Source organism: Oppia nitens, unplaced genomic scaffold, assembly GCF_028296485.1.
Source record: "Oppia nitens isolate AA-2021 unplaced genomic scaffold, nextdenovo-longstitch-racon4-pilon3 scaffold15_pilon_pilon_pilon, whole genome shotgun sequence".
Lineage (NCBI taxonomy): Eukaryota > Metazoa > Arthropoda > Arachnida > Sarcoptiformes > Oppiidae > Oppia > Oppia nitens.
In genome coordinates this window covers 13532-85620 of record NW_026533194.1, presented here as the reverse complement: position 1 = coordinate 85620, position 72089 = coordinate 13532, and the positions used below count along the sequence as shown (strand labels likewise).

At 21.8% G+C, this 72089-nt stretch overlaps 1 protein-coding gene across 1 annotated transcript; it reads right to left on the bottom strand.

Moving 5' to 3' along the window:
• Positions 1-34458: 34458 nt before the first annotated feature.
• Positions 34459-69705, bottom strand: LOC128963893 (contactin-2-like). The gene is made up of 12 exons (XM_054310437.1): positions 69654-69705; positions 68720-68770; positions 67625-67975; positions 64311-64418; positions 56806-57012; positions 54249-54396; positions 52056-52204; positions 50275-50460; positions 48489-48617; positions 37522-38111; positions 35454-36395; positions 34459-34515 (listed from the first exon to the last, which is right to left on the bottom strand). The coding sequence occupies exons 1-12, from the start codon at positions 69670-69672 to the stop codon at positions 34459-34461; spliced, it is 2937 nt and encodes a 978-aa protein (XP_054166412.1). The 5' UTR covers positions 69673-69705.
• Positions 69706-72089: the final 2384 nt, after the last annotated feature.

Sequence of the window (72089 nt, the reverse complement as noted above, 5' to 3'; positions counted from 1 at the left end):
CGGTTTTCACTTATTTGAGTTATATTAGACTTATATACTATTAAATCTATCGTATGTGTAGATCAATATACTGTATATTTATTATATAATATATATAGTATATCTGTATATAAAATTTATATATACTATACTATTGTACAATATTTGATGGAAAGCACTTGAGTTGATGAGTGGATAGGGATGTAAGGAATGGTTGGCATCTTAAAAATAACTTAAAATTTAAAAATACAATAAAAATATTTATATATTCATAATATGTATGTGTTTATGTAATATAATAAAAAAATAATATATTCTTTATTAGTATTAGGTATTTTATAATTAAATTTTAATATTTATTATTATTAAATTTARTATTGTTATTATATAACAGAATAAATATTTATATTAATACTAATATAAATATAAATTTACAGAATTTAATATTAGTTTGTTATAATTTAAAAATGTTTTATTTGTTTACTAATTTATAATTTATTTTAAAATCACATTTAAATATGTTTTATAATTATTTATTAAATACTTAAAATACTATTTATTTATAATATTTTCTAAATATTTTTGTAATTCATATTATATACAACAACAGAATTATAAACATAATAGAAGTGTAAAATTGTTATAAATTGTATGTCATTCATAGTAAACCAATCATTTTATAATAGTATTGACGTTTATGGCATAAAAATAGTGATAAATTGTCACTCAATACTACTAATTCATATTTTGTGTGTAAATTTTATATTCAATATATAGTATATGATATATTATAAATATAACTAAATAAACTTATTTTTTGCCGGAAATATCAAGTTTTTTGTTGTTATTGTTGTTGTTGTTGTTGTTGTGCAACATAAATATAATAATACACTATATATACTGTAGATATACTATTGAATTTACATTGAATTTAGTAAATATTCAATAATTCATGAATGAGTGAATGAGAAAAAAGATTGTTATCACATAATATACACATACAGTATATAAAATATATAAAAATATATTGTGTACAAAAAAAGTGTAGGTACTCATAATAATAATCACTTTTAATAAAAAAATTGTATTATATAATAATAAGGATTGAATAAAATTTTTAACAAAATTAAATATTTTTAATTATAAATAATTACTTTTTTTCTATTGTTATTAACTTGCTATACAATATTATAATAATATAGTTATTTATAATTAGTTGCCGCTACAGCAATTTATTATTTGATAAAATAATTAAATTTTGCTATAATAATGCTTTGAAATTTTATTTTTATTTTACTAATAAACTGTATGCAAGTATCGGTATCATTGAATTTATGAAAAGTACAGTATTTTTTCAGTATGTTATACAACATTATATAGAATATATTCTGTGTTCAATAGATTTATATATCATATATAATGGAAAAATAAGATATTTTTATAGCTATGATATCCCTAGAAAAGATCATAAATTGTATGCCAGAAAAAATGGTATTACAGTATATCAGTTGGAAATCAATACAAATATTTTTTGAGGATAAAAAAGAAAGAGAGAGAGAGAGAGAGAGAGAGAGAGAGAGAGAGAGAGAGAGAGAGAGAGAGARAGAGAGAGAGAGAGAGTTAAATAGATAGAAAAGTGAAAAATAACAGATAATTGATGACAATTTCAAAAAATTTTCTACAAAATCTGAAAGATTAAAATATAATGGTTTACGTGATTTTTTACAGAATATTCTATTGAAAAAATAGCAAATCATTTTTATTTTTACTGGAATAAATAGTATACATAATAATGATATATATTTTTGTTTCCCTATTTTGGCCACAAATACTAGGTTTTTGCAGCAAATAAATGAAATCCCATTTTTGGAAACAATTTTTTTTTGTTATTTGATAATCAGATATCTGGGAATAAAATAACTATAATCATAATAAATTTTGTTAAATTGTATTATGATTATTATTAGCAGTATTTATAATAAATTTAAACATTAAATTTTATTATAAGTTAAATCTATTTTTTAGATTTATATTTTTATTGTTATTCTTTGGCAATGCAATACATATACAGTATATATATAATTTACAATCTATAATATAATGTATAAAATCATGAGTGATATAGATTTTGATTTGATTAATAATACATAAAAAATTGTAGTGTATTTTCTATATTGAATATTTGCAATATAATTTCTAATTACAATAATATATGTATTTGCATTGCAATATATTATATAAACAATAAATTATATATATATATAAATAATATTATTCTGTAGTATACAGTATATAATCAAAATACTGTATTATAAATGACATCACATCTATTGTCTTCTATCATCTCAAGAGAGGCCACTTTTGGTCCACAAATGTCAACAATAAAAATCTAATTTTTAAGATCAAAACTCAATAATATTTATAAATAAATATATATATATATTTATCCATAACTTGAGATATATATAATATAACAATAATATTATAGTATAAATTTATAAGTGATGACAAAGCACTGTCTATTTAGCGGATATTGTCTGCCAAATACTATTGAAAATAAATGGCACATAATTTTGGTGAACTGCACACAAAATAATGATCCGACTGTCCAAACATTGAGTGCAAGTTTGATGGATGTCTCATCCGGATTAATATTAATATGATTATTATTATTATTATTATTCATAAAATATGTCAATTTATATAGAAATTATATTTCAAGTTTTTGCAATAATTTTTTTTAAGTGCATAACAAATATTTTCATTTAATTAGATTTATTTATTAAATAAATTGTGATTTATCATTAATTTTAATGTTTATATGACCAAGTTATATGCAAATAATTACAAGTTATATTAATATATAACATGTATTATACAGACATAACAATTTAATATTTATAAAAAATATGTGGCATATAATATATATATACTATATATTATAGATACAGTATGTAATCCAATTTGTAGTTTATTTTTATATATAATTTATTTATAGATAATTGTTTAGTATATTTGAATTATTTTATTGATTTAAAAATTTTAGCATTGTAAAACTTAAAAAAGAAAACTGTCCAGACTATAATATATTATTTATAATCTGGATATATATATATAGATTTATAGTATATTAAATTATATATAAATTTTTACGATTTCACATGAAATAAGGTCATCGACAGATATTAAATCTAAGTGCTATACATTTGATTCAAAACGTATAGACAGTATATGTGTAAATCAGATWTAAATGGATAGATAGATAGATAGATATATTTACTACTAGCTATATATACTGTACAGTATACAGTATAATACATTATTGTATTTTATCTATCTATATATAATATATATTCAATATATATATATATATATAATATATACCAGACATGTGTGATACAAGACGCAAATAGTGCATACACTAACTATAGTACAGTACTATTACAATATTATTATTATTATTATTAATTATTATTATTATTATTATTATTATTAATATTATTGTCAGCTCACATGCCATCACTTTATGACATTTAGAGATTTGCTGTCAATAATGCAATTTATAACCAGACATATATAGTACATGTGACCATACCATACCATACTATGCCAATCCATATCATACAACTATAACTATACTTTATATATATAACTATCTTAGAGAGTGTCCGCCTATCAGTCCTAAACTCTTAAACCACAATAAATCTTCACTTCACTGCCTATTTGGTGGACTCATTGAATGACAAATACATAGCTCAGACATAGACAGACACACATACAGCTTAAAAAAATAAGTAAAAATAAGAAATCGGTTTAAAAATTTTCTAATATATAATAATAATAATACTATGAGATGAATATCTATTTTTTAAAGTAAATATAGAAATGAAAAAAAATTATTGAATGAAACAGAAAGAGATGGACAAACATATAAATAGACTTCAATGTTGTGAAAAATAAAAAAAACTGATCTCAAAGATATTATTGCATGAAAGTCATGTTAACTGTACTGATATTTTCAATAAAGGAGGAAATGGATGGATAGGGATAAATAGTGTGACTKTGAGATACATAGAGGACATACACTACACATAAAATATACACTAATACTCTCTAATACTTATAGAATCCACGCCAATAAAAGTGTTGAATTGTTTTTTATTTATATATAAATTTCATATATTTTTAAGACTTAGTTTTTTAGTTTTTACGTGAATTTAACTCAAATAATAACAAATGAAGAAAAAGTTTTTTTTATAGTTCAGAATTAACGCCAATCTTATTGAGACTAAAGAGAGGAAGAGAGAGAGAGAGAGAGAGAGAGAGAGAGAGAGAGAGAGTTGAATAAATGTAAGTTAAGTCAACACTGGTATATGTATAGGACTACTACTTTATGATGTTTAAGAATATATCAAAATGATTGCCGACCAGTGAATCTCCAAAAAATAAATAAATAAATGACCCGTCGTTTAGTGGGAGAGGGATGTAAAAAGGATTGGGTTATAGTGATGAAGGAAAGGGATGAGAGGGAGAGATAAAAGGAAAGTAAGTCAACTATAAATTTATTGCTTCTCTAAACAATAATAAATAAAATCTCTCTCTCTCTCTCTCTCTCTAAACAATAAACTAGTCCTCCCTTTTTCTCCAATAAATATATAAATTTAATGTTAAAAATAAGTTTAAATTCAAATAATAAATTACATCCAATGAGTTATATAATAGAGAATATACTTTTTTAAAAAGTTTATAGTATTGTATACAGACTGTACTACAGTAGTCAATACAGTAGTAACTGGTAATGTACTGTACTTTACAAATGTTAACAACAATAACACAATACAATATATATAGGAATTAAATAATACATAAGTCTTTGGACACCAAAAGAAACAAATTGTTATTTCATTTTATGATATGATTTATTATATATTTATTATGAAATAATAGAGAGAAAGTAAACTTAATGTTTGACTTATTTATACATTTATTATATCATATATATTATATTGTATTTTATTTTTGGTGGACATGGGTTTCATAACTGATCATATAGTAATAGTAGTAGTTCGATGACCCTATTAATTGTAATTTAGCATTATTATTATTATTATTATTATTATTATTATTAGTATTAGTATTGATTTATAAAAACATTTATAAAAATATTTTGTCTTAATGTCTTAAATGTGATGACAATAGTAATGAATAATCACTAAATTTGTCAATTGTTTAGTCTCCGAAAATAAATTACCGTAAATAAAATACATTATATGATATTTTTATGTACTGTATATACAGTACTGTATAGTACATTGAGTTAATGTGTTTGAATTAAAATTATTGCCTTAAATATACTGATTTTTTCGTTTGTTATATTTGTCTCATTTCTAGTCAATTGTTGTCTATATTTATTTATTTATTTATTTATCATTGAATATTATAAACTGTTTAGAAAATTTTATAACTCAATGAATTTAATAGAAATGAAACATTTAATTATATAAAACACTTAATTGTTTGAAAAATTGTCTAAAATTTTTATAAAGCTATTTTAGTTAATTCTGTATCAGACAAAATAATTTGATAAATACAGTATAATTTACTACAATTTATAGTTATTTGCAGTTAATTCATATCATTGAACGATAATAATAATAATACTGTTATATTAATTATATAAATTGTTTGTTTCTATGCATAAACTTAATAATTAAATGTTTTGTATAAATTGTCGGCACAATTGCTCAGACATCATATAAAACATATATATATATATATATATATATATATATATTATACCGTAAATTTAGTATAATGTTATATTATAGACGGACGGCTAACTGTCCAAATACATTAAATATAAATACAATAATAATAAAAATGCATACAACCAGACAACGAGAGGATTTGGGAGTATAGACAATGGGAAAGGGATGTTATTGTTGTTGATAATAATGTTGACGATGAGCAACACTACTAATACTAGTGTAGTATTAGTAGTAAAATAAGGGGTTAATAGTAGTAAATATTTTTGCCATCGCATAGCAAACATAGACATTACAATTGAATAATTAAATTTTCATATAATACTATATATATGAAGATAATTTAATGAACTTTACTGTATATTTAAAATAAATTATTTATCAAATATACTGTATTTGGTGTTTAAACAGTTAATATAGCGGAAAATAGACGGGTTTATTGTTGTTGTATGTAATGTATTGACTATTATTTGTCTGACTGACTATTTTATCATTTATTTGTGTCTATTTAATAAACCATCAAAAATTCATAATAATATATATATATATAAATTTATATATTTAATACAATAATAATAATATACTAAAATTGTGTAAAAAAACTAGATTAACATTTTAATAAAAATAAATAGTAATAATATAGTAATATTTATTTACCCATTTAATTAGGTATAAAAAATATTTAATATATTGTATATATAAGATAAATAAAATAAAATAAAAATGTGAGTAAACGAGATAAGTAGTCGTCTTTTATTAGAGAGAAAGTGGGAGACTATAGTTAATGTGGACATAAAGTTTAATTGTGTTATATATGTGGAGAATTATATAATAAATATACATTTGATGCACAAACACATACACACGGCTATTGCACCGATACTATGGTATCCTATTTTTAGTGATGTCCATAATCTTTATAACAATTGCCAATTAACTCTATTATATGGAGTTGTTTTGTCAAATAGTTTGCTATTATTGAGTCTCTCTCTCTCTCTCTCTCTCAATACTTGGAAAATATCGTTTCTCCTTAAAAGCAGTCAAATGTGAAAATAATATAAATTTTTTATTACATTAAACAGTTTTGTCTGTCATTTAGTAAGACAAGCAAACCGTAGACACACACACACACAAACACACACCGGTACTTCAAACACATACACATAAGTAAAACTACAATCATTACTAATGTGAAAGTGAATGCGATATTTTGTTAGTTTTACTGTATATCTACTAATAAATACGGTACTGAAAACACATAATGCATTAATTATTAGGTCTAACCAATCGGTGGTATCAGTCTCTCTCTCTCTCTCTCTCTCTCTCTCTCTCTCTCTCTCTCTCTCTCTCTCTCTCTCTCTCTCATCTCGTCATTGAATCTGTTTTCAGGAGTGGGTGAGTGTATGAGTGAGTAAAACAAAGTATACAAAAAATAAATGTGAGATAATGTTGTTATTTCTATTTAATATATATTTATCACATCCCCTGAGGATATCTCTCTCTATATGCGATCTTTACTATACTGTAGTTATAATTTTCAAAATCAACAAAATCATTGATTATTCACAGAAATATATAAACATTGAATCTTACTTTTTGTTTGTGTTTTAAAACAAATTTTTTTAATATATAAATTATTTGGTCTAATTATCAGAAATAAAATTACGYTTATTTTAATTACTGTATATATAAATTATGTACAGTTTATAGTAAATATTTTATTTCAATGAAAAGTGCAACCATTTATGCAAATAMTAACAATATTTGTGTGGACTAAACTTGAAAAAATATATTTATAAAGTTACTATTACTTTTTATTTGTATTCAATTTTATCAAATAGTTAACCGATTCAATAGTATTAAACAATATATATATATATTATTTTATATAAGAAAATTAAATATTGGATTGAATAAATAAAGACCCATAAAATTATATTGATTTTTATACAATTTTACTTATCTTACTATTTTTGTTTTGTAAAAATTGTATTATCCAGTATATTGTATCATACAGTGTTTGTATGCATAAACACTAAAGTCTATATTTATTTTTTATTTTGTTGTTTTGGTCGCACATATTATATTAACTATACTATTGAAGATAAATATAATTCAATTGAATTGAATTGAATGTAAATTTATTGTTGCAGTTCAATGATGTGTAAAAATATTGTCGGACCGGACACACAAATAACCGATGTTTTCCTTTAGTATTAATGTTATCCAAAATTATATTTTTTATATACCCTTTACTGTTGTCTGTATGTATTTATTTTATTATATTTATGTATATKTGTGTGTGTGTGTGTGTGTGTTAAAGTATTTTTGTTTAGAAAAACTAAATTTTATTATATTAAAAAATAAAAATATATTATTTTTGTGGTTATTTGGTATAATCAAATTTAACAATATAATAATTTTTAAATGTTATTTAATATAACAATAAAAAAACTTTATTAGTTTTTTAAATAAAGTTTCTTATGGATTTTCTCTATTGTTAAAAACAACTTGATGACATAAAGTWATAAAAAATTATTAATAGTTAATTTTTAAAAAATATTTTATATATTAGGTAATTTAAAAAATATTTTATATATTAGGTAATTTAAAATTATATATTTAATATTACAATTTCCAAATATGGCATTTACATATATTTTTAAGTAACGTTAGTTAAATCTATATTAAGCAACAAAACTATTTAATATATTRAAAACAATTGAATTGGATAATTGATTAAAATTAAATAATTTTTAAACAAAATTACAATATGTAAAAACTAAAATGTTTGATTGAAAAATCTATTTACATTACATTAAATTGATACAGTATCATTGCTATTAATCTTATAGCTATTATAGCTATTATATAAGAGATAAATATATTTTAAAGTATATACAGTATTATATGTGGGTTATAACACATTTAATATGATATCACATTATATTATTATGCATTCATTTGAAAGTCTAAATATAAAAGAGTGATTTTTTTATATTAGATTTTACTGTTAAAAAGGCATACATACATAAAAAACATATATAAGAAAATTCAATAATACCGGTGCAAATCAAATGCCTTTCCACACCTTTTAACACATTTATTGTGAAAGTCATGGCATAGAAAAATCATTGAAATAAAATAAGCGATTGAATGATACATAAATTTGCCGCCACTTAAGCCAAAAAAAAAAGATTTCTTTTTGTTTGTTAAGATTATAGATATTTTATGAACTATATTATCATTAAAAAAATTTTACTAATAATAAGTTTTTAAAAAATCTAAATATTTATTTATAAAATTAATAGAAATAATATTTATTAAATTAAAAAAAATAATAATAGTTATATTATCTTATAAATAAGATTTAAAAAAATAGCTGTAAACCTAAACTTTAAAATAAATAAAAGGCAAAACTATTTTTTTTTATTTTTATAAAATTGTTTGCCATAAGGATTCTCATATAGTTTTTGTTTAAAATTTACATATTTTGCTCGTTGGCTATCAATTTAAATGTTTAWCCATTTTTTTGTGTACACTTTTGTTTGCTTTACTGGCTATTATGTGTACTGACCTGAAATCAGTAATACCTTTTTCACATTAACCAGTATTATTTTTTGAGCAATGTCTAGGTTATTATGGCACCGGTAGATATAAACTTTATAAATATATAAGTTATATATATACTATATATTGAATATAAGTAATATAAAAAGTAGTTTTTCGCTCCCATTCCTCAATAAATGGTATTCAGTTAAAACATACAGACAATGTGTTAAGTTTTATTTTAAATTAAACTTTTTCTTTTGGAGTGTAAAAATAGTTTTATTGATCTGAAAATTAGATTGAATTCAAGTATAATATAATATAAAATATATATAACATGAATATAAAATCTTTATCTTGATATTTGTTTTTTAGACTTTCACTTTTTAAAAGAAAAAATAAAAATTTATTTTTTTTATATTTATATGCTTTTAAATGTATAAGTTGGTATATTTTAKTAATTATATTTTTTTCAAAAATATTACAGTATATAACATAATAAATTWCTTTCGGTGTATTTAATCAAAAAATTTTACGAATTCATAGAAAATATTTAAAAATTTAATTTAGTAAAAATCTTTATATACTGCATAAGAAATCATTTTTTTTGTTGGTGTTGTTATTGAATTTTTCATAATTTAATAAATTTTAAAATAAGACACATGTGTGCGCCTATATAACCTTATATATATAGTATTTAACAATTTATATACGTTAATGTATAAGAAATATAATAAATAATATTATAGATATAGCTCATACCTATGCAAACATACCTATACATAAAAAATTGGTAAAACATGATCTGAAATGAATACTTAATGATGTGTTTTTTTGTAGGTTATAAAGTATGTATAGTATAACGTTATATATCAACAAAATATTTATAAAAAAAAATCTSAAGCTTTTTGATGATTATTTTGGTTTTCTAAAAAAAATATTTATAACTTATGAAAATAAAAAAAAATCTATATATTTATAATATATACTGTCTATACATTTCTATGTGAATATGTGTGTGTGAAGTCTTTATTAAATCTGTATAATATATGGATTTATAACCGTAACTATAATATATTGTGTAAAAATGAAAATTGAAAAAACAACATTAGTTAATGGATATTTTTTCACTATACACAAAATATATGTATACAGTATATATATATATATTAAGTAAAAAAAATTTATAACTTTAACATTTAGAAAAACACATGCACACAATCATAAAAATGTATTTTTTTATTTATTTTTATATATATTTATATTGAAGTTAATATTCTTTTTATTTCAACTTTTTTTTATTGTTGTAAAATAAAAACCCATTTTTATYAATATATATATTTTTTGTTAATTACAAATAACTTTTATATTAATTCAAAATAACTTATTTTGTTAATTATATTATGATGAAAATGATAATAAAAATTTAACTTAATTTTACTAAAAAAACATTTTAACTAAAACAATGTGTAGATAATGTTGCAAAAACTTTATAATCTCATAGATTTTTTTATATATAAATCCTACCTATATTTTTTGATAAATATGTTTTAGATAGTTTTTATAAATAGATCAAAATATTTTATTGTTTTTAAGCACTATAAAAAAGTTTTAAGTATTAGGCTAAAAAGGACTCAAATCTATAATAAATATATAGAAAATTATGTTTTTTCATAATGTATTTTACACTAACTTTTGAGTTTTTTTAAGTGCCATTGGAGTCAAGGGATAAAGTAATCAAAAAATTGAAGAAATAAAAACATTGAAAAAAATAAGTTACAAAAAAAATTCTGATCTAAAATATATATAAGGTATATATACTAACACTGTATATATATATATATATAAATATAATAATAAAAAACTTTGTTTAATACCCTAAAGAGTTGAAGCACTAAATGTTAAGTAAAGTCAAACTTAAGTATCATTTATGATCCTTAAAGATGAGAGTTCAGTCAGTAAATGATATTTTGATAATTCATTGATAGCTAAGGTTTGGATTTTGTTTGTATATTATAGAGAGAGAGAGAGAGAGAAGAGAGAGAGAGAGAGAGAGAGAGAGAGAGAGAGAGAGAGAGAGAATAGCCGAATTCATTTAACATTAAAGTTTTAATATTGTTTGAAAACATTAGATTTAAAATAATTTTTTGAGAAAAATAAGTTTTCATTTATACATTATATGCTTATTCTCCATTGAGTAATTTACTAATAAATTGCACTGAAACTTGATGTTTGATTACCGCAATTGGGTTTCAAAATATAGTTATAAAATAATATAAATTGTATGGTATATTACATATACTACGATATACAGTAGTATTGTATAAATAAAATATAGTTTAAACTAATAGTTAATTTAAAATTGCAATTGATTGTAAAAAACAATTGTGAATTGTAATGATACAATTTTATCATATATTCAAACATACGTAAAGTTAAATTAATGTAATTATTATTTTAATGAACATTACATTTAATATGTTAATTTTAAGTTAACTGCTATTAATATTATCAAAATCATAATATAACTAATAAAAAATTATATTTATTTTCTTTTATAATTATGATAATAAAATTTTGAAAATTTATTTATTATTACCAATTTTATTGAATTTAATAACTATTATTTTTTATATTAGCTATCATAGAAGTATTGATGTGTCTAAATTTTTATTTTTTAAATATATTTTAATAATTTTTAGTAAATTTATTAATTAAAAATCTTAAATAAGTAAGAAAAAGTGACTAAAATATTTATTTATTACATAATAATAATATAAAAAAATAATTACAAATTATGACAATTTTATTGTCTAAAAGATTTGTCTTTTATTTAAMATTTTTTATAATAATTTTATTTTCACTATATGTTTATGACATTTTTCTATATTTACAGTTTAACRTTAAAACTTTTAAATATTAAAATCTCAACAATAATGCTAAAAGTTATATAAATTAGTAGTGAAAAGCACTGTACAAAAAAAAGATTCATTTTTTTGTAAGTAATCATCAAATGTTATTAAAAAAAATGTTATTTTAACTTTACGTTTGTCTATCTTATTATTATTATATACCGGTATATTATAAAAATTATTTAATAAAAATAAAACTTAATTATTAGTATTAATATTGTTTGTTAAACTTTTTAAAAAAAATATTAGGCTCATTTTATCTTAATTATTAGCATATTATTACAATATATTGTCAATATTGGTATTGTGCAATGAAAGTGACCCTTGATATAAATTTTTTTTAACTAATTTTATAAAAAAGTTAATTTAGTTAGATTAATTTTATTTTCACTTTATAATACTATAACATCTCTTCATTTGTCATGAAAATTTTAAATACATTTGATAAACAACTTCCAGTGGTTTTTAATCGAAAAGCACATCGACTACCATTTAGACATCATCTGGAATTTTGATTTTTTCGATGTTAACGGAGTGTTGTATTGATCGAAACAAATAACATTTTGACAAAGCAATATTTGATGAATATGATAATTCATAAAACGTTTTAATCAATCTTATAAATCCATTCAAATTTACTGATAAAAAAGTTCTGGCATATTTGCACTTAATTAGCCTATTGTGTAAGAGCAAGATTATATAGTAGTTAAATAAATGAAAGATATTTTTAGTCAAATGAGGTCAAATCTGTTTTAATGGTTAATAAAATCAATGACCAATATATCTCGAATTAATTTAAATTAAAACATCAAATTTGTCACTTATAATTTATATATTAATTTCATTTAAACCTTTGATGTCAGTCACGGACTTTCTTTGTCTTCCACATTAACACCTTTTGTTTTTAATTTCTTTAACTAACGCTGATATGCTCTTTTAGTGACGGCTTCAAGATAAGTATAACTAAAATTTATTGCGGGTTTCAATAGAAAGTGATATTCATATTCCATCTCATATTTTAATTGGATGTCATTTTATTAACTATTTTATTTTAAGTTATATTACAATTCTTTAATTTCAAAATTAAAGACTAGTAATCAATGTACCTGTATGTGAACAAATCAATTTTTAAACATTACATGGGGTCACACAAAAATAAAGTTACTTTTTGTTATTTGATTTAGCTCACTATCAATACACGGCACTATTATATGAATGTTTAAATTAATTACTTAAATGATGATTAATTTAAATCCAAATATAGCTACAAGAAAAACAAGTCATTATTTATTATTATTATTATCTTATTTTAAAGTGAAAATCAATTATAATAAATGATTTTTATAAATGATTTTATCATTTAATTAAATGAAAGTTAATTAAAATAAATAATTATTTTTAAATAAAGTAATTTTTTGAACTAACATTATTAATAATTGTTTAGGTAATAAAAATTAATTAACTTATTTTTTGAGAAAGAAAATTAATTTATATTTATTTACAWACGAATATTTAAATTTTTAATTTAATTAATTTATATCATTTTTGAAATTCACAACATTATAATGTTAACACTGTATTTATATTGTATCAAAAATGTAAGGCAATGGATATTTAATTAAATTAATGTACATTTATTGAAATAAAAATATTTAATAATTTATTTGCCATTTAATCAAGCATCCAATTATTTAAATGCTATTTTCTATGTAAATAATAAATTAGTTATAGTAAAGTGTTCATTATTTCTATTAATAATACAATATTAATATTATATATATATTATATATATAATTCAAACAAAAACAAAACACATAATAAATAATATTAATTATATGTTATGATAAAATGATGTTTGTGTGTGTATTAAATATTAAATAATAATCATAATAAACAATAGAAAGTAACGGAATATATATATATATAAATATTTAAAAATGTTTAATACGATGCTATAAACTGCAAACAAATGAAACAACTAATATTGTATATTTTGCTTTGTATAAAAAGTTTCATTATTTCTAAACATATTGTTTTAAACAGTAGTCTAATATGGTCTCAACATTAAAGTTAATTGTAAATTATATAATAATAAAAAGCATTTCAACTGTACTACAACAGTATATATATATATATATATATATATATATATATATATATATATATATAATGTCACCAAAAAAATTCACAATTTATATCAATTAGATTAAAACAGAGGTTTTACTACTGGCAACAATAACAACAAAAAAACGACTAAACATTATCTATTCTACAGTAGAATTGTGTATCAATGGCCAGGGATTCAAATTATATAATGTCACCAAAAAAATTCACAATTTATATCAATTAGATGAGTTGTATTTAATTTTATACAAACAATACCCGCTTTCTATGTGTTTGTTATTATTAAATGATTTTTTTCGGATACATGTTTTGTACTGTATATAAAGTTTGCATACAACTATAATAATTATTTTGCACAAACATACTGTATTGTGACTACACGATGACTATACTGTTTAATCTTTATATATACAGTATAGCACAGTATATAGTATATACTATATACTGTATATATATTTTTTGTATTTATCTATTAGATTAAAAGGACATTACTGAAAAACGTATGAATGCATAGATGCATAATAATAGCTTTAAAAAAAACCAATCGGCTAACTGTCCAAGTTTTAGATATTAACAAATTAGTTAATAATATTGTTATTAGTCATTTGATATACAGTATAAATAGCTAATCAAAAAAAAAATAAACTAATTTWTAGGAAATAAACTAATGGTTTGAACACAATTTTGAGATATACGTTTAAAATAAAATATATATCAAATATACATAAACATTGGTTTAGCCATTGCACYCCTTACTCAAATCAGTCGTATTATTATTGAAATGTTAGACCAAATAGACCTATTGCTGAACTACCCTTTTCAGTCAATGCCAATTAAGTCACGACAACAACAACAACAACACAACATAAATAAAAAACAGTAGACTATGAATATATAAAAAGCTTATTGTCTATACATTAATGAGATTTTTTGTTTGTTTGTTTGTATATATAATAATTAAATTTATTTCGCATAAAATGGATTACGTCTTTACGTTATTATATTATAGTATTTTTTAGAATATTATACAAATAAATCTCAACATTTTAGTACAGTATATATATATATGCAAACAATTTATTTTTCATCCAATAATTTGTATATACATTATTATTATTATTATTATATATAAATAACATTAAATTTATGATAAAGTTATTATATGGATAGTAAAAAAATGGCCAAATATTAATGGTTCAACACAATAGTCATTTCTCATATAAGCACAGTGATGTGATACACACACACACACACACACACACACACACACACACACACCAGAAATTGCCATTTATAGTAGTTATTAGATATAAGTGTCACCAACAAAAAATTCATATGTCTATTTATCATTTTTTTAATAGTCAACTCTATATGACATTTTTTTAAGTGAAAGTATATGAATATGAGTATATATGTGTGTATGYGTTGAGAGAGAGAGAGAGAGGAGAGAGAGAGAGAGAGAGAGAGAGAGAGAGAGAGGGAGAGAGAGAGAGAAAGAGAAAGAGAAAGAGAGAGAGAGAGAGTACTTTGAACCGAAACCCGTTAAAAAAGTATAAAATATTTTACATATATAATACCCGAATACTATTCATACAGTATATCTAAACACTACATTATTGTTCAGTATATTTATGAATCATTTACTGCTATTTTTCAAAATATAGCAGTAATATTAATATTTTAATATTATTAAAATAATAATAATAATTTTAATGTTGTACATTATGTGTGTTTATGTATGTGTTGATCATTTATTAAAAAATAAACTTTTTATTAATACAAAATGCATTTACACATTTAGCACCGGCATTATGACTATGACTACTATTACACCACCACTTTTGTCTAATATATTGTTGTTTTAAATACTATACACWTAATTGACAGTAACTTTATTAAAACATTATTATTTTCACAACAATGATTATAATATATATATAAATTTTAATAAATTGAAAACATATATTATATTTGAAAAAAGAAAAGAAATAATGATTGTTTGCCATAAAAATTTTGTTATATGTTTACATAGCATTAGAAACAATTTTTCGTTTCAGAGAAAATTGTGTGCATTTCGACAATAAATATAAATTATTATTATATATAAAATAACAATAAAATAATAAAACTTTTTTGTAATATTAAAATGTCTAATATTATAATTATTTTTTTTATATACAATGCCCGTTACTATATTATAAATATATATTTTTTAAAAACATTTATTGTCTCTCTTTCTAGTATTCATAATAATAGACTACTATTCCCTGTGTTAACCGTCTCTCTCTCTCTCTCTCTCTCTCTCTCTCTCTCTCTCTCTCTCTCTCTCTCTCTCAATTTCCCCTATACTCAGTCGTAGAGTGGATATATTGCCTGTAAATTATAGTATGAATAAAATCATCACATCATTAAACATATAATAATATTTTCGGACCAATAATTTTCTACAATGTTTTGTGTTGTTTTGATTTTTGCAATAAAAACATATAGTAATCTATTCAATAGTAACAATAAACAGTTATAATACTAATAATAATATTAGAATAAAAATAATTGTATCCATTATTAGAGTGATTCTGTAAATTCTGGGTATTTTAACTGTAATTACTGAATATTCTTCAATTTATAAATAAAATTTTTAGTATATGTAAAATAATGGATATTATATAAAAACATATAATGAGTGTGTATGTAAAATATAACATTTAGTGATAATGATTGCCCATAAAAATTTGTTGTATATAAATTTATATATTATTGCTAACATTACATTAAACAATTTAATTAATAACTTATCTGAATAAACTGAAAATGTTTTTTAAATTTTAGAGCTGATTAAAAAACTTACAATTTGTACAAATCTGCTAGTTTAGTTTTGAATTAATTTAATTATAAAAACATTAAAATTGAAAACAAAATTTAACAGATAAATTTGAAAATGCAAATAAAAAATATTAAATATAAATATTATTATTTTTACTAAAAAAAGTTACTGATTAATTATAATTATAGTTAATATATTATAAAATATTATTTAATTTATTTAAAATTAAATTGTTTTATAATGATATTCCGGTATTTTACATTAAAATATAATATAAATATTTGTTGTTATTATTCAAATTATAACATTTTAACTAAATGTTTAAGTATGCATTTAAACATTAAATGTCTGATAAAATAAATATAAATATTTAACTAGCATAAACAAAAATAAAATTTTATTTTTTATTTTGTTTATTTTAATAAAAACAAAACAAATTTTTACAAATGTATGCAAATATTTTTTATATTTTTTGAATATATATAACATATAAAAGTTTAAACTTTAAAAGTTAATGTTTATAAATTGAAGCCATAACGACATAGACATAAAATAATAAAATAACAATCAATTTTCATATTTTATTTCAATCTTATTTCACAATTGTTGTCATTGTTGACAATTTTATTCATACGTCAATAATAACTGATTGTAAACAAAATTCAATCATCAAAATAAAATAAAAAATTTTAGCGTCAAATAATATAAATTATTTCTATTATATTATACATAAATAAACTAAATTTTCTATTCAATAAGTCAATTGTATTGTATATACTTTATATTATATAGTATTCAGAATACAATAATACATATTTAAAAAAATAGTGATTATTATCGACAAATTTATACAAAAATTTAGTCGGACTGTTGATCCCATGAATAGTGAGAAACGGGAATCAATTTGATCGGTGAAGTCAAACATAAAAATAATATATATGTATATTATATCTATTTGTACGACTTGTCGGTACTATTATAACACTAGTTTCTAGTAGTTTAAGAAAAATGCATTTTAATTTATTTAAACATAAACTAAATATAAATTTACACCAAAATATATATAATATTTGTTATTCTTAAACATTCTAATATATTAGAGTAATATTTAATAGTATTGAAAAATAATTAATATTTTTTTTGAAGAAATTTTTTAATCTATTCATAATTGATAATTAATTTTACAATTATTATAAAAGATATTCATATTATATCATATATCAAAATTTTATGGCATAAAAAATAAATCAACACTATAATATATTTATATAAAACTTATGTTTAATGATTTTCTTATAACACTTATGCAATATATGAGAGATGTCTATATATATATGATATGTCGTACCGTATGTCAAATGGGTTATGTGTTTTGCAAGGATCGACAATAAGGGTTATATATATAAAAAAACGCTTGATTGCCTAATATATATATATGTGTGTAAATTATTTAATATATTTTTACGCTCCGGTATCTCTCACTCACTCAGTCTCTCAAAAAACTCTCTGAAATTATTAATAGTTGTATCTATCCGTCACTTACCCCCTCTATCCAAATATATGTACCCCTCTTWGCTATCAAACTCTAAATATAAATGATTAATAATATATAAAATATTTTGATATAAAACATATATAAATATATATTTAATATATTGACATATAGTATTCATTTATTTAGTATTACAGTATTTATCACCCGGATATGTATACATATGTTGTAACACTTGTATTGCACAATCAGTCAATTAGATATAGTTTTTATTTATTTTATTTTTTGTTCTGAAGTATTATTGTTATAATAAAAAATAACAACAAAAAATATAAAAGAATATTCTGTATATTTGAATTTATTTTTGTTGTATGTGTTTAACTTAAAAAWCAACTAAATAATAATAATAAATATTTATTGGATTAGTTTTATATGCTTATGACAAACAATAACAACATCGACAACAATACATATATACACACTAGCAGTATAAAAAATTACCAATGCTATCAATTATTTGATTATTTGATTATATATTTTACGGTTCAATTTTTTTAAAAACAATACAATATTAATATTAGCTATCAAAGCACACACACACACACACACACACACACACAGATAATAAAATAAAAACTTGAAAATCATTTTTAAAAATTAATTTTATTAGTTTAACAAGTAATTAGATTAGATTAACAGCGAAAAACTTATATAATATATTTTTTATATATGTGTATATACTGTATATACATTATATGATAGATACTAATACTTATAACAGTTTCTTTGTTAAAGTAAATGCTTTAATACAAAAAAWTAATAATAGATTTACAATAAATTTTATAATGAAAAAGGAGTTAACGAGTGAATAGAGTCAGATATTATTGGCAAAGTTAATGATTATAATAATAATAATAATAATATTTTATAAAATAAAGTTTTCTGTCATCAATGCAAATGAGATTAAAAGCCGTAACATAATTGAAAATTATCTGCCATTCAATTAATTGGATGAAGAGATGATTTTCATATAAAACCGGGGGATAAAAGTTATGCTTGTCTTGCAAATAACAATACAACCAAATTATGTACAATGCAGTAGTGTATATACAGTACTTACCTAACGGTCCTTAATCTATTGAATATAATATTTAATATTCAATATAAGGTATTTGGAGATACAGTACTGTAGTAAACTATATACTGTATATATATATAATGTATATAAATATAAATATCATATATCTTACTGTTTTATAAAACATAACAATAATCTTATTAAATGCTAAATCATTTAAATTTTAATACATAATATATTTTATATATTTATATATCCGTATTTATTGATAGAAAAATATTTATAATTTAATAATAGGAAATTTTATTTTACAATAAAAGCTTATCTTTAATAAAAATTACGATATTTGTGTTAATCAATTATTTATGAAAAAATTATACTATTAATAATATAAATATATAATTACTGAAAAGATTTATTTTTAGTTTTTAATATATTTAATATATAATTATATACARTTATAAGTTTGCACAATAGTTTAAAATTTAATAAAATTWAAAACATTTATTTGTTTATAATTTGTATTTTGTAGTTATATTATATATGTATAGTAAATTTATAAACAACATAAAAAATTAATTTGTAACCTTAATAAAAAATATTATTTTAAAAAATTAAATATATATTTAGTTTGATCTATTGAATATTTTTATTTAATAAAAACATATAATAAGTAATTATAAAAATAATTTTTTAAATAATTATTGACTTATCATTATTAACACACTTTGCTGTAAAGTAAATAAAATAAACTAACTACAATAATATAAAGTATTATATATACTACTGTATATACAGTAAATTTTATATAAGTAAATAAATTTATTTAAAAAAAACTTGACTTTAATTTTTGCTTTATTACACACACACACACACACACACACACACACACACACACACACACACACACACACACACACACACACACACAACTGTATATAAGTTATCTTATGGTTTGATTTTTTATGTTTGTAAAAAACATAAATCTTTTATTATTGTTACACAMATTTTCTCAATTTTTTTAGCACAACTGTCTAACTAATAACTAAGTCATTGTGTGTGTGTTTGTCTTTTGAATTATTAGTTGCCGTATGAAGTGATTTATTAATAGTGAAGTGTTTGCTGTAAAAAATATAAAATAATAATAATAATAATAAAATAATGCATAAGATATTTGATGACAAAAATTTACGGTTCGACTGATATTTTCTATTCATAACACACCTATTATTATCAGTTTCATAGAAATTATAATAATAATAATAAATATAATAATATAATATAAAAATATTATAAGGAATCGCATGCAAACAAACTCTACAAACAATAATAATAATACTAAAGCAGAATATTCTTTAATATATAGATAAAAATAAGGATTTATTAATCAAACAATTCTTTAACATTTTTCTTATAATAACTTTTCAAAAAATAAAATAAAATAAAAATMTTTATAAAGATTATATTTTTTTCTATAATACTATTATTTATTGTAAATTCTCTGTTAATTTTAGCGAAAGAAAAAATAAATAATCATTTAATTTAGTTTACATAAAGCAAGAGAGAGAGAGAGAGAGAGAGAGAGAGAGAGAGAAAGGTTTGTATATTTATAATAAAAACAAACATTTTTTCTTATATAATATATTTTAACTATGTATATAAAAACCAATTTGTACTTATTTTATATGTTTTTTTGAGATAAAATAAAATAAAAYAACAAAATTGCAATCAGACACACGGTTTTTATTGCACTCTACTATTTGATATACAGTGGCAGTAAAGCTAAGGACAATTTTTATTTTGTTTTAAAAATAAATAAATAAAATAACAGTATTTATTGGCAATTTAATCGTTAAATATAGTGGGCACCGGATAGGCAAAAAAATAGTAGCTAATAGTGCCATAATATCGATATCTATTAGCACTTATTTACTAATACTATACAGTATAGTCTATACTACAATATTTTTTATTTTATTTAATGTGTGTGTTGTTTACAGTACACACCTTATAGTCTTCTACTACTAAAAAGACATTATTGTAAACTTTTAAAAGTAATTTATATGATAATAGCATCGATTTATATATATATATATATTTATATATAGATTTTTTTATATAGTATAAATCGTATGTTTACTTAAACAAAAAATAAAACAAAACAAAAATAATAAAATATAACAACGAAAACGTCTAACTTTGAATACTCTACTGACTATATATTTTTGTTGTTGTTTTTGTTGATAAAACTTTTTTGAAAAAAATAAACAACAAATATTTTAGCAAACTTTAACTGTTATTGCTTTTTCTATAAAATTTTATTTAATTAAACAAACATTAAATTGTGTACTCAAATAATAAGATAATCAATAATTTATTATTCATATATTCACAGTGTAACTATCATACAGTATAATACTTTATTATAGTTTGTTAAACTTTAACGTAATTATTAGAAATTTTATTTTATGTGATTAATTAATATTTAGACATTTATTTGATTGTTAATCTATATTTAATATTTAACAATATACAGTATTATACATTATAATATTGTACATTATAACAKTAGATAATTAAATATTTATTAGTTTACAATGTTAATAATGTATTGTAWTACAATTTATCTGTATTTTTATAAGATTATTTAATTTAACTTTTATATTTAACTAATTACCATAATTAAATACTGAAAAACATAYAAATTTATTAAGTACAAACTATTATTTTAATTACTCAATTTTTTATCTAACTATAATTAATTAATAATAATTATCATTCAATTAGCAATTTTAATAAATATTAAACTATATAATGTTATTTTATTTTATGTATTATAAATTTATTATTAAGTGTTGCACTAAACACAAGCATCAATTAATAATAAAATTAATAAAATTTATTAAATATCAACAAAAAATTGATTTTTTTGTAATAGTTTAAAATTTTGTAAAAATTAATCAAAATATCAATATATTTTAATTTGTTATATCAATGTTTATAATTTATAAATCGATGGTTATGTTATAAAACATAAAATATAATATTAATTGTGATTAATTAATTTTTTATTTTCTTTATAATAAAGCATTGTTATCTCTCTCTCTCTCTCTCTCTCTCTCTCTCTCTCTCTCTCTCTCTCTCTCTCTCTCTCTCTCTCTCTCTTTCTTCTCTTCTCTTTTTATTTCTTAATTTATCTATTTTTCTGTCTTCAATCACAAATAAAAAATGAAATAACGACCAGAAATTTGTCGTTAATGTTTTGACTCTTATTTTTACGATTGAATTAAAATTTGTTATATAAAATAAATCACTAGAAAATAGTTTTTATCTCTATCTCACTCACTCACTCACTCACTCACTCACTCACTCACTCACTCACTCACTCACTCACTCACTCACTCACTCACTCACTCACTCACTCACTCACTCACTCACTCACTCACTCACTCACTCACTCACTCACTCACTCACTCACTCACTCACTCACTCACTCACTCACTCACTCACTCACTCACTCACTCACTCACTCACTCACTCACTCACTCACTCACTCTTTCTATTTGAGTCTAAATAGTAAATCTGTTTTATAAAATTTCTGGTTGTGAAAGAAAGTATAGTATATTATATCCAACTAACGGGTGATGAAAAATGTTTGTTTCAATATATAGTAATAACAACAACAATAATAAAAAAAACCTAAATTCATATACTAGTGTTGTTTTGGTAATTGTTTGCTAACATAACACACACAAGAAAAAAACAAACAATAGATTTTGGATATCAAAAAAAAACAAATTTTTTTTATCGAAAATTTATAGCTTTTTTCTGGAAAAAGAATTATAACAATAAGTTTTTCTTTATATTCTTGTTTGTTATACAACATAACCTTTCAATATTGTATATCATATGTAAACTTTATGATTAAAAAAATATTATTTTATTATATAAAAATATAATAATAATAATAATACTGAATGAATATCTATTTTAGTAATAATTCAAAAAACTAGTATTAAAATAATGTAAATATCATTAAAAAACCGATTGTTGTGATAATCATAGAAACATATTTTTACAGGATTTAAGCTATTATTATAAAAATAAGATTTTTWAAAAATGATAGTATTATGTATACAATATTATTATTATTTTACAACATTTATCATAATTTATTTATTATAATAGGATTACTAAAAAAAATTAATAAAATCTTTCTGTGGTTAATACTGTAAATTAATTTTTATTTAAAAAATAATAAATATTTTTCATATAAATTTAAGATTATAGATAATTGTACTCAAATAATTAAATAACTTAAATTATTTGCAATAAATTTGTAAAATCAAATAAAATGTATTTTTTAAATTGGATATTGTTAAAATAAAATATAATATATATAATTTTGTTGTTTGTTGTATATTTTTAGCAAAAAAAATCGGGTTTAAGTCTTAAGTTTGTTATACAACACATGTTTATCAAAGATTAATGTTATTTATCGCTAAATGGTTTGATAAACATTAAAAATCCCAAAATGTATGGTAAAAACGTTGTTCACGTGAAACATGAAACAAATAATCATTTAGTATTATTGAACTAAAATAACCGGACCATCCCTGAGCTCACACACACATCAATACATGGCTATAGATTTTAAGCAATCAATAGGCCATTGGTACTAATGTTTACGATAGACTATGATGGGTCACATTTATATTTTACAGTGAAAAAACATACACACATTTTACTTAACCCAGTTTTTTCTGGTGTATATACAGTACTAAAAGCCTATTTAYACTGTAATGTAATTTTGTGTTTTTACTAGAATTTGTTGTTTGCTATTAATTTAAAATTATATGCCAAGTTTCAATCATTATTAGCTAGATGACATTAACACATACACAACAAATAAATATTAAGTTATATTGACTAAACAAAATATATTGATAATAAACAAATTTTAAATTAATAAATAATATATTTATGAATTTTTAAAAATATAATTTTAATAAATATATTAATTTATATTATAAAATTGTATTCCAATTTCTAAAGATAATTAAAAAAATACTAATTAAATTTAAATAATTATTTACCTGTCAAAACAAAAATATAAATAGTATATAGATATTGTTATATCTGATGTCTAATTTAGATAATTTTATGTCAATTTTCATTTTACAATAACTATTTAAAATAATCTGTGTTTTATTTATTTTTTTTAAATTTTACATTTAAATTAAATATATTAAGTGAAACATAAAATTAATGAACTGTATAATAATATKTGATATAAATCTTTAATAAATATATTATGATTAATAATTCTGAATTTACATAATATTTAGTAGCAGTTATTTTTTTAATATAAAATGTGATTAATATACATAATATTTAATAACACGTTATTAAAAATATTAGATATATTATTATTGTGTGAATTGTCTAAAAATATAATAGAAAAATATTATTAAATATTAGTATTAATTTTGTATTATGTCAAAAAGTTTAACAAAAATTATTAAACTTAATCGTAATATATAAATACCACAATATATAAAGTATTAATATATYATAAAATATTTAAGATTAAGTAAAAAATGTTAACTCCATATAAAAATATTATAATAATAATACTTATTTTATTTTTATTATTAAAATATATCTAATAATTACTTAAAATACATTCAAAAGTAATATTAATAACAATAATTTTGTGGAAAAAGAATTAATATCTTAAAAATAATAAATTGATGTCTAATATAATGTTTTATATAACACATTCACTGACACACACATACAACCTAATGGCTAATATCATCGGTGTATATGTATGTGTGTGTGTGTGTGTGTGTGTGTAAGTAATGTTGATGAAAGGGCTAATGTGTGATCAGTTAAGCGATCAAAACAATTAACACTCACTTTTCAAATACTAACAGTTGTTTTAACGGCACTGACATTCAAGAATTACTGAACTATAAATCAATAAATATATTATATAACACTTTATACAATATATATATAGTATATATAGTACAGTATATATTATCAATATATATATATATTGTTATAATAATATTATAGAGCTTAATGCAATATATAGTATAAGCAATTGAACACATAAGCGACTTTTGTTAAACACAAAAATGAAAATTTATTGCAAAATTATTGGCCCTAACAGTGACTCAACACACTAACAGTGCTTTTCTTATACTATGATATAATTCTATACTAAAAGCAAACACCAATTGACTAATGCTTAGGCTTTACACCAAATTTTCTTACATAAAGATTCCCATTACTCTCTCTCTCTCTCTTTTTCTTTCTTTCTCTCTCTCTCTCTCTCTCTCTCTCTCTCTCACCCACTAACTTAGCTTAAGATATATAACTATGAAATAATTCAATATTAGTATAGTAGTAAAAATAAAGACAAAATTAACGAAAATTGAAGCAAACGAGTCATATATATTATTATATGCCTACCAGTGCCGTGTGTTTGGTATATTGTAACAGATATATCAAAAAAGAGTTTACATTTGCTGATATATGGATGTGTATGTGTGTGTACTTCTAACTGTGCTGCTAAGCACCAGATATTAATGTAGCAATTATTGMTATTATTAGTAGATAATTATTGATGTCTACATAATAGCTGAGAAATACACTACTAATATTAATACTACTGTATATAACTGTATGTTTACTTAAAATTTAGTTTGAATTGTTAAATAATCTTATATTTTTATCTTTAATTATYCATAGCATTAAATAGTATTTTTATTAATACTAAAAATCTATTATTAATAATTAAGTATATTTTTATGTTTAGTAATATTTGAATTWACATTTCAATTTTTAGATTATAAGCTGATTATAAAYACATATTTATTATTTAAAAAACATTAATATAAAAATTTATTACTATAACGTAAAGTTTATTAAAATCTGTTTTAAAAATTATGATAATGTATTATATTAAAATGTTCAGTAAATTTTTATTTAGTGAAAAATATTTTAATTTAAATAACAAATAAGTGGTAACTATTTATTAACATTTTTAATAAGTAATTGTACTGTATGTGAGAGCTTTATACGTAATTTTGCAAATTCATAATTAGTTACATATTGTTACAACAAATATATATATATAAATATATTTATAACAATTTATTATAACAATTTGCATACATAATTATACAGTATATTGTTTACGCATATTTAATATTAATAATATAAAAATTTTCATAAATTAATTGCAGTATTAAATTTTAATAATACTTCATTACTATAAATATTATTTTTATTTAACTTTTAGGTGATTTATCATAAAAAAAAGTTTTAGTTGTTCGGCATTTAGTAAATAAATAAATTTAGTACTAAACAAAAAAACAAATAGTCTTTATTATTTTGTTTTTATAATTCATTGTATTGTTGGCTATTCTCTCTCTCTCTCTCTCTCTCTCTCTCTCTCTCTCTCTCTCTCCAAATGACCAAACAGTAAATATAATGTAAACACTTTTGATTTTTTTATTTCATGATTTCTGAATTTTCAATTCAATTTACTGAAAACACAAACTAAATTATTGATTATGTTTTCTATAAATAAACATAGATTACACAAACAATAAGTTTTGAATTAAATATTTTTTCAATATATAATATATACTGTATATATATATATATATATATATATATATATATATATATATATATATAATCAAGTAAAAAAATAAAAAATATGTAAAACTACAAGATATGAATTTATATTCTAAACTTATAATATATTTTATATTTTTATCAATAATTTTTTAATATTTGAATTGTTATATAAAGCAATAAATTTATTTTAAAAATTTGTATTGTAAAACTATTATAAATTTATATACGCTATATAAATAAAGTTTTTAAAAATATTATTTAAAAATATTATTTAAAAATATTTAGAGATTAAAATTCGATTTTTATTTATACAGGTATACTTTTATATAAAAACTAATTATATATAAAATTTATACAATAAAAGTCATAAAAATATATTGTATAAAAACATAAATGAAACTAACCCTTGTTATAAAGTTCTCTCTCTCTCTCTCTCTCTCTCTCTCTCTCTCTCTCTCTCTCTTATTCTCTCTTTCTGTCTTATTGTTCGTGTTGTGTTCAATGATGCAAATAATGCCGACTTCATGTCGAAAATCGAGAGTTGATGTCTTATAGATATARACTTCTATACATATTCTTTGTATATAATATACAGTATTTATATATAAAAATTATAGATTGCATACTGTTTCCAAACATACATATTCTTAGTATTCAATTGTATAGACATATTACAGTATACGTTCACAATATATACAGTATATATATATATATATATATATATATATATATATATATATATATTATATATGTTTAACGTATATCTTATCTATACATATATACAATCATTTAACTTAAATACATTGCAAAAAGAGTGTAGATTATTGAATGCTATCGTAAATACTAAAGAATAATAAGATAGAGATTTTTGGGAGCAATTGATTGTGAAGTTTGTATTATATATATATCAATGGGTGTTAGGAATGGGGTATGTTTTTTGRKGGAGAACTGGTAGATATGTTTTTGTCTATGTTATACAATAAAGATATTATTATTGTTTGGATGATCCCATAACTTCTATAAAAGCATTGTTTCTATGAATCTTATATACAGTAGTATAATATGTCAAACTCCCGGTGCCATTAGGCGGTACGGTATTTTCTTAACTTTCCCATCCATAAGCAAACACACATACAATATTGATATACATACCATTTTGTCGGCTTAGTGTCATTGAACTGACATTTAGTGACAATTTTGTTGTGTATTTTTTGTACATTTGTGTAACTTATTTCTATATGTAAATTGATTTTTATGTTTTTTTATATTTTTTGCGGCAATTTTTAATTTTTTACTTTTTTAAACATATAAAATTTATTAGATTTTATGCACATTTATTTCTGCTATTTATATACAGACTTTTTTTAATAAGATTTTAATTAAATTTTTTAGTTTGTATTCAAACTTTTCCGACATTTCTTTCTTATAAATGTCAAACAATCTACTAATATATTATTATATTAATAAATACTATRCACTGTGTATATACTGTATGTCTATTTAATTTATAGATAATATATAAAATAGCTTAAGATTTGTTGACAAATTAAAAGACTTTTAGTTTTATCAATAAATTTACCAAAATATTCAATTAAATCTAAGATATAATAGATTATAAAAAAATTGTAATTTAGTATAAAAGTATTTAATTTGTTTGTCTAATATATATATATATAATATTCATGTAATCAGTTATTTCAAATAATATTGACATAGTTTCTGGGTTATTAGTTTAGTAAATATTATCAATATTTTTTTAAAAAAATTATTCATAGACCAATATTGAATGAATATAAATTTATATATTTAATTTTGTTTATTTTTTTCGGCAAACAATTTTAATAACAAATGTCAGCAGTTTATTTTTATGATAAGCAAAACAAAATAAATAAATAAATAAATAAAAGTAAAAACAATACAAGATATTACACGATATAAACATTAGGGTCATATGTATTGGACAGTTATTTCAAATAAAATATAAAAATTATATATTGTATGAACAGTTATTGTCTTATTTCAACTCATATAAATTGCATATACTGTAATAAAAATTGTTTGCACATTATTGTAGTATAGACTATAAGTATAAATTGATACAAAAAAATTTAATACAAATATCCAAACATAAAAAATAATAATACAAATAATAAATTATAAATGTTTAATACATATATACAAAATAAATATAATTATTTTTTTAATACTGTACTAAAATTATTTATATGTATTGATTATAAACATAGTATAAAATATTTATCCGATTTTTGTTTTGCTTTCACTTGTTATTGAACTTCAAATGACAAATATGTTTTATTAAAATTTTATGCAACATAACTAAACATAGTTTATTATTATATATTTTTTTACTTTATTTATTTTGTTATATTTATTTTTATATCATATAAAAGCTTATATACTGTATACTCATTGTAAGAATGCAATACAATATATACAGTATTAAGTTATATTATATTATTGTCAAAACACGTAAAAGTTTAATAGATTTTTTCTTATATATTTATTTCTTTTATTTATGTTTTCAATTTTATTGTATGATATATCACACACACACTCACTATAGAAGATGAGAGTATGACTTTTGTGTGGACCATATTTACTGATTTTTTATTTATTTTTTAATTGATAACTGACATTTAATTGATATATATATACTATATATATATATTATGAGAGCCTAAATGTCTCATGATATCGCTGTCATATATATAAATTCACTCATATTTTCACGAGAAATAATGCAAATATTTATTTTTTATAGTTATAAAAGAAAATATATTTTATTTTTAATATAAAGTATTTCATATATATATATATAATAGTTTAATATATTTTGAGAGTACTAATGAATTAAGTTGGGAATATTTTCTTTACTTGATATATATATATATATAGACATTTTATAGGAAATATTGTGCATCTAATTTTTATTATAATTATCATTAAAGATAACTTTATTATATTTTTTATGTATTCATAATTATTTTACTACTGTATATTTGATTATATATATTTGTAAATAAATTTTCTTAAAAATCACATGCTTAATATATATATATATATATATAAAGTTATATACAGTATTTGTATCAAACAATACTATATATTTATATAACTTGATATATATATATACAACAATATATATATATATATATCTACAGCTTTGCCTATCGTATGATCTACTGGTTGTTKCTGTTGTCATCCAAGTCATGATTGTCTTCAATATTAACCACAAAAAAACATTTGATTAAAAACTATGATCACCAGAGAAAGGTATAGTAAAAGAAAAAGAGATACAATATATAAATATATATATATATATAAAGAAAGAAAGAAAAAAATCTCATTAAATTTACACTTAAATGAGACTAAAATTATTTTATTATTATTAATAACAATATTATTTTTTTCTGTGTACTTAATAAACTTATATATCTATCATTAATTTTTGTCGATATTTATATAATGTATGATATATTTAAGATATCTATGAAATAATGTTTGGTGAATGAAATTTATCGGCAAATATATAGCAATAACGACAAAAACATAAAATAACAAAAAAATTGCATTATTGGAAAAATTGAAAAAATAAATATTGAGAGAGAGAGAGAAATCCGATAAAAACATGACAAAAAATAAAAATAGCAATAGTTATAGTCTTATATAGATATATAATAAATTGAATATACAGTATATATACTGTTATATATATTTGATTTTTATTTGCCGTCACACGAGACAAGTCAGAGTCATATTATGGGCGCTCTGATTGCCACAACATTTATGACTATCACTGGTACTACCACTCCAAACATATATAAGTACATACAATACCGAATATGCCGTTCCCATCGAGTGTTTTTAGCAATCATTCAGTTCAAAATGAAACAGAGAGAGAGAGAGAGAGAGAGAGAGAGAGAGAGAGAGATTAATCCGAGTTTTTCTGGTGGTCTCTAACTTTTCAATACTGAGTTCATTAAACTCGACGACCAAAGAGTTGTCTTATATTTTGTCTCTAATTTTTCGAAACATTTGATTTCACTTTGATTTTAATTTTTTCTTTATTTTTTCCCTCTTTTCCAACAACTTTAATACATTTCACAAAAGGGAAGCACATATAAAGTTATATACAAACACATATACACAGTGTGTATTACACACACATACATACATACTCTGACAAACACACAGATATCAACACATAAACTATAATATGTTGTCATATTGTTTGRACATTTAGTGAGTTGWTCACTCCATACCAGACCTTACTTTCACGTTTAATAGACGTGTGACTATACCTACAAAATGTCTAGTTATGTACAAACATGTATGTCTTTCTATATATATATATATATATATATATGTATGTATTTGAACTCATAGTTTACTAATAAATTATATTGATTTTTTTATAAATATCATTAATATTTTATATTAATATAATAAATATAATTAATTAATTATAACCTGTAAATCACAATATATATATATATATATATATTTTTAAAAATGAATATATTTTGTATAATATATGATATATAATTTGATAGTTAGATTTTTTTTTATAACTAATATATTAATGTACTGTATATACAGTACACTATATATGTAAGATAAGCATAAAACATTAAATATTAGTTTTTATGAGACTGACTAAAATTATAGCTAATATATTCAATGACATTCACTTAACATTAAATCTTATATTATATATTATATTAAACACACTAACGCTAACTAACTCACAATATTGACTAAACAATTTGATTATAAAATTTTTATAAATATAACAAAAATATATTATTAATATATTCGTATATATAAATAAGCCTATATAAATATATATATATATATATATATATATGTACTTCTTATCTCAATGAGCTTTAATATGAATTGATGTGTCATATCATATACAATATACTATATATATTGTGTATATTAAATAAAAAAAGTCGGCGGAAAATATCAAACAAAAAAAGCATAACAAAAGCACAAAAAACTTATAGCACAAGAATATTCTGTGAATATATAAAATCCAATTATCGGTTATCTTAAAGGAAGCTCACAAATGAGTGCCTGATATATATATAAACACTTGTATAACAAATGAGATGATCTCTAAATTAGCTTTATATTTTTTATTATATGTATAATAAATTTTATAAAAAACATTTAAAGAGAACACAATTTTAGGAGGCTTATTATTTTGTTAAATGTATATATATACCAGTATATATATATATTYAGTTTATTATATATCTATATTATTAAAATATAATATTTGGTTTGAAAAGATAATGAAAACTAATCTGACTGATAAAATATCAATACAAATGAAAAATTATTGACCATATAAAAACAAAAATAAATAAAAATTGAAGTAAAGTAAGAAAACATAATAAAAGTACTAAAAAAATAATAGATATAATAAAAGAGTTGAAAATTATAAGCAAAAAAAATCAGACCAATATTCTGTGTATTGAATTGTGCTATTATGTGGCAAATGAGTGTCCATTTTCATCAATTTTTTTCTACAAAAAAATAACTAGATAAAATACACTGTATATTAGGTATACTATATATATACGGTATATACAGTATATTGTATTTATATATATATAGCAGTATATATCGTATAATAGATATATCCAAAATAATGAACACAAAACTATCACACATTGATTTATATTGCAATCAATGAATTTCGTTGCAAAACTGATATAAACAATCAGCCAAACAATACATAACACACATACGTTAGTATATACAGTATAAGGCTTATACAATGGACAGTACTGGGATTAATTTGAGTGCTGGAAATAAGAGTTATTAGGAAAACAGTAGAAATGAAATATTGGTATTTCTATTATAATTAGTAAGCCTTTCATATGTATAATATTGTACTGTATTTTGCAGTAATATATAAAAGAGTTTACACAATAAAGTGTGTGTATGTGTGTGTGTGTGTGTGTGTGTGTGTGTAAAATCATATTTAAATATTCTGTATAAACTATATGTCTTATTATTATATATAATATATACTGTATATAGATTCTGTATGAATATCAAGTGTCAGAATCTTATTATTAATATCATAGAAATAAAAATAAATAAATAAAAGTAAAACTCCAATAGTATTATTAGTATTATTAAACTTCCAATACTTTATGAATAAATTATTAATCAAATAATGAACTCAAATAGTGTCGGCATATCTTAAAGCAGACATTTATCATTATATATATATAAGAATAGGGGCTATAATTCTTACTGTATTTTTCATAAATGCAAAAACAATATACGATAAGACAGTTAATATTATTGTTGTAGTTATGATAAATTTTTGTTCAGAAATTATTAATTATCTCAAAAAATCTTAGATTTAAAATCTTAAAACTTAATAGAAATTAAAAAATGAGTCTCATTCTGCTTAATAATAATTAAAATTTTAATTGTTATATTTGTAAAATTTAATAATTAAATAAAATTAAATATATAAAAAATTATTTATATATATATAATTTTGTATAAGAAATGAATGCTATTTATTCAAACCATTTGCTTCAAAATAATAAAACATTTATATATTAAATTAATTATTTAATATAAGAAAAAAGATTTATATTTTTAATTTATATTTCAATAAAAATAAATTTTTATTATTAAATATTTGGTTGTTTTTTAATTTCATATAATGTATATATAAAACAAAAAAGATTATATACATATATTTTTTTTAAATAATAATAGTAATAATAATAATAATAATAGAATTATTATTATTTATGATACAATTTATAAATTAATTTATAATATATTTTATTTTATATAATTTATTATTTATATTAACAAAACAAGCCACTATTGTTTTATTTGTACATATAATATATATATAAATTATTTTATGTTGTATAAAAAATTTATTTATTAATTTAATTTATTTTTATACACCATTATTATGATTTTTCTATATTTGGTTATTAGTGTTATTATTATTATTATTATTATTATTATTAATATAATAATTATGTTTTTTAGATATCCATTCATTAAACCGGTGTTGTCTGTGGATAGGWTGCACTTAATTGTAAATAGCTATCCGTTGTCTATATATAGGGATAGGAAAAAAAGTAAAAAATAAAAATATATATTATTATCATTATTAATGTCTATTACATAACATTGAGGTTTCATTATATTATATTAAATCATATATAATATTTATATGATATACTAGTATAACACATACAGTATATGATAAATAAAAATGCTTTTTTTACTTTTATTTTATTTTGTATGCAATAATCACTAGAGTAATATCGTGTAAAAAATAAAAAACTTTATATTTATAAGCAATTTATTTCTAACAACTGCGTGAATGTTTATTTCATGATAAAAATTGCCAATATTATAACAACATGGTTAATTTTTTCAAATAATAAATAAACAATTATGATCATAATTTATAATATACAGTATTATAATTTATACTGTATAAATTAGTTTATATTTCCCAACTAACATAACTGCTATAAGCTGTCTATAAGGCTATCATTATTATTGTATAAAAAATAAAAATATAGCAATATTTCAGTATATAAATTGCTTTATTTATATATTTATATTATAGTCACAAAAACTACTGTACAATCACTGATTGCCAATAAAATTTTGTGCACATCATAATAAACTGCAATAATCATTAAACTGTATATCACTATCATTATTATAACAATATTATACACAAAGTTAATTTATTATTTAACTGGTGACTATCATTACTATTTATACTAATATTAGTATTGATTAATATTACAAACATATACTGTATTGGGAATTATGACTCCTATGAGTTCAGGTATGGCTCCTAATATGCATAGTATTGCATACAACAGAAAAAAAAACTAAATTACTATAATTTTGTTTGAATATCAACGCCAATAAAATTTTATATTTACTGATGTATTAATAATAATAATAACATTATTCATATAATATAATAATAATATGATTTTTGATTACCCCACTGTATATACATACGTACCTCTGTATCATTGGTGCCATCATTTGCCGGATATTTGGCGACAAACGTGTCCAACGGTTGCTGACTGTTGTGCACCAGCATAACAGTGCCAACACTGCCAGCACCACCAATACTACCATCAATGGGCCCATTAAGCCGATCATTAATAACTGAAACATGATTGCTAGTGACGACGTGATTGGCTAATAGGGTTTTGCTGTGGTATTGTTGTTGAGGCACTATTTGCGATGCCATAAGTCTGGACATACCTAACAATTGCTGTTCATTAGCAGGTAACTGTCCGCCCGTGTCATTCAGTACAGTATAGGCACCGACACTATTGGCTGTCGCTATAATAATGTCCCGATATATTGGCAATGAATTATGATTGCCGCTTATGTCATCAATCAAATGATGATCAGGTGGTCCGCCATAATATATTACTCCATCGCATGGTATCACATCGGGATGAGCACCACTTCCATCACTTGTGGCAATACTATCGTTGCTGGCTTTGGTCTGACTCATACCGGACTTACCTTTGTGTTTGACTTTTCGTTTCATACTATTTCGGTCCAGTGTTGCCGACCGAGAACCGGCAGCACTACTACTACAACCAGTGGCACCGGTATTACCGCTAATACTATATTGATCACAATCACTGGTAATGGTGTTGGCACCACCACTACCGGTATTATTATTATGGCACTTGGAGTTTTTATTATGGCGTTTGCGTTTGTTATTTTTCTGTCTGATTATACACAATACAATGGTTACGGTAATGAGCACCGATAGGATCACCAGTACTACTGTTAATAGCGATATAAGTATCACAAGTATCCGATGTGACGATGACTGGTCAGTGGTCTGTTGGTGTTGCGATAGATTGGGTGCTATGGGCGCAGCCTTTGCCGATGACGGCGCCTTCAGGGAAGGCAGTTCTGGTTGAACCATCATTGTTACCTAAAATACATTAGATATAGTGAATAAAAAGAAAGAGAAAGAAAAATAAGGAAATACATCAATCAACTTGACTTAACCAGACTTAGCACTGGTATATACAACACCAACAACAACAACACTACCGAAAAAATAATAAGAAAATAGTAAAAAATAAATATAATTTAATTTGACGATAGAGTTACTCACTCTATCCCTTTACAAACATTATTAGATTTACTACATATATATATATATATAATATAAAATACTAACATATATTTGTGTATTTGTCTAATAAAATATCGATTTCCTACCTCTTAATGATATTGTTTTACCATTATATTGATTATGACCCGTTCATAAATACAACAACAAACTATACTAAATTACTGTTTATTATTACTTATAATGAAATTTAGACATCAATTTGCAAACATGGAATAAATTGCTTATACTGTATATAAAATTTATATACATACTTTAATATATACTGTATATTATGATATACATAATATTATATATTATATACACATAAATAATTTTATGTAATTTAATATTTGAGCAGCAGATAAAATTTTGCTTTTTAAAAAATATTTTTCAATTTTTTTTATTAATATATTATCTATCTATATTATATATTTATGTTTAGTATTTTGAATAAATTATCAGCTTCAATCAATCTTGCCAGATTTTTATATTAATAAATAATATAAAACTAGACTAATAATTCATATATATATATATATATTTTTATTATAAATGATATGCATTTTACAATACCTATCTATAAATATCTATCTATAGCTTTGCAAACAAACTCATTAATGTCAACAACATTTGGTCTCATAAAACTAAATATCATTTTTATATAAGCTATATGTTATGCCTGTCTTTTAACAATATACATACATATATGTATTCATGTATGTATATATATATATATATATATATGTGTGTGGCAATCAAATATGTCTTTTAAGATAATGAAAGTTACAACAAACAAAAAAATGATGTGAATGGGAGAGAGAGAGAGAGAGAGAGAGAGAGAGAGAAATGGCAATAGTGTTGTCACTATATATGTCTTAAGTATATTGAGTGGAAAATCGTTGAGAAAGAAAAAACAAAACAAAAAAAAACAATTGAATACCTCTTCGCTGACACCAAAAGGATTGGACACATAAACAATAAGCTGGTAATAGATGGGCAACCATTCACTTGTCGACACATTGAATACCGGTTCGCTATTATTTAATTGAATTACTTTGCGATTTGTCTGCGAGTCCTGTACCTCCAGATGATAGTATGTGTCCTTAACAAACAATTGTTGTGCTGTGCCATCAATTGGTGCCGTCGTCTCCATGGCATTTGCTCCCGAGTGTTGGCACTTGATGTACACCCAGCCGTCAACAGCTTTCGAGTCGCAATCGGTTACCGGTTTTGGCACAGTATGACCACCAGCGGTCACGTTGAACACACAGGGAGTCAATTGATTGGACCCGAGTGTATTGTATGCCCAGCACGTATATGTGCCAAAATCGGTGACAAACTGGGGAATTATAGTCAATTTGCTGCGCAACGCTTTGCTGGATATCATTACACGATGTCTGTCCTCAATGTTAGCCGATTGCCATACGAATGTCACGTTTTCCGGATTGGCGTCGACCTCACAGAATATGTTTGTCGGAAAGGATAGGGAGGTCTCAATGATTCGTTGTTGAGACACACACTTCGGTGCAACTGTTTGTTTGGAAATTCATTAAAATTAATAAATCTAAATATTTATTTAAAATATTAAATTCATATATTTTTTTTGTACAATTACTAAAATATTTATTTAATGTTTTTAAAATTATTAATTATAAACAAAAATCATATAAATAATTATATTGTGAAAATTTATAGATTTATTATTTCAGTTTAAAACTTAACTAATAATTTTTTAAAAATTAAATTTAATAATACATAATAATAATAAGATATATAACAAGTTTAAAACTAATTTATAAATTCTCATTGTTTGTAATGAACAATATAAAAATGTATATTATTTATGTAAGTTTGTTACACAAATAAGCTCATTCACTGTCATATTCATCTAATTTTCATTATTCACTGATCATGTATTGTGTATCACTCCCTACCGAGAGAGCACTGGTAGTGTGTATGAATAGTATTACAGTATAATGAATATTTTAGTTATATTGTTGCATGTTATTGGCTGTAAAGTACAGCCCACATCTAGTATATACTGCATACCATTCCAGCCTATATAAAAGCCTACTGTTCCCAACTCAGGGAGACAGAGACACAGATGAGATGACACTCACATAACACGTCCGACTGAGACTACTGAGACTCTCAGTATTTTGTATTAGTTTTTAGTTGAGTTTCAGACTCTATATATTCACTAATGTATTATTGGACTAGTTTTAGATAACCACTTGAATAAAACTTATATAACTAAAACAAATAGTTAATTCACTTTAAATTGTGTCAACTTAATCAACAACTACAACCGTACGCGTGCTAGCGGTAGGGTAGCGCCCGAGCCCTGAAGGGCTCAGTTTCGGACACAAACGTGTCCGAAAACCAACTGGTCATCGGCGGTCGTCCCGCGAGTAGCTCTACGTTCATGATTGGTTGGTCAGCCCAGACGGACTCAAGAGCCGCTCACCCGAGTCGATTCACGCGCGCGTATTATATTGTATATGGTGGAGGTCGCAAAGGTAACGATTTCAAAAGTACTTATCTGATAAGTTTATATAAGGTATGTCCCAAAATTATAATCAATATTTTATCGTTTTAATTTTATTAAATTGATATTTTAGTGCTATATTTTCTTGTATTATTTGTTGCGATAACTATACTTAATTTAATCTATGAATGCTATTATTTAAAGTTATTATTACTATTGCTAAAACTAAAGCTATTACTAAAGGTATCAAATTTTAATGCATAATTTGAGTCTTAAAAATTGAAACTAAAAAATTATATTAATTTTCTATAATTGAATTATATAAAAATATTTTAAAACTTTGCTTTATTTTAATTAAATAATTCAAATTATTTTCATGAATCTTATTTAAAAAAATTATACTATACTATAATACTGAACAGTACTTGAGTAGGGATTACAAATTTCAGTCCCTAACAGTTAATCTTACATATGGTTGCGTTGAGTTAGATAATGCATGTGAAACGCAATAAAAACATTTCTTGACTCACAAAGAGCAATAATAACTATATATTACTTTTCAAATCTATTGCTCAACAAAATCATCTCAAAAGCAATAAAAAAATGCTTAAGCGTAAAAACAGATCCCGAAATACTTCAAAAGCGCATAACTTAACTAATACAGACATAAGTGTTTTAAACGACACTGAAACTGAAAATAACGCAGATAATACTAATGCAATAAATTTAACATTTGTTGATGACCTAACGCTTACTAATACTAATGCAATATCACTAGAACAAGCAATAAATAACAGCCAAAATATTTCAAATGACACTTCAACTAATATAACTGCTTATCCCATTTTGCAAGCAAATTCCCAAACTAATGCTCTAAATAATTGCCCTAATGTCCCAAATAACTCATTGCATGGAAGTAACACTCAAAATAACCCAAAAATTGTTTCAAATATTACTTGTGATAGTGTAACTAACAGCTCTAATACACTTACTAACAATAACCAGATGTTTGAAAGTAAAGGCAAACATGAATTTAAGTCTATAATCACAGTCGGCTCAGTAACCCCTCAAAATTTTGATGGGAGTGGTGATATAGATGATTGGATTGATCATTACAGTTATATTGCGAGATGTAATAACTGGAGCAATGAAATGAAAAAGTTGAGACTCCCTGTACACTTAGAAGGCATTGCTGAGATGTGGTATAGAAATTTTGTTAAACTTAAAACAGATGCCACATATGAAAATAAATTGTCATTAAATGACATTTATGAGGGTCTCAAAAGCGCTTTTAGACCTAAAAATTACAAATCATTTCAGCAATTAAAATTAATTACGAGATACCAGCAGCTCAATGAGTCAGTCAGTAACTATTATTATGATATAATTAGATTATGTGAGAAATTTAATCCCCTTATGGATGAACAAGAAAAGCTGACACATATTATGAGAGGGCTAATATCTGGAATGTTAGAAAAAGTAGTTATATTTGAGCCGAAAGATTGTATTGATTTATTAAGTAAACTTAAGTCAATAGAAGAGTCCGAATTCTTATCTCAGATAAGACAATCTCATAATTACCTATTTATAAATAGCGTTGAGCATAATGAACAGTCTCTAAATAAGATTCAAACTGAGCAAAAACAAAATGAGTCAAAAATTAATAGCACAGAGTCCCAAAATATTTCTAAATTATGTTCAATGTTTGAACAGTTTATGAATAAATACCGTAATTATGATAGTTACAGATATCAATATAGACAAACTGTTGAAGGTAGACCTGTTTGTGATTTTTGTCACAAACCTGGTCATCTTGCCCGTTCGTGCTATCACAAACGAAGCACTACGCTAAAATCAGCTACAAGAGCTATTCTTCAGTCACCTGGATCTGCATCAGCAGATCAGGTAAATTAGTAAGAGTTAGTCTCTACATAAGCCGTTGTCTATGTTCCCTTTTTATTTATTGACAAATATAATAATTTTATTGACGGCTTAACTACTTTTCCAGCAATAATCACTGCTTAATTTATAGTTAACGAAAATAGTGTGTTTGAAAATAATGTGTCTGAAAATAGTATGTATGAAAATAGTGTCTGAAAATAGTGTGTCAGAATATAGTGTCTGAAAATGAGAATGAAATAATTATTGTCTGAATATACAGGAAACTAAAATAAATAAAATGTTAATAACAAGTACATTTTATGACCTATTAATTATGTATTTAAGTAAAATTATATAAACTTTAAATTGTAAGATTTAAAAAAAGTAAAGTTCGATATTTGTTAAAATTTTGATTTGATAATTGATTAATTAAGTATGAAATAAATATTTTAAATAATTGCAGATTAACATTAAAGTACCTATTGTATGAAATTAAAACCCTAGAAGTGAATATTTAAATTTTTGTTTAAAATAAATGTTAATGTCCTAAAAAAAATGGTCGGTCTCAATTAGTGTTTAGTATGTAAATTAATAAGGTACCTATTACTTACATATAATTTATGAAATATAAACAGTTGCGCATAAAATGTTTAAAATTAGACTTAAATTAGAAAATAATTTAAGGAATGAAATAATTGAAGATTAAATTACTCAAATATAATTTGAGGTTTGAAATAAAAAGTTAAATATGATAGACTTAAATTAAGAAATTAATTTAAGGAATGAGAAAATTTGTATAAAATTGAGACTTGATTTTTGAACAATTAAATATAAAATAAATTAATGTTTATAATGGGTTAAATAATTAGTTGATTCAAAATAATTAAGTATGATTATTAAATTTATGTCCTCGTTAATGGCCAAAATGATTTACACTGAATTTAGTGATCCTTTTTTAGTTTTGAATTGATAATTATTATTAAGGTACATTTAAAATAAAATTAATAAAAAAATGGTATAAATAAATAAATTAAATTTATTGAATTAAAAAAATGTGTACATCAATTTGTAACTACTAATTGGACTAATGTTCGAAAAGTATTATAATAAATTAAATGTAAGGTTATAAAATAATAATTATATTTATCTAATTTAGTTTAATTAAATTCACAAAATTTATCACAAATATTTATATATACTTTTGTCTGAAATTTCAGACAGTAAATTGAGACATATCTATCAGTATTTAAGACTAATGTCTCAAATTATTTTATAACGATTTATAATAAATATTTATTTAAAGTATAGAAAATTGTCTCAAATATTATTATTTAATTTTGTTTGAAATTAAATTGAGACAAACCTATTATTTATTACTATTCTATAATATTTATAATTATATAATTTTTAATATATTCGAAAATAATTTTACCTTAACATTTATATTAAAAATTGTTTTTTACTGAACAATTGTTTTATACAATATTATATTAATTTATTATTATAAAAATTATTTAATCACAAAAATGTAATAAGAATTATAATTGTAAAAAAGTTTATATGAAACATCTTACTCAATCATAACAACAACAAAATATTATCATTGACATATTTTGGTACTACAATACAATATTGGTGGTATCATAATATCTATTGCAACAACACATTATCACTTTAAGAAGCACAGTAACTACTGCCTATATTGATAACATTGACCTAAACGACGACACTGCAAATAGTTGTCATCGGTATCAACAATTGGATCTGTTAATTCAACTATACTGTCAATACTACGCGTCTCAAGAAATAAACCAATGATCAACATTTTATTGGATTTAATGTCAATGTTATGTACATTAACGATAAACTGAAATATACTTAGTATACTTAAATACAATTTAATTAAATTATATTTTATATATTACATATTTTAATTATTTTAAAACCTTTTAATATTTTAATACGAATAATTATTTAAACAATAATTTTATATTATAATTAATTTTAAATTTTATTTAACTATATATTTTTATGGGTCAACAATAGCACTTGTATTGTATAAACAAGTGTTTGCATTAATATATAATTTGTCCGAAAATTAGAATAGGTTTTAATTTAACTAAAGTTAGTGTCCCAAATTTGGGACAATAGAAGTTTTTATGCAAATTATACATTATTGCAATCTGAGACCGCTTCAGCTATTGTTGTCAATAGGTTTTCTCCCGGATCTCGGGTTTCCCCTATTAATTAAAAGCGGAAATTGTTTACCATTTAATCTTATTATAAGTTTATAATTATACATTTTTGTTAAACGGGGGGCTTTTATTAAGGTGTGGTGGGGTACAGTATAATGAATATTTTAGTTATATTGTTGCATGTTATTGGCTGTAAAGTACAGCCCACATCTAGTATATACTGCATACCATTCCAGCCTATATAAAAGCCTACTGTTCCCAACTCAGGGAGACAGAGACACAGATGAGATGACACTCACATAACACGTCCGACTGAGACTACTGAGACTCTCAGTATTTTGTATTAGTTTTTAGTTGAGTTTCAGACTCTATATATTCACTAATGTATTATTGGACTAGTTTTAGATAACCACTTGAATAAAACTTATATAACTAAAACAAATAGTTAATTCACTTTAAATTGTGTCAACTTAATCAACAACTACAACCGTACGCGTGCTAGCGGTAGGGTAGCGCCCGAGCCCTGAAGGGCTCAGTTTCGGACACAAACGTGTCCGAAAACCAACTGGTCATCGGCGGTCGTCCCGCGAGTAGCTCTACGTTCATGATTGGTTGGTCAGCCCAGACGGACTCAAGAGCCGCTCACCCGAGTCGATTCACGCGCGCGTATTATATTGTAGTATGAGTTGTTCATTACTTGGTGTCGTTTTATTTCTAATATTTCAAATGTAAAATTAACCATTATACAATAAAATTTAATTATCTATATAATGTCCATCATTAGCAATGACTTTCTGCCATTTTTCAGGCAAAGCCATAATCCCCTTCTGAAAGTAGTCCTTTGATTGAGAGCCAAAAAACTCATCGATGGTTTTTTTGATATCATCGATTCCAGTGAATGTTTTTCCATTAAGAAACGTCTGTAAATTTCGGAACAAATAATAATCTGAAGGTGCGATGTCTGGAGAGTATGGTGGGTGAGGTACAACCTTCCAACCCAACTCTTTCATTTTATTTTGAGTCATTCTTGAAGTATGACTCGACGCGTTGTCTCTTTGATATCTAATCCTATTACAATTAATTAATCTTGGACGTTTTACCATCAATACTTCTTTAAGTCTGTCCAATTGTTGACAATAGAGCTCAGATGTTATCGTCCGACCATATTCGAGAACTTCATAATGAATAATACTAATCCAATCCCACCAAACACACAGCATTGCCTTCCTAGGATTGAGGTTTCTTTTCGGCGTCTGTATCGCAGGTTCTTCAGGATCGACCCATTGACCACCTATGACAGGGTTTTCGTAATACACCCACTTCTCATCCATTGTCACTATTTGTTCCAAAAATGGAACGTCTTTGAGATCTGACAGCAAACGTCGACATGTCTCTACTCGATTGGCTCTTTGTTCGGGTGACAAATCATGTGGTACCCATTTTCCGATTTTATATACTTTGCCAATTTCGGTCAAATGGTTATATACTGTAGTTCGACAAACCCCATACTTATGTGACAAATCGTGAAGAGTTTGCCTCGGATCCGCTTCTATTTCTTTCAAAAGAACTTCATTATCGATGACAATAGTAGGGTGTCCTCGACTCTTATCCACAAGAGATCTGTCATTCGATTTAAATCGATCAAACCATCTCTGAACTTTTCGAACACCAATTGATTCGGGGTATACTTCATTGATCCGTTTTGTCGCTTCGGTGGCATTAATTCGGCCCAATTTCTTCATTCGATCAAATTCGTATAAAATACAATGCCGAATATGTTCTTCTTCGGGAGACTGGTCAGCTTCGGTGGACATATTGTTATCACAAATGTTTGATTGATATGTCTACTTGTGTTTACAAACAGAAAACAATATGATATTTGTAAAATACTATTCACAAATACCGTTACAAAAAACGTATCAAAATACGACATCGAGTGTTAAACAAACTATATATACCGTATCTCATCAAACAATGATAGTTTTTTAAAAAAGGATAGTAAGCTTTTTTGAATGATATGGCTATTTTTACTCACAAAACACATACAAACATAGAGAGAGAGAGAGAGAGAGAGAGAGAGAGAGAGAGAGAGAGAGAGAGAGAGAGAGATCTGTATTAGATATCGATTTCTTACAGCAAAAAATCGCTAAATTAGATTAGTTTTGATATAAAAACGAGATATATATATATAAATAGACAATAGATAACTACGTACTACACGAACAATGTATAAAAAATATTGTTAAATAATATGTTAGAATAGAAATTGTATTTATTTTTTTTAAAAATACAGAGTTTTTTTGTGTGTGTTGTGGACACACATAGACTACTATAAAAGCATTACGTGATTATATCACACAAATATATTAGCAAATAATTGAATAACTATCAAATCTAATATAATTTTATTGTCAGTCGAGTGATAGGAAAACTACTTTCCCATGGGTTGTATGTATTCGTAAATAGATTTTTTTATCTACAATATTAAAATAATAATAATATTTTATAATATAATATTATTTAACGATATAATTATACAATAATCAATTTTAATGATATTAGTACAGTTTATGTTGTTATTTATTTATTTTTTTTAATTATGTGTGCGTTTAAAATAATCATTAATTTTAATATAAAAAAGTTAATGTTTTGGGTCATCACATAATGTTACACCTAATGTTTACTATAACTTTTTTATTATTATCATATACAGTATATATTTTTTAATAATATAAAATAAAATCTAATATAATATAAATACCACATGAAGCATTATTATTAAATTTTATACGTATTTACAAAAAAATATTAAATTTTTTAATAATTTTATTTTCTCAAAAAACACTAAATTCATATTAAAATCTAATTTAACAAATATTTTTCTGTAATATATATTTTATTTAGAATTATTATTGTTATAATATACAATTTATTTGCAAAATATTATTTTTTTTTTAAATATTAACTTTTCTAACAAAACTGTTTGACATATAATAAATTTTAATGAAAATAAAAACTTCGTGTTTTTATTATTATTATTACATTTAAAAATTAAAAACTTTTTCTTGTAAATTCATATTAATATAAAAATTTATTTAAAAATAAAAATAATAGATAATAGTATTTTTTAAATATATTAATATATATTTTTAACAACAAAACATACACACATAAACACACTAAGCAAATAATATACAGTAATATTAGCTAAAAAATTTTATTTTGATACATTATTTTTTATTTTGTTTTTATCTTATATAAAATATTTCATCATATTTTGTCTACATTTTTAGATATAAAATTTGTTCATTTACTGTGTGTTTTGCACTTTGTATTGATTTTTGGTTATATAATTTTTTTATATTGTGTGTATGTGTTATGTATTATGTATATAATTACACTATATTTGATTTAACCAAATATTATTTTTATTTCTTATGTTAATATTTATCAAAAAAATATATATTAACAATTATAGTTAATTAATAATGTAGTAAATGCAAATGTGCAAGATAAACTATTTTATTTACAAATGTTATAGAATTTAAGCTATAAATTTATATTTATCATTATTTTATAATTAAAAAGCATTAAATTGTTAAAGTATTTTTTACTTATTTAAGTCATTACAATTACAGTATACATATATATAAATTATATTAGTTTAATGTAAATTTTACAAACAAATGTGTTTACAAAAAATACGATTTGAATAAATGTTTAATCAATAAATAAATAAAAGTCTGATATTATTACACAGTAATAACTATTTACTGAATATATTCAAACTAATAAAAAAAATATAATTTATACGATTTTTAAATAGTTTCTAATTTGTTTTATTTAAATAAAAAAAATTGTTTGTATTTTTAAATATTTTATTAAATAAAAACTCATGAGATATTTGTTTAAAATTTGAATTTGCATTTAAATGATAACTCTTATGTAGTGTTGGCAAAAAAGAAAAATTTATAAAATAATAGAGAAATTTCTAGAAAGTTTCTAAAAGAAATTTCTATTTATGGGATCCCCATGGTTAGTTTTGTTTTCTCGATATTTGTTATCTTTAACATTGTTTTTATAAGTAATATTTAAATATTAGTATCAGTATTTTAATTATTAATTAAAGTAAAAAATTATTTATTTAATTATATTAAACTATGATATAATAAAATGGTGAATAAACTTTTACAAAACTGATTATTATTAAATAATTATTTATATAGGTATCCCATTTGTATAATATAGTATTATACAGTAATCTACATTATATAGTATAATATTATATGTATAGTATTAAATGTCTCATTAATATATTTATAGTTTTACAATATCTATAGATATGGGGATCCCATAGTATAACAAAAAAGTTAAATATCTATAGATGGAAATTTATTAGAAACTTTCTATTTGCCCTTCTCTACTCTTATGTGATAATACTTTATACTAATGTTATTTTTTGTTTTTTATTTATAATTTTACGAAAAATACATGATAAATATAGACTAATATTTATATTGCAAATATATAAAAAATAAATTTATATTTTAATGCTAAATAGTAGCAAATATAACAACTTAAGCGTCTTTAATTCTATATAATACTGTATATAGTTTACAAAATTAAATTATTACTATAAATAAAAAGTTTAAATAATTATTTTATAAAATCTTTAATAAAAAATATTTAATATTTTACAATATAATTTATAATAATTGCAACATTTAATCTAAAAAAATATAATATTTTTATTTATGCTATTATATTTTGTTTATAACGACATTAACACAGGAAACATCATTAAATCGATGCTACATAAGGCTAACTAACTGTCCATTTCATAGTTGGCATCATTAATAAGTCATTCAAAGTAAAGTTATGTATTATATGATATTAAAGTATGGATTAATGCTCTCTCTTTCTTTCTTTCTTTCTCTCTCTCTCTCTCTCTCTCTCTCTCTCTCTCTCTCTATGGACACAAATATTAAAGTTTTGCCAAAAATGTTTTACTACTGTATTTTATACTGACTAAAGCAAAGTAATAACATTTATACCTTAAAATTGTTGGTTTGTCTTTCATTATATCAACTGTTAGTATAATATACTGTATATACAGAATTATACAGTACTTTGTGTTGTCTAATGAAAAAAGTCATATCTATAACATACACACACTTATTCACTAATTCAGTAAAATATCATCAAAAAATATAAAGCCCAAGTTTATGGCTCAGTTGTCAGTGTATGTACGTATGTAACGCTGTGTTATTTTTTTTATTATGTTGTCGATGTTGTCGGTATGTGTTTGTGTCTATGTATGTGACGGGAACTGTCATTACTTACAGAATACTTGAACAAAGAGTTCGCCAGAATCTCCTCTTCCCTCACTATTATAGGCCACGCATTGATATCTTCCTTCCGATTCCCGTCTGGTATTCTTTATGATCAAAGTACTGTTCCCAATGATGATACCTGTGCTCGTATTATAGGACAAACACATGCAATAAAAATAGAGAAAAAGAAAGAGACAAAAAAATAAGAGTTTATTAAACACACTGTCATTATGTGTAACAATCAATGGTATGAGTATGTGATGTACAGTACAATATGATTACTATTATAACATCTACTGTATAGTCAAAGTTATATAATATAACTCTCTCTCTCTTTCTCTCTATTGCTTTGATTAGTTAGTGAATACCAGTACTAATGAATGTCATTGAATGGTAAGACATAAATATATATATAAAGAAGCTATTGATGATGTCTATGACTGTCGTCTATGACTGTCCTTAATATAAATAAAAATACTGTATTGTAGTGTATTAGTGAACTGGTAGTTAACACAATACTGAGTCAGTAATAGGAAAAGTCAAAATTAAATATATATCATAAATATATCAGCAAAATGTAATAATAATTGAAAATATTAGATATATTTTTCGCATAATTGTTAGCAAAAATTTTGTTACTGATTATATATATAAATAAATAAATACTTAAAAGGTTATATGATTAATATTAAATAGAGTATAAATCATTTATAGAAATATTTGTCAACAAATTTTGTTAAATATTTTGAATATTATAAATATTAAGTAGTAGTAGTCGTACAGTACATTAAGTTTATTAAAATGTTATATTATATCTATATAACTATGTCTATAATTATCGTAAAATAATAAATATTATACAAATTAATAATAGCTATACACTAACTATACTGTCGTATAATAATGCATTTGAAAATCGTTATGTACAGTACAATGCGTTATAGCATTTTATATGTTTGCAATTAAATTGTAAGTGAATGTCAACTAAAATTTTATGTCAAATACTACTGTAAATAGTGGTACAAAAATTTATTGTCTTTAATTATCTATAAGTGCATAAAAGTGTTTGACATATAAAATCTGCTAACATCGAGAAAAAATTAACAATGCTAGTATCGTTTAAAGTTAACTACTAGTGTATTGTATAATAGTATAATATTGCTTAACTACTAAAAGTAATATCAATATTATATATATAATATTGATATATTTAAGCACTATTTTGTAAGTATGAAAAGCACTGGTAGTCCTTTTTTTGGCGTTCACTGATAAAGTTAGTCAAATATGTGGCACAGGATCTGAATGAGCGTTAACTGAATTACCATTAGTTGTAGAGTTTAACAATAGTTAGTAATGCATAACATTAACTATGTATATAGTGTTTAATATTAATAGCAAAAACTACAGAATAACTATAATACAGTTGATATCTATAATAATAACACTTATATTTCTAATATAAATCGAAAGTCATATACACTGTATATATATTGTAAATATGGATATAAGTTATATATATTTAATATTTGTAAAGAATATTCTTTTGTATTTTTCTGTATACATATTTATTATATCAACCAATTGTATGCACTTGACGTTTGATCTACTAGTGCTAAACTATTATACCATATGACATAACAGTATTATTATTATTATTATTAGCTCCTTTACCTTATGTTAGATTATTTATTAGAAAAGCGTTAATACAATACTAACACAAAAAGGGTTGTTCGGGTTCAACGAAACGCACAGTTGGCGCACAACAACTAACAGTATAACAGTATGTTTGTCCATACCTTTAGCAACATCTTGTATGAGCTCTTTCCTATTGAACAGCCATCTAATTCTTGTAGGTTTGGGATTACTGCTGACATTACACTCCAATAGTATCTCATTGGACTCGTTAACGGTTGCCGTCATCGATGAATAGTCGACATCATCGTTGTTCCCTGAGCCCATAACCAGTGTCACGTTTGGCATAACTGTTTTTTATTTTTATTTGTTTTTATTTTTGGGGGTAACGGTAGGTATTCAATAAGTATGTGTGTGTTTATGGCACATCCATATGGCGCGACATAGAAAGAGAAAATTGAAAGCAAAAATAATAAATAAAAATTATTAAAAATTCGTTAATGGCTTTTTTTAAAAAAAATATTATACGAAAATTGTTGTGTCAAAAATATAATATATAGTATTATTTTGCATTTTCATAATTAACAGCAGTAAAACTATAGTGTAATAATAATAATAATAATAATAATAATAATAATAATAATAATAATAATAATAACGATATTAATAACAACAACAACAAGCGATGCTATCGATTAATGTTTTGTTGTAAGTCTAGAAAACAACGACAACAACAACTGAGTGTGAAATTTGTTAGAAATTAATTTATTGTAAAATATATTTATATTACAACAGAAAAATGTTTGTTTGGCAGTTAATTTTGATATCATATCTTTATGTTATTAATTTCTATATGAACTGTTATGTGCCAAACATATTTGCACCTAACTGTACTGTTCTAGAGCTTAGTTGGCTTATAAACTACTAGTGTTTTGAAATATAAATATCTATATATTGACTATCATTTATCATTGGGTGCTAACAGATAGTGAGTATTACATTGGCATCGGGTTATGGTCTCTCTCTCTCTCTCTCTCTCTCTCTCTCTCTCTCTCTCTCTCTCTCTCTCTCTCTCTCTCTCTCTCTCTATTATTGTCTTTATATCAATCTAGGATTTGTATCCCCCGTTTTCACAAAGATTGCATGTACCGGGTATTGAGATCCCTAACTATGTTTTTCTTTAGCTATACTGTATATTGGTTAAAAGCCGACAACTTAGCCTTTCGGCCACCGAGACACCATTGTCTCTATATGACATATACACACACATAAAAAGAGTGTGTCCAGTATATCCAATTTATATTTTACGGCACTACAAGTTATATCATATACTGTACTGTAAGTGCAATGAAAAAATATTAGAGATTATTATTGTGTTAAATGAAATAATAAATTTTATGTCAACAATAATCAAGAGCTACAAAACAAACGAGTAGTCAGTCACCAGTTTATTGAGATTTAGGTATTACTTAACACTATTACTTTATACCTATACATTAACACTTTATACTACATAGTCTCATATCATTGACACAATCAACACACACACAGATTCAACATAGCATCCCTGTGCTCTCACTAAAAGACGTACTGTACTGTACACTACAAGTCATTCAAGTATATGACCTAATATTTATTTTTTGTTAAAAACCTTAAGCTCGTGGATAATAGACATATACGCCATAAAACTAAAGCGGTTATCATTTCTCATAGCTCTCTCACTCACTCACTCATCCTCTCTTTCTCTCCTTCCCCTCTCTCTCTCTCTCTCTCTCTCTCTCTCTCTCTCTCTGTCTCTCTCTCTCCTTACACTCACTGACTATTGCCCATCGACCATCAATAGTGAAATGCGAGAGCACTGGGAGTTTTGGCACACAGGGAGATAGTTAGAGCCCGGGAGATGAGAAAAATAAATAACTTCTTATCAAATCAAGTGTTGTCTTACATTTGACGTCAAGATTTATGCGGTCTTCAGCGGCACTGTTAGATAATTTGGGATTTTCTGCACGACATCGTAGGTCTAAACCATTATCTTCAGGCGTCGGTACAAATGTTACGATACTTTTGGTGCCGTTGCCCTCCAAATGAGTATCTCTGTGTACATATTATACAAATATATATATATATATATGTTATATATGTGTTTTGAAAAACTTATTGACAAATATATAGAAATATATATATCATAGTTATATTAGATTTTTAATATTATATGTGAAAAGACAAACTATTGTCAGTTTATTTATTTTTTTGTAAATCTTTTACAGTGTATGGCTCTGTATAATGGCGTTAAATAAAAGTTTTGGCAGCTTTTCTTGTATTTGTATGTAGTGTTCAAAACTGCTGGTGCTTTCAAACCATTTATTTTAGTGGCACTCTTCGAAAGTGTCAATAAAATGTCAATTTATATATATATATATATATTTAACCCTTTTTTGTTGTTTTATTTTTTTAAAAAAGCATATCAAAGTTTCACAGAATATTCTATATTTTTTATTTATAAGTTTTTTTGTTGTTGTTTTAAATCGATACTCTCGTCACATACATACAAATGTATATAAAATTAAATAGATATTATTTGGCATAATATACAGTATTAATATAAAATCTAAAATTTATTTTCAACAAATGATATTTAAAGGTTTATCTGCACTTAATGTGAAAATCAATTAATAAGTTAGTMGTTAAGTAGTTAGATTTATAAAATAAATTTATTAATGATAAATATATATATATAAGTATATATATTTGTATAAAATTTAAACAGTATTTGTATTGTTTATATATATACTAATTTTTATTTAAATTAAACTTAAATTTTGCATTCATTTAAATTACAATTTTATGTAGTTGACATCAAATATGCAAAAATAAACAAACAAATGGGTAATTTAAATAAATAGCCATGTTGAAATAAATAGATTTACGACAATTGGCTTTAATGATAAACTATTAACTTCTCAATAATAAAATATCTTATAATAGAATATTCTTGTTATTTGTATATTTATTTATAAATTTRTTTCACTTTTTTTCTAACTCTTTCATTATAATACTGTCTATAATACTGTATATCGTATATAGTAATGGACCTGAAAATAAATATGCATTATTAGTATACTCAACCAACAACTTATATAACAAATAGAAAACACAATTTTATTTTGGCAATAGATTTAAAATCATTAAATTAATGGGTTATTGATTTTGTTGCTGCAATTTGTTATAGAAATACAATGTTTATACAGTTTAAAGCATCGATATATTAGTATAATACTGTAGTTGCATATGAGACAATAGCACTGGTAGTTTAAATGTATTTTAAATATATATAATGTATGGATATATMTAGAAATCTATTCTCATCACAAAACAAAACACGAATTTTGAAATAAAACAATCGATTTGTTGTTTTGTTACAAACAACAAAAATATCTAAACTGAATACAAAATATATTATATATATAATAAAAAATATTCTGTGATTTTGTTTATAAAACTTTTATTTAATTTTTATTTTATTTCATAAAACATTCAATTATCGACTTAACCTAATGGATATTTGGTAAGTAATAAATCAATCATCATCATCATTATGTAATACATTGACAAAAAAATATTTATATCATATATATATATATATACAATATATAGATATATTATTATTAACAGTATAACTAAAACATATTAAATTATCAGTGCGTAATGTCCTATTGATGATATACCCCCTTAAATAAATTGATTAATAAGATTATTTTTCATCAATCACCCAAAAAAAATGTTAAAAAAACATAAATTAATTTTTTATTTATTATCAAACAACAACAAAAATATTAGAAATACTATATATACAATTTATTGAATGAATTTTATCATATGAATGGCGCTAATATTGAATTTATAGTATATTATATCAATACATTATATATCAATATATAAATTTATATTTATATTAATATATAACTATTATGTGTGTTGCAATCATCTATCTTTTACATGTCATTAATATTTAAATGTTATTAATATGTCAACCAATACATGTTAATACATGATATATAATATATGATAGTAACACCGGTAGTTTATATGTTTAATAGATTACATATATTACAATATGGTTAAGGGAATCGACACTTACTTAAAACTGGTTAGCTTTTTGTCGCCTATAAACCATGCGATGACAGCCGCGGGTCGGGAACCGTACGTATGACAGATGGCTTCCAGTTTTCTCCCGGCAGTCAACCGATCCTTATTGAGTGACACTATTACGGCTTTCAATGGACGTACTGATCGTGTTTGGCAAAACATATTCATTACAAATTAGTGATACAATATTACAATACATTATTAAAAAAACACAATTATTTAGGCACACAATATAGTTATTAAGCTAATAAACACAAAAAAATAGGTTTATGTCATCATTAATAATACAACTAATAGACAAACATCTATCAAATGAATGTTTTAGAGTAATCATGTATTTTAATAGAAACAAACAAAATAAAAATAGTTTAGTAAATGAGCTATGATTGAGCTATTGGTGATACTGACAAACATCGATAGACTCAATGTTTATATTAATAATTTATAAATTCATTACTGTCTGCTAATTCYGTAATGAATAGAAAATAAAAAATAAAATTTACAAAATTGTTTGCAGTATTTTATAGATATAATTTTTTTATTATATATATATATATATATATAAATATTTAGTAATGTTTGGGCAAACATTACTCTACACTATTTGTTTAACTTATTGTAGACAACAAATAATATTTACGTTTGTCATGAATAATTTATTTTGTAAAAAATAATTTTTTTATTATTATTGTAAATATGTCTCTGAAAATAAAATAAAATTTAATTTCAAAATTATAAAATTATATATATATATATATTGTATATATTTATACTAACAGAATATTTCTTAATAAAATAAATAATTTTCTATTAGATATTTATATAGAGTATACACTGTTGATAAAATTGATAATAATTGTTGAAAATGTTTATCAAACACTTGAAGTAAAATTTTAAATTAAATTAAAAAATATTGAGAGATAACGACATACTTTAAATACAATATTGTGCATAAAATTTTTATGTATTTAAAATTAATTATTACAATTTAATTAATTTTTAATTAAACTTATATATGGTATCACTGCTGTGTATACTGTGCAGTATAAATGTAAATAATTTATATAATGTACAGTTATATATATATATATACAGTAATATATTCAGTAATATATATATATATATGTATATATATTACTGAATAATTTTCAAAAATTTTCAACAAAATCATTGTAYAGTCAATGTCTGCAAACAAAATTTATTATTTAACATTTTTATACTATTATTTGATTATTTACAAAGTGCTGCCAATATAGCACAATTTGCCAAATAATTAGAGATGGACAAATAGAAAGTTTCTAATAAATTTCTATGAGAAAGTTTCTAAAAAATTTATCAAAAATGAATTTCTCAAAATGGGATACATACAGTATATATAAAATAATTATAATTATCTAATAATAATCAGTTTTTAAAATTGTATTCATTATTTTATTATATATATATCACACAATTTAATATAATTAAATTAATTATTTTTTTATTTTAATTAACAATTAAAATATTAATAATAATATTTAATTATTCACAAGATTACAAATATCGAGAAAACAAAATTAACCATGGTGATCCCATAAATAGAAAATTCTTTTAGATACTATCTAGAAATTTCTCTATTATTTTATAAATTTCTTTTTTTTGCCAAAACTACAAATAATAGTAGTCTACTGTCAAACTCAATAAATAAATAAATAATTATATTATATTTGCTTACGATTTTGTAAGTAAGTCTATTATTGTTTAAATAATAATAATAATAATACTGAACTACTATATAATATAGTAGACACTTAGTAATGATTATTATATTACATTGCARAGTAAATTAGTATATATTAGTTTTTGTAATACAATTTGTATCAAATTACATATTGACGATACAAATTAATTTTAATTTTTATAATTAATAAAATAATAATTTTGTTATAAAATAATTTTGTTTACTATATAATCTTAAATTTATAATAAGTAAAATTAATGTTTTAGAAAAATGACAACATTTTTCTCACACAATTTTATTATAAAAGTTAAATATTTTTTTTTTAAACAAACAAAAAACTCTAATCTCTTATTTTTATTTTTAATTGCATGATTTAATTATTAAATTTTTTATGTATAATTTACGAAAAAAAATAAAATCTTATTTACATTTTTAAAATAATTTAATTCATAATATTATATTATACTGAAACTGAAAATTAAATTAAAAATATAATTAATAATTAAAAATGTTTAGCAAATAATTTTAGTTAGAAATAAAAAATATTTTAATAATTTTAAATATTATTATTTTTTGCTGAAAATTGTTTTATTCTAAATATAGCTTTTGAACTATTTTAGTACTAAATTAATTACATTTTCTAATAAAACTATTATTAGTTTACAATACTATCAATTAGTTTTTTCTTTTTTTTATTTATTGATGTGGTTATCATTGTGTTAATAAAATGTTTTATATATTGTAGTTTACTATACTGGTATCTAAAGTTATATATAATTTATATATGTGTGCAATCAGACTATATCTCAAATGACTATAATTAACTTACAATTTATATCAATTGTGATTGATTTGACAACTGGTTTGGTTAGCTCACTGTTAGCGGCGTGACATTTGATCACTGCATTGATGTCACCTCTGGCTATACTGTCCAGTGTTATGCCGGACACAACTGTGCTGTTGTCTCGTATCATAACTGTCTGTTTTGTGAGCTTACGGTTATTGCGATACCATGTGATGGTTGCCAATGGATTACCTGAAAAAAATAATTATAGTATAATATATAAATATATAGAAAATTATAGGATATAAGAAATTTCATATCAATTTAGTGGTATAAAAGTCAAAGTATTAGTATTATAATTATACTAATAATAATAATATTTATGTGCAATGATTGCCAGTTATGTGTTTGAGTTAATGTAATTACATATAAAAATTTAGTATAATACAGAATAATGTATATATTTCAGATGACTGTATATATATATATATATATTRCATATATATATATTAATATATGCTAAAGCGTGTTTGAGTTAATATTATTTTTATGTAATATTATCACTAATTTTGATAGTTATATATTTGACGGCTAGTTTTATCGTTTAATTAAAACACGTAGTTTTTTTATGTCAAAGTTATGTCAAAGAAACATATGTTTTTCAACTTAAAGAAATATATTTAATTTTTGTTATACGTTGTTGTATATTAATATTAACAGAAAAAATTGACAAAACAATGAAAATTAGTTGAAAAGTTTTTTTTGTTTGTAATTCTGTGTGTTAATTATGTAAACGTATTGTGAATAATTAATTAATTAATGAAAATACATGTGTTAAATATTTATGAATTCAATTTAGCTAAACATATACACTAATGTAAAGTTATATACTGCGTGTATATATATATAAATAACATTGATTATTTTAGTAACAAAAAAAATTAGCTACAAAATGTTTTGCAATATACTGTAATAATTATTGTAAATAAAATGACGATTTATTTTTTATTTTATTTATACATTAAACTAAAAGGTTGGCAAAATAATTAGTTAATTGAAACAATATTTTATTAATAAAATTATACACATAAATATATTTCTAATAAATTTATTTATAGTTTTGTTTTTAATGCTATAGTTTGTTATATATTGTTAAAATATTCAGTATTGTTTCATTCATTTGTTGTATAATATTAAATTTTATTAATATTTAATAGTTATATAATTTTAGGTAATAACATCTACAATACAATTATTTAATAAATTATATAAATATTGGATAATATTAAATAATATACAATAAAATATAATTATAACAAATATTTTATTAAATATTTTAAGCAAAAGCTTTATTTCTAACATAGAATATAATCAATTAATAAACAAATTTTATTTTATAATATTTTAACAAATAATATTTTGTGAAATATATTTAATATATAAAATGTTAGGCAATTTAATGTGTATTATAAAATTAAGATTATTATTAATATTATTAAAGCATTTTTGTTTGCTTTAATATCTGTATATTATTCGTTACGCATTTATATTGGGATTTCAAATCTAATTTAATCCTAAAGAAAATATATTTAATTAAAGTGTATATAATGTTTATTACTTATATTAGTTATACAATGACTAAAACATATTAAAATATAAATGCATTATATAATAAAACATTATGTATAAGTACTTAATATTAAAATTTATACACTATATGTATGATTCAAAATAGATATTAAAATTTTCATTTTAATAATGAATTTAATGTTTGTTCATATATATATATATATACTATATATATATTGTATTTTATATATTTATGTGTATTTATATATTTATGTGTATTTAAAAAATTATATGCATTATTAATACACAATATAAAAAATTCTATATATTCTTTATAGCATTAGTTAATATTTTAAAAATATAAATCACTATAATAGCTTATAAAAATATAAATACATACAAACTACTTACTGTATTATTTTATAAGATTAACTTTTTTAATGACTTAAAATTTTTAAATTGATAAATGTCATAGATATTACATGTTATCTTAAAGATATTAATGTTTTCTATTAAATTCATTATTTTAAATTTTAATTCACTTGAAACTATAATTGTAAATATAAATTAATCATATTATATATATTTATATTTTGTATTATTTCTGTTAATAAATGTATGTTATAATGTTATGTAATCTGTTAATTATAAAATAGTATATTTCATATACAAAAATTTATATATCAATACTTTCTTTTTAGTTACTTAATGAATAATTAAAATCAATAACAAAAAACAATAATATTACTAATTTTTAACAACTATTTTATGATTATATAAATAACATTAAAAAATTACTAGTATAAAAATTGCTAGAAACAATACATTATTTTTTAATATGAAATTAATTTAACACTATATAATTAATTTAGTGTTTATGCAAATAAAAATATTTATTTAAAAACTTTATTATAAAATAATTTCTTTTTCAATTATACAAAATAATAATAGAAATTATATTTATATTAAAATTATTAATAGTATAAACAAAACGACTAACAAGCTTAAGGTTCAATGACATACAAACGGGAGGTAAGGGATGAAAGTCGTAAATATTGTATCCATTTATTATTTGCATTATAAGTATTATTTCTATTGAAATGTATTTATAGATTACTTATATATTGATTATATTAATGTTATTTATTATATAAACATAATTAACTGGAAATTAACTGGAAAAATACAATGTTTTCAGTTTTGATTTTGCATAATACAGTATAATACAGTATAATATAATGTACTGTATGTGTTATACAATTATAAAAACTAATATATACTATGTTAATAGATTATTTATGAATATTTAGTAAAAATATAATTGCTAGTGTGATAGAATGGTGGGCGCCTCCAGAGAAATATAATAAAAATATCTTTATTATGTATTTTATAAATAAGCTATACTGTATTATTAGCTATACTGTATCTAATGTTATCCTATGTTAAATTATATATGTAATTACTAAATATGATTATCTTAAATAACTAATTTATGTTATATTTAATTATAGATTTTTATAATTATGATAATTAAGAATATTGTGTTAATTAATTATGTAAAGTTAAATATTAGTTATTATTATTATAAGTTAGTTAAATGTTAATTAATTATTGTTAAAAACTCACGCATGTAATACTTATGTTTTGTCGATACCCATGCATTATATTATAATAAAATTTAGTTAAGTTTAAGTAGTTGTGGGCCTACGGGCCTACACAGTACACAAATAACGTCTACTATTGATTCATACAACAGCCTAAGTGTATTAACCGGGAAATAGTAGTCCGTTTACGCGGAGAACTTTCCGTGAGATCCGATACAGGCTTCCGACATACTATAAGCATTGACCAGTGGCCAGTGAGTCCCGAGAGGGTCACTCAGAGATTAAGTGACGCCCGTGAGGTGTCCTATAAACTACCCTTCCATAAATTACGCGCATTACCTTTGCAGTGATATCCATTATTTTATATATTCACGGTATCCGGTTATTCGGACCGTGTTAACGGGACCAACCTAGTAAACCCATAATACCACTCCCGTTACACTAGAAAATGCATTATTGTTATAAAAATCTTTATTTTTAAATAATAATAATGAAATAATTTAAAATAGAAAAAATAGAAATTCTATAAAATTAATAATAATAATAATATTAAATCAATATTTATTATAAAACATATTTTACTTATCATATATCAATGCTTTTGAAATTATTTTGAACTATAATTTTGTGTGTATGAAAATTAGCTATTTATTATACAAACATTTAGTTTCTGCCAATACTGATAATTACAAGTATTTAATACAAAGAAAAAAATTAATAAATTATTGATAAAAGAGATAAACTAAATGATAACTATATCATAGTTTATTTGTCTTTCTCCTGAATATTGCGTTTTATTTGCTATGTTTTTATTGCATTTATAAGTAAAAAATAGTTGAATTTAAAGCCAATTTTGTAGCTGTTTTTATGTACAGATTATTTAAATAAATTTTMTCTTAACATTAATGGATATATTATACAAATTGTTTACTTATATACCATATTAAGAGTACTTTAACTTTTATACGCTTTACAAGTAAATGTTTAATTTAATTAGTTAGCTGTGGTTTGCAAATGTTTGCATAATCTATTTAAACTAAATATTATTAATAATTATTAGTGTAATCATAATCTTGTTATTAAACTAAAAACATTCAAAAAAAATTCAATTAAATGTATTTTTATTTTAATGATACACAATGCCTAAACATAGTTTTAATTTTTATAATTTTTAATGTCTTTGATTTATTTGATATTTTTAATTTATAATTATTACTTTTTATAAATTATAATACTAACTTTTTTAATTATTATTTTATTGCTAAATTAAAATTTTGTATATAAATTAAAAATTACTTTTTGTGCTAATATTTAATTTTTGATGGATATAATAATTAAAATGACAAATATATTTGTAGATATTATCAATACAATAATAATCAAGGGTTATCATGGGAATCGTTTCAACTAAATGTCCAATTGGATCGATAAGTTAAGTACTATTAGAAATGTCAATTGATGGTCAATACTATATATTTTTTATAAACAGTTATCATAATGTATAGTAATGTCTAAAATATTAGCTAATTTTTTCTTTCTTTATGTGTATTCAATGCAAAAAAACTAAAAGTCAACCAAAATATAATACTATTTCACTAATGCAGTGAATTTATAATAAATAAATATAAAAATGCATTTATTCTCTAAATAAAATATAGTGTATAACCATAATACCTAAATTTATTTATAAAACTATATTAAGCTTATGGCTCCGGGATATAATGTTTTGAGAAAAATTGAGTCAAGCAAACAGCTTTGCCATTACTTTACTSTATATAGAAGTTTCAATTCTCGATATATAAAGTAAAATATATTGTATAAGTTAATGTATATTTATAAATAACATATAATAATATATGTAAAACACATACACTATCTTTGGCTCATTTTGTTTATAAAAATTTCACATTTCTTTCTATATAACTGTATATAACTTCTATATATATTATATAATTACTTTAACCTCAATATACAATTTGAACATTAAATTATAATCATATAAACAAAATACGATGGATATATAAAACAAAAATTAATAATAATGGAAACAAAATTTTATGTATAACAAAAATTTTATTTTTTATTGTTGAAAATTTTACTAATATTATCATAAGATTTATTGATAAGCAGAATATTCTATATAAAAGATAATTTTTATTGTTTTTTTTGTTTCATACAAAAAAACAAATGATTATAATTATTTTTAAAAATATATTATGATTATAATGTTTTATTATTTAATAAATTGCTAATACTAGTATAATTATATTAATTTATGTAAAATTTTTGTTTTTAGATATGCAAACTATAAAAATCAAAGATTATAGTTTATTATTATTACTATTACTAATAGTATATAAATTTACAGTTTTTAGGAAATAATAATAAATGACAACACGAAACGATATTAAAAAAATTTATAGCATTTAATAATTTTGATGTAAAATTTCATAATACTTAGTAATAATAGAGATTAAAAACAATTTTCTAATTATAGATAATAATAATAATAACCCTAATTTATTTATATATTTTTTTCACTAGTTATATTAAATTTGAATTTATGTTAATTAATTAGCAACGTATTAATGCATTAAATTGTTAATTGGTTAAAAATAAATATTAAATTTAATTTACATTTATATAGTATAATTGAAATCATTTTATTATTATATTTAGTTTAAATTGTTATAATAACCAATATATTTATTTTTTAAGCATATGCTAGATATCATTACTATTATAATTATTATTAAAGATTATTATTTGTTTAATCGTATATAATTATACAATTAACTAAAACAAATAGATATTTTTTCTAAAATATATATTTGATTCAATCAACGATTATTCTATTTTATTAATTTTATTTTGTTAATATTTACTATTGTTTGACACTACTATTATTAATATAGATAATTCAATTATTAGTTTTATATAATACATAAATTTAATAATTAAAACATTTATATATAATATTACTGATAAATACAATCATTAGTTAGTAAAATAAAAAAGTAATTTTACTATAAATAATAATCTCATTTATTTTACTTAATATTAAAATAATTAGAAATATTAGTATTATTCTATTTTTATTACATTATAAATTAATTATACATAATCTTAGATAAAATTGTATTTATATTTTATATTTTATAAAAATATATTAATAATATTTACAATCTACTATAAATTATATACATTATATAATATGTCATGTATATTATATTAAATATATAAATTTTTACTAAATTATATTTATGATTGTTTGCATATTTATTAATTTTTACCAAATTAAAAAAATAAAGTATTTATTGTAAATTATAATTATACAGAAATAGATCTAATGTCAAAACTAATAAAAAATTAACCGTAAAATCCAAAAGTCTTACTATTAAATAAATTATTGCTATAAATAATCTATATATTTACTGTATACTTATTGTATTATTATTACTATAAATTTATATAAATAGATACAACTTATACTTTTTGTATAAACTATATACATATAAACCATATATTTTATATACACTATTTGTATAAATAAAATGACTTCAAGTATAATGCATTATAACAACATTGAAGAGATAGAAATTAATGATAAGGAAAGTGAATCACATAAAAGTCTTTTTTCATTGTAATGATTGATTACTGATTTATTCAATTGATAAATATATACTGAATATATACTGTATATATATATTTATATTAAGATTATATATATAAACTGAGACCTATGTCTATATGCATTGATAGTTAGTGAACTTATTTATCGTTAAATATATATGCAATAACACAGCAATAGTTAGCTGAATAAATACATTGTGTATATAAATTATGACCGTATCGTTACTACAAATTTTTATCAGGTGTGTGTGTATTTGTGTTTGTGTTTACTTGAACCTTAAAAATGATTTTTATTTTATCACTGAAATGCTAAAACCCCTAAGAGATAAATATGTTTTATAATATACTTTATTTTTTTTGGTTAAAAAAACTGCCAAAAAACAAATACCATAGTATTGAATACACAATATATTTCATTGATTATCAGTTGACATACTAAAATATTTACTATATGCAGATTACAGTATACAGTACTATGTGTTTATATTATATATTTTAAAGATAAACATATAAATTACATACATTGAGATCTTAACTATACTACTGACTGCCAGTAAAAGTAGGTCTATCCGAAAATTTATATGTGTTTGTATGCATTGGCATTAAGGATAGTAGTAGTATTAGTAGTAGTTGACTCAGTTGATGTGTGTGTGTGTGTGTGTGTGTGTATTATTGGTGCAAAAAGATAGATAACTATATAGACATTGAGTGCAGAAATAGTTTAATACAAAAGATCATACAAACCAGCGATCGATTCACAGAAGAGCTGTACATCAGATCCCTCGTCAAAGACGGCAATACTTTTGAGTTCAATTCCACTCTCATCTCTGATAATCACTCTTTTGGGAGGAACTGTTAGATAGATATTTGGTCGGCAAATGTGTAGAAAGAGAGAGAGAGAGGGAGAGAGAGAGAAACATACGGTTAGTATAGTTAGTTAGATATACATATAGATTATATAGACATATCAATAGTATAGAATATTATTGGTAAAAAGTCTAATGTATACACAAATACTGTACACATACAGTATATATTGATAATAAAATATAGCAAATAACATATGAACAAAAATTTGAATTTGTTTTTTATGTACACTAATATTAGGTAATAATAGTGTGTTTGAGATCTTTATATTTGACATATGATATACAAGTCTCTGTATATGTCTATAAACAAGTTTATATACAACAATAGGTTTGTGACACCAAAACTTTTTTGCTCCTTTTCCTCCCATTCCTCTCATCATTCACTCTATAATTTTTTCTATCTCTCACTGGGAGTGCATTTCGTGGACACAATATATTATACATTATTAGATAGTTATGATACTATTATTCTTATTTCTGTACTGTATATTGAACTTAGTGTATATACTGTACTAATATAGCGTTCAGTCATAATATAGCAGCAGTAGGTGTAAGCGTTTTATCAAATGAGAAATATAAATCTATTACATACTATCATATTATAGGGATATAATGATAAAATGTTGTGTTTTTTGTTGTTTAACTAATAGACAAACAAAAATTCACAAAAAATATAGTTATATTGTCATTTAAATTTATAATAAGTTAAAATTATATCGATTTTAAAGAAAGAATTTGTAGATAAAAAATACACATTTATATATACTGTATATTAAGCAGTGTATTATATAAAATAATATTTTTAAAATACAGAATATTCTGTATATATATACTGTATATTATATACAATATACGTATATAAAATTATATTAATCTCAGTTTAATGTGTATATCTAATATATCCATATAAATTTATATTTAGAATAGTACAGTGTATTTATGTATATATTTTTATAATATTTTTTTATAATAGATATATATATATATATATATGTTTGTGTGTGTGTGTGTGTGTGTGTGTGTGTGTGTGTGTGTGTATCTATGTGCATTGTATTTGTGTATTGTATGTGTGAATTGCTTGATGACATTTTTATGGACTTCCTGTATACTGTATAATATCTTATATACAGTTTATATATATTATTATATTTATTTTAAGAGTTATGCGTCCATATGTTAGATACAATATTTGTTATATAATAAAAAGCAAAAAACATAAATAAATAAAACAAATACTACAGTATATATAAACGTATATTTTTGTTGAAAAAATAATAACAATATATTTTCTTTGCCATTAAATCTATTTTCAATATATTTCATATATATTTTATTTATATGTTGTGTAAACTGTATATTGTTTTATTTTCTATAAGTAATAATTTTTTTTGCAACTTTTTTTTTTGTTTATTTGGTGTGTGTTTTTGAGCCATAAAAATAAATGTTCAAAAATTACAAAACAATAAAAATAGTGTTAAGGCTTTCTCTCATTTAAACTACTGCAGCAGTAGTAGTAGTCAATTGTTTATTACTTGTACAGTGCAGCGTGTATTTAATGTGCAATTTATTTTACAGTAAAAGTGTATTATTTTTTAAGTTTACAGTTAATAATTGGTGTCCATAGTCTTAGCCCTGTCCCTAAAATGATAGTATTTATATTGTGTGTGTGTGTGTGTGTGTGTGTGTGTGTGTGTGTGTGAGCTTTAATAGCTAATAATAGCGTGTGAATATAGTATGTGTGTGTGTGTGTGTTATAAATAAAAGACATTATAAAGTTTAGGTTAACGATTTTTTAAAAAAGCTAAATAAAAAACATATAATAAGTGAAAATAATGATAAATATTTTGGAGACAAATATGTTTTTAATGTTAACATGTTTTTTGTTATTTATATTCAGTCGACTTTAAAATTATTTCTTAGTAAAGAAAACAATGTTTTACTTTTTCTAGTGTTTAATATTTAGGGTTTTATATAATATATTATTACAAACACACACTAACTCATTCACATTATACATATTATATACTCTATATAGTAAATAATGTTGATTTATGATGATTTTGTAATAAAAAAATAGGATTTATTTGCTCTAAGATTTGCTTTCTATTGATATAATATGTAATTAAAATGAACTGAATGTGGATATTGTGTGATATTATATGGATTGAGATTTTATTAAAAACAACTTAGATTTCACTCTCTGTCCAAATGAAACAAAATACCAGAATATTCTCTGTGTAGTAAAATATTGTCTCAGTTTCTCTCTCTCTCTTTCTTTCTTTCTTTCTTTCTCTCTGTTCAGTTAAAACTAATGTTGAATAATAATAAATAGCTAAAAGATTAGTAGAGATTTGTAGCCTTAGATATCCGACTAAAATTCTGTGCATCAAATCAATAGTTTATTTGTTGTGAAGACCAACTACTTTGATGGTGAGTGAGACAGACAGAGAAAGTAAGAGAGAGAGAGAGAGAGAGAGAGAGAAAGAGAGAAGTTTGCAAAACCCAATGTGCAAAATAAAGTGCAAATTGAAAACAACTTTTTTTAAACATTTTTGTCTCACAAATTCTCTGAAAATCTTTTACATTATAAGAAAATTTGCAAAAAAAAGATAATTAAATTAATTTATTTTATTTAAAACTATTAAATAATTGTGTCACGTTTGATGATAGAGTGAATAATTGCTTTTTAGATATAAATTTAGTTAACAATAAAATAAGAGAATAAGTTTTTTATATAAGATATTTATTTTTAATATTTGTTAAATCTAATATTTATTGAAATAAATCTTTAAAATAAAACTTTACCCTAAGTTATCATACTAAAAAAAGCATTATTTTAACTTTTTTATATAGAATTATATTTCATGATAAAAATATATTCAATTTTTTGCAAATATATATATATATATAATATAACTTATATTTTTGTGAATATATATTTTTAAATATTTAAGTCACGTATTGTTTTGTATCACTGAATAAAAAATTGAATACTACTACCGTAGCAATAGTATTATAATCATGAAATGTATTACATATAAAAATATATTTCACATAAAACTTCAAATAAAAATTTATGCAAAATATTCTAATGTAATGTAGTTTTACATAATATAAGGTCTGCGGTTAAGAGAGACTAACAAATTATATCACATATAATACATATAAATAATAACTATTAATACATACCGACAACGTTGAGCATAACGTTGCTGATTGTGGTACGCGTCCACCGAAAGTCTACTCGACACCAGTACTGACCGCTGTCCGAGTCGACAATAGGACTGAGCCGAAGTAGAGCCGGACGGACTGATATATCAAACGTTGCTCTGCCGGCCAGTTCGTCAGCAATAAAATGTTTGGCACTTTCCAGTGGGGTATTCCTACTGCGGGCGTCTATACTATAGATGGGCGCTCCCGATATGTCGTCACCTCTGTACCAGAGGATTAAGGTCACTGAATCGGTCGACATTCCCGGTGCTGTTATCTCGCACGGGAGCGCAACACTGGAGCCTAATATTGTTTGCTGTTCAGGAAATGCTGTATTTGTTTTCAATGTTAACATTAAAAACAAAATTTATTTAATATTATAATTGATATTTCTAATTAAATTAAATTTTTTATATTATATATGGTTTATGTTTTTTATGGTTTTAGTTAATAGTTGCTTAAAATATAATTATATTAATATATACTGTATTATAATAATATGTTTTCACTAACTTCTAATGTTTGTAACATTTTTAATCAAATAAAATTATGCTAATTATACTATATGTAGATTCTTTGTTTAAACATTTTTGGAAACCAAAATTATTTTTTATATATATTATATAATAGTTTTAGTTATTTTTAAGCTTAATATGCATAATAATTGAGTTAATTACATGTCTGGCAAAGCATTTATATGATATATTTTTTATATTATTAATTTAATAAATTAAATAAATATAATATACTATATTATGCTATATATAATATATTCGTGTTTTTTGAAATAAATCTGTAAACCATTTTTTATACAATAATATTGTTTGATTATTACAACTGTAAAAAATTGTGTCATAATTACCTGCATGACTGGTAACTACTATAGTAACTACAATATAATTGATAATATCTATAACCAAAAAAATACGAGTGCAATAATATTTATATATACAGTATATATATATATATATTAAATTAAACAATATTTATTAGATATAAAAACAGAGTTAAATTAAGTAAAATAAAAATTTAATTTGTGATATGATATGTAAAATATATATTTATATTACTCACTGGTATGCTCTGCCTGTAAATTAATGTTGGAATTCATGGCCGTAGACATCACTATTGTTGTTGAAATGGGTGGGGAATGGGATGAAAATAAGACAGAAAGATAGATAAGCACATCGGATGAGTAGGTTTTTTAGTAAATATACAGTTTATGAATATTAGATTAGAATATATTTATCTACAGTATATATATATATATATATATACTGTAAATTATATATAGTACTGTAGTATGTACTGTATAAATACAATTATAAACAATATTTACTAAACTATACAAACATAATAAAATGGTAGTAGTAGTAGTACATTACATTCAATGATTTTATAATAATTAAATTTTTGTTTAATTATTATTATTTATTAAACAAATATACATCCTATATTGACAATGCTAAAAAGTTGTATATTTAATTTCACTAAATAACAAAAAAAAGTAACACACGTTTATTACTTAAATGTTTTGAATAATAATTAGTATAATATAGTGTATAGTTCTAACTCAATATATATTTTTAAAAATCAATTGCTTTTATAATGCTATTATTGTTTCACAAAAATAATTTGAAACATATTTAAAACATTTTTTTCTCTATTTATATTTAGTAATGCTAATTTTGCTAATAAATATGTACAGTAAATGATAAATAAATATACAGCAAATACATTTTATAATTTTATTTTTTAAATTACAAATATTCTGTTATATTATATTAAATGTATAATAAATAAAATGTATTGCATTTATATATATGGTAATATAATACATTATACTAATCTATTACGTGATTCAGATTGCATACAAATATATATATATATATATATATATACTGTGTATATAGAGTTATTGAAATATATTATATTTCACTTGTCTATTATTGGATAAAAAAAGTAAATATTTTTATCAATAATTATCATATATAAAATAAATTTATACCTTGAATAATGTGTAACATTAATATGAATGCAATGTATTGAAATTTAATGAATAGATTACATTTAGTTTGATATCGATATATATAATAATGATGATGATAATGATTATTATTATTATTACTTATATTACTGTTAATATTGATATTATTAATATTATGTATTGTAGTTTTGATGCAAATCATCATATGTTTTGATCACCGGATGAGCCGTTCATATCATTATTTAATTTATTTAAAACCATTTAATAGTATTTCATATACAAATCATGTTATAAGATGATCGTCTATTGTATAATAAATGATTTTGATTTTCTGATTCATATTTTATTCAACCAATGTTTTCAAATATTATTAATTAAATTGATTGTATCTGTAAAAAAATAAATTATAAATATTAATAATTTTTTTCTAAATTAAAATATTAAGTATTGAATAAAATAGATACAGTATAAAAATTTAGTATGTATAATACAATGAATAAATTATTGTTAATTACTTATAATAAATTAATATATTAAAATATATTAACGGTACAATAATTAAAGATTTTGTATTTTTTAAATACAAAGCACAGTGTAATTTTGTAATTACAATGTTATATAATTATAAAAATAAAATAATTAGTTTTTTAGTTAAAAAATAAAATTTTCTTATATGTAATTAAATTTCATTGTCTTAACAAATTTTTAAAATTTTAGAATTTATATAAAATTAAATTAAATTTTAGTTTTATTTTGAGTTATTCATAAAGTGAAAGCTTTTTATCTATAAAAATAAAAATATATATTATATAATATTGTATAGATTATCGCATATATCATATAAAATTACAGTATATATATTGTATTAGACTAGTGTATTATATTAAATAGATAGATAGATAAAATACAAAACATATATAAAGTTATTAAATGAATAACTTTTAGTGTACTTATAGCCAACCATTTCTGCTTCGATGAACATTCAAACCAATGGACAGTTAGATTTTGAGTTCAAAAATAAAAGTCAATATTTTTTACTTTTAAAATACTGTAATCATAAATATTTAAAACATTATATATATTTTTTGTTAATATTGAATTCTCAATTGTTATGTAACTTTTTATATTTATTTTTTAAAAAGTTTTAAGATTACATTTTATTATTTGAGAATAATTTATGTTTTTTGTACATTTTTTTCTCTGTAAGTGCATTATTATTTAGCAATCAAATATATATATATATATATAATATGATTCACAAAATTATTACTATTTTGGTGCTTATTTTTTTGTCAAATAGTGCTCAAGTTAAAATATAAMAACTATAACATATACAGTAATATACAACATTAAACAATATTAAATTATAAATAATATAATTACAAATGAAATAATGTAAATTAGATTTTGATTTTTTTTATCGTAAAGCATTTATATCTCATAAATATATTATATTTTCAGATATTTTTTATTTAATCATATGTTATTAGAAATGGACAAACAGAAATTTTTAATAAATTTTTCTAAGAAAGTTTCTCAGAAATAAATTTCTTTAAAAATTTTACTTTATTGTTATGCTATGGAATCCCAATATATAACTACAGTATTGTAATACTGTATTATTGATAAATAATTTACACAAAACTATTATACAAATTAGGATCTCTATATTTAAAATTAATGAAATAATATTATTATATTTAGTTATTATTAATATAATATATAATAWTATAGTTTATTATAAAATACAGTATATTATTTTTAAAATTTTCCTCTATGTAATAATGTATGTATAAAATAATAACTTTACAACTTAAAAATATAATAATAAATTAATCTACTAAAATTTTTACAAAATATGTTATTATCAATCTTTTATTACTTTAAATTTAGTTCAATATATTAAATTAGTTTTCAATATCAATTAATTGTATTTTTGACATTTTTAATTATATTACTTTTATTGATAATAATTGTAAGTTATTTAGATGTATATTTATATAAATACATACATTCATACAATATTATATTGATTGAGACAATCTAATTAATTTAGTAAATCTAATAAAGAAAAATTTTCAAAATTGTATTTATTATTATATTATATATTTTGATACAATAAAAAAATTAACTTTATCAAATTCTAGTTCAATGTAAAAAATTTAATTAAATTTGTTGTCTTTTATGTTTTAAATAAAATTATATTTGCACTTTTGAAATAATCAATATTTATAATTATATTAAAATGTAAATCTAATATATTTTAATTCAATTCTCACTATTTATATGAATATTTGTTATCTTATATTATGTTTAATTGTTTGCCATAAAACAATAAATATAATCATATAATCAGAAAAAATATAAGACAATCATTTGTTATTTAAATAAATATAGAATATTTTGTTCGCTAAATATTCAAATAATAATATAATAATATTAAAGCAAATGAAAAAT